At 36.3% G+C, this 72,089-nt stretch overlaps 1 protein-coding gene and 4 pseudogenes across 1 annotated transcript; 2 read left to right on the forward strand and 3 right to left on the reverse strand.

Moving 5' to 3' along the window:
• Positions 1-2,733: 2,733 nt before the first annotated feature.
• On the reverse strand, positions 2,734-3,669 carry LOC119518263 (olfactory receptor 5M10-like). Its single transcript, XM_037815352.1, has one exon. It carries the CDS (start codon positions 3,667-3,669, stop codon positions 2,734-2,736), a length of 936 nt encoding a protein of 311 aa, XP_037671280.1.
• A 7,696-nt stretch (positions 3,670-11,365) lies between these two features.
• LOC119517121 lies at positions 11,366-12,299 on the forward strand (annotated as a pseudogene).
• An 8,915-nt stretch (positions 12,300-21,214) lies between these two features.
• Positions 21,215-38,323, reverse strand: LOC119517305 (annotated as a pseudogene).
• A 4,753-nt stretch (positions 38,324-43,076) lies between these two features.
• On the reverse strand, positions 43,077-43,555 carry LOC119517306 (annotated as a pseudogene).
• Positions 43,556-60,732: 17,177 nt separating this feature from the next.
• Positions 60,733-61,648, forward strand: LOC119518057 (annotated as a pseudogene).
• The last annotated feature ends 10,441 nt before the right edge of the window (positions 61,649-72,089 follow it).

Here is a 72,089-nt window from a genome sequence, read left to right on the forward strand (position 1 = left end):
CTTTAGTGAAATTTCTCCACCACTAGACTTATTGCTTTTCTCTCAGAGCTCTCTTAGCTCTGGCCTTGCCTGGGCCCAAATTGCAAGTTTTTCAGGCTTCTGTGATGGGTTTCTTAGACTATTTATTAAAAAATAGAGACAGAAACAGAGAGAGAGAGAGAAAGAAAGGGAAAGAAAAAGAAAAAAAATGAAAAAAGGAAAAGAAGGGCCCAGTATAGACTATTTTCAAAAAAGCCTTTTAATGCAGTCCTGACAAAATGCAAACATATGTAGTCCATTGGATTTAGATAAGAAAATTTGCTTCTCTGTTTCTGCCTGTATTTTCTAGTTATTTATAAAATACATGCATTTATAATTTTGAATATATGTTAATAAAATGCAGTATGAATAGAACTACCATATATCAAAATTATGTACTTTTGCATTGAACAATAAGATAAGTCTACTTATACTGCACACAGTTATGATGTTAACCTGAAATACTGGAGAAGATCCTTATCAATTATTGTTAGAATAAATATCACTATCGTCATCATCAACCACCTAATCACCATAATTTCATCTTCTGCAATAATTGTACCATTTCCTCACGAAACCCATGCATCTGGCCTTTGCATTGTGCTAAGGAGTTTTGTTGCCACGTCAGTGTGTGCTGGAAAGAGAAGAGAATTTAGAACAAAAGGACTTGCCTATGTCCTCCCTAGTAGCTGAGTGACTTTGAGAAAGTCATTCAATCTCTTTGTGCCTAAGATTCCAAATGTTGCAAAAAATATTAACTCTTTTACAAGTTCATTTCTGAGGATTAAAGTAAGCAGTGATTTAAAAGTGAGAGATAAATGTAATTAAGCATAATCTATAGCAATATTAATTTATTTATGTTGGTATATGTTGTACACTACCTATACAAATTGTCTGAAGTGTTTTTCAACAAAGATCTTAAAAGGAAAAATAATTCATAAGTAGAAGCATATAAATAGAATAAAAAATAAAGAGAGACTGTATATATACCAACCATGTGGGTTAGGAGATTAGTAAGACTGAATTTAAATTCAGTTCTGAAAGCCAAAATGGTTCTCAGGATTAGAAAATAATTGAACACATACAGATATTAAGACAGAACAGAGATTGTTTTTCACACAAATTGTAAAATGCATTTTATACAATTATAAATTTGAGTGTGGGACCACCCTGGTTGCTAGGAATGGAAACACAACTCTTTGCTTATGAAAAAGGGAAGATGGTTAGAAGATAGGGAATGTTCTAAAGACTAAGGGAAGTGGAATCAAGGACACTATGACAGTAAGGACCCTTGTTTGGTTACTCATTTATAGGTTTTTCTGCTTCATTGTCTCTCTGAAGATCAGCTTCTCCTGTTGTCCTAAAATCACATCCAAAAACTAAACAAATATACCAACAATCAAACAGTCCTATGATTTAAATATTATACCGTAGACACTGAGAAATCATCCCTTCTCTAATTTACTGTTTCTGGAATAGGATTTTGATAAGTACAGCCCTGTTCAATCAGTTGAGATTTAAGAATGGGGTCCGATTTTCTGAACACTCAAAGTTATTTAGAAGATTCTGGAAAATAATTTGAATACCTTACAATAAATACTGTAGTTGATTTCATAGAGACATTTCTTACAGTAGTCTGAAAAATCAGAGTGCACAGTACTAAAATGCAAAACATTTAAGGCAACTTAAAAATGGATAAATTATGATTCAATATGTAGCCATCTGGTTAACTAATAATACATGGATTAATGTGGATCATTACTCATTTCTTATATTGCTTTCTTACTCATGCTTTTGTCAGTAGAAGTTTTGAGAACTACTGGACCAGTAAAAAATAATGAGTCACAGACTGCTTTATGAACCAGTTAAACATCATGTCTTCTCATCCAAAAAGATATACACACATCTAATCATATGCATACAGTTTCAGTACATTTCTGTGTCAAAACTGATAGACCCAATTGACTCTTAGTAAATTAATATAACATCAAAACCACTACACTGAAAATACCTGGATGCCATTATAATATATTGAGGACTGAATTGGATCTGTATGCTTGGTAACTCATAAGCAGGCATGGACAGTTAATTTTAAATATTGAGGACAATAATCAGTAAAATCACATGGAAAAAAATGTTTATCAAAATACACATGATGGTGGTTTATTGAAAAATGAGAGAAAGTTTACACCTATGGAATACCCATATATTTAAAAATTTCCTAAAGGTGATTCTAGTGATTAGTGAGGCTTCAGAGTAACTGTTCTATATAACACATTGGAGTAGAGATACTTTCATCATTTAAAGAAAGGGTAAAACAAGTCTGCTTACCTTGGGTCTCACTATGGGTTTGTAGATCATATAATTCAGTATAGACAGATGTACAGCATTCCAATTAGAGTAAACTTGTTATAAAATTTAATCCCAAGTAGTAAAGATATTATCATTAACATGCAGAAGTATTGGATAAAAACAATTCATTTTCATCGGATTACTGCCAAAAAAAAAATTTTATGTTTAAATACTAAAGTGTTTTATCAACCCAGTATCTCTTGAAGGTATTAATTTTGAGAAGCAATTATCAAAAGAAAGCATTCCAAGCTCATGACAATAAACAAATCATGATCTCAGAGTAATGGGTTTGTCCTTCAAAGAGTCTAATTATGTTACCACAGCATTTACTGATTACAAATGAGCAGACACCTAAACTGCAATTTAATTAAAGAAATTTCCCTTGATCATTTGTTGCATAGTATGGATCATACCCTTGTTCCTTAGACTATAGATCAATGGGTTCAACATTGGGCTCAAAAGAACATAAAAGACTGCAATTATTTTGGACTCCTTTATGGACTTATCAGTTGGAGCCCTTAAGTACATGCAGAAGAGAGTTCCATAAAATATGGTAACTGTTGTCAAATGGGAACCACAAGTAGAGAAGTCTTTGTGCCTGCCTTGAGCAGAATGCATCTTCAACATGGTTGCAAAAATGGAAAGGTAGGACAGAAGGATGATAAATAGAGAACTTGAGAGTGTAAAGCTGGCAACTACAAACATTGCCGTCTTTTTGACAGAGGTGTCAGAGCAGGCCAACATTAGAAGAGGAGGTTCAGCACAGTAGAAATGATTGATTTCAAGGGAACCACAGAAGGATAAGTGACAAGTCAACAGTGTCTGAAAGAGGCCATTAAGGAAGCCATACATATAAGGGACTGTGACTAAAGACCTGCAAATGTTCTTGGACATTCTGGTACTGTAATAAAGAGGGCTACAAATGGCCACATAGTGATCTATTGCCATTGAATCCAGGATATAAAACTCAGTGATCACCAGGGCAATGAAGAGAAGACACTGTGTGAAGCACTCAGCATAGGAGATAGTCTTTTGGTTTGAGAGGAAATTGTACAGCATATTTGGAGTAATGTTGAAAGAATAGCAAATGTCTACAAAGGAGATGTGTCCCAGGAAGAAATACATGGGAGTGTGGAGGCATGAACTTGTCCTGATCAGCACAATCATGCACAGATTCCCTGCCAGTGTGATTAGGCAGATCACCAGAAACACCCCAAACAGAATTTTCACCAGCACTGCATCGTAGTTGAGCCCCAGGAGAATGAATTCAGTCACTATCGTATGATTTGGAGAGGACATTTTCTCATCCTTTGAAAACTGAAAATGGCAGGAAATGTGAGATTTTCATCTGATCCTTATTCTTTGTTTATTTCATCCATTTTATTGTCTCATAGATCTCAGCCATGGATAATCACTGTTCACTTTTCAACACATTTGTGTATCTACATATACTTTCTACCACAATACTGTTACTCTATATGCCTCTTTCTTTCCCTCTCTCAAACTCAGTTTCTCACATACATACTCTTACATAATCACACATGTATACATGCAAACACACACACATGTACATACTCTTATATAATCACACATGTATACATGCACACAGACACATGTACATACTCTTATATAATCACATGTATACATGCACACACACATATACATACTCTTATATAATCACACATGTATACATGCACACACATATACATGCTCATATAATCACACATGTATACATGCACACACACATATACATACTCATATAATCACACATGTATACATGCACACACATATACATGCTCTTATATAATCACACATGTATACATGCACACACATATACATGCTCTTATATGATCACACATGTATACATGCACACACACATATACATATGAATATAATCACACATGTATACATGCACACACATATACATGCTCTTATATAATCACACATGTATACACGCACACACACATACATACTCTTATATAATCACACATGCATACATGCACACACACATATACATACTCTTATAGAATCACACATGTATACATGCACACACACATGCACACTCATATAATCACACATGTATACATGCACACACACATATACATACTCTTATATAATCACACATGTATACATGCACACAGACATACATACTCTTATATAATCACACATGTATACATGCACACACATGCATACTCTTATATAATCACAAATGTATACATGCACACACATGCATACTCTTATATAATCACACATGTATACATGCACACACACATACTCTTATATAATCACACATGTATACATGCACACACACATATACATACTCTTATATAATCATACATGTATACATGCACACACACATATACATACCTGCACACATATGCATACTCAGACATTTATACACATCTACTTGGGAAACTGCACATTTGGTACTTTTAAAAATATCATGAGGAAAATATGTCAAAAGGGAAAGAAAATCAGGTATGAAAACCACGTCCTTTGCATCATTTAAATGGACAACTGAAGAGTTGAATCTCTCAGGATTCTCCAGTTCTGGTATCCTGTTTTTCAGATACAAATTGTGAGAGGAGTGTTCAGCATGTCATTTTCACTTGAAAGTCAGTGTTCTATGGCCTAATTTCATTAAAAAACAACATTGCATTAGCTAAATTTATCTCTTAACATGTGGCTGTATTGTCCTCTCATTTATAAATTGAGTCACTCATTTATTTATTTATATTGTAAGGTTTGATTTCTTCTGTTCTAGGTTCTGGGGTTACAGCACTGAAAAAATTCCCCAACCTTGTGGAACATCTACTATAGCACAGGAATCAGATAGTAAACATGAGAAAAAATATATATAATGTCAAGTAGAAGCAAGCAAAGCACTGTGAAGAAAAATGCAGGTAAGTGTGCAATGAGGGCATCTTGAAGCCATCCAGATAGATGATATTTCAACAGTAAATAAAGGAAGCAAGTATTTGGGAAGAGTATGGCATTTTTTATCTTAAATTCTTGTGTCAGTAACCCACTTATTAAATTATTTAGGAAAGAACTGGTAATGTTACAATGTAGACTTAGCTTATAGCTCTAGACACACTTTTTCATTCATTCATTGTGAAATAAGATTTAGCTGCAAATATTCTTTAAGAATTCCCCCTAGGTCATTGCTTATTTAAATGACAGATAGCAGAAAACCTTGCATATAATAATTGATTTTTTTAGAGATGGAATGCACTCCCATTAATATATGTGAATAGGAAAGCAAGCCCAATTGATGAAAATATTCTTTTTCTTTTCCCACATTGCATAAGTAGGATGCTAATCACCACGCAATAGAACAAGAAGAATTTTTAGTATACAAATGGAGAAAATGACCTACATATAAAAGTTGGCTTACCACATTTTGCCAGTTGAAAGTGGTAAGATTTATAGTGTATTCCTTAAGTATATTCCCTAAAGAATTTTATGAATGGTTGTATAGAAGCAATTAAAATCTTTGTTCCTCAAGGGCATAACTGTAATTTGATGTTTTGTGGGGCTAGATTCTCCTTTGAGGCTGAAATCCCTATCCAACATTTGTGTATCCTGCTTGGTACATGAGTACATGGGTCCTTAAATATTTAAAGAAATTAGGCACCACTTTCAATAGGATGGAAGGAAGAAAATATGTGTAGATACTTTTTCTTTATTTATTCTATTGAAGATGAGAGAGTCCCCGTCAGAATAATTGAATGATATCTGGCATTGCATTTTTTAGAGAATAAAGCAATCAAGAGACACTTTTATTTGTCCTTGTGTTCTAGTGCCCTGAAAATTCTAAGACAAAACTAGGTCAATAAAATTAATAAATCTAGGTAATGTCTGACCAAGACAGGAGAGGCCTCCCTCATTTTGGCAGACCTCTAAATGAGGGATTAAGTTATGAGAAATCAGTGATAAAGCTGTATATCTTTACTAAAATGTACATTGTTACCAGCCCATGAAATTCAAGATTTTCATGTAAGATAAGTTTACCCAACAATGAATGAGCAACAGTCATTGGGTTAGTAATAAAGGAGGGCAGGAAAATTATATGATATGCAATGTCTAACAAGCAAAATAGAGGAGGATAAATCTGTACATTTGTGCTCTATTTCTCATTAGAAACATACACACATGCTGTAACCAATAGTAAGATTATATCTTATATACTTGAAAGGGTTACTTTCTATTTGTACAACAATATATTTTTTCTATGACAAAAGGATATACTAGTATATCCTAGTATATTAGTATATTGCCAATAAGTTGAATTTATGTACACGTCAGTGGTTGATCTCTGAAAAAATTAGTCTGCACTTTGGGATGATGGCCCAGCCATGAAAAAGTTAGACATATCCCATTCAAATTGTAGCTAGCAGTAAAATAAATATGTGTAATCATTTACTAAGGATTTAGGAAAATGATATTCGTCATGCCCTGGCTTTTCAAGCCTGTATGTTTAACAAGCAAAGATCAGACAATGAGACACTTTTATATTGAAGAATTATGAAGAATACCTCTTTTCTAATCCCCCAAAACTTCCATTCCATGACCTTTGATGTTCTTCCTCTGTGATTCCTTTAACTTGACCTGACAGTTCGTTCCCATTATTCCATAGGCAGTCCTGATTTCTTGTCCAGGTCAGAAGCACATGACACAAGGACTCCCAAAGAAGGTAGTGTCATTATCCCATTTTTGTAGATGGGAAATGTGAGGTACTAAAGATGAGGTTGCCATATGAAATAAGCAAATTCATAGAGACAAAAAGTAGATTACAGGCTATCATGGGTGGCATGCAGCATTTCTGTTTGAGGTAGTCAAAAAGTAGCATAATATTGTGGATATAATTAATGCCACTGAATTTTGCACTCATATGGGATATTTTGAGTTGTATATATGTCATTAAAATAAAAAGCTAAAAATATTACGTTTTCCATAGTCACAATGTTACTGTGAATTTATACCCAGGAAATGCACTTCATATTCTCTTAACATTTAAGATCACTTTGAATGACCCCCTCAATTAATAGATGAGAGGACAAATACACAGAGCACTTCATTTTATAATTCTCAGCACTATATTTATGTTATATAATATATTTAATTACAGAAAATGCAGCTATTTATCTCCTGAAGTTAAAAGTAATTGCAGTTGTTGTAAATCACATTGATTTACTTGTGATATTAATGAAAAATCTCCATAAACCTGAAAATTAAAAATGCGGACTGATACAGGTATGTTATCTAGGCACCTCAACCAATCTGGTGCCTCTTTTAACGACAATCAGCATAGGATTTGGCATGGGTTCTCTGCTTATTCTAGAGCTCTCTAGGTGTCTTGCTTCATAGTATAGGGCTGACTAGGCCCTATCACCCATCCTGTTCACAATCCAAATTCACCTTTGTGGCCCAGTGGTCTTATTCTACCACTTTGCTATCACCTAGGTTTCTTATATCCTATGTCCCTCCCAATGATCTCTTAGTGCCATGTGATCTTTTTTCCAACCTTGATCCACACTCTTATTGTATAAATCTCAATCTGCTTTAATTTACCACAGTCTGATCCCATATAACAACTAATTCACACTTAGGTGAGAAAGGGTGATTTATTTATTTTTCAAATAAATCTTCATTGTGTGCCAATTATGTTTCTGACTGTGTCGATAGGAATCAACTGTATTTTCCTTACTAAAAATAAATAAATATAAAAACAAAAGATATGGCTTAGTCAAAATAATGCATAATCAATTTTCTGAATTGATGGGAATGAAGCAACAAGAAGTACTTTAAGTCTTTGTGTCTCCCAGCATCTAGCACAAATTGCATTAATTATATATTACTGACAGGCAAATTAGAGTGTCTCCTCAAAGTGGTATACATACTTTAAATGATTTTCATATATTTATGCATCTCAATTTCAGACCCTGGTAATATTTGCCCACAACTATTTGTCATTTGTACATTTGGGCTCCTGGTAAGTCAGAATCTAGGCTATGTATTCAATATTGATGTCCAGGTCTGTTTCCTCATCTATTAAATGATGAGTTTGACCAAACTGTCCTTCTAGGTTTAACATTAGGATTATTTTCTTACCCTCTAAAGTAAAAAAAAGGAAACTGACAACTGGAGAGCTATTTTTTCCTCTTTTTTTTTTAATCCCTGATGTGTCATTTTCACATTCCTGCGTGAGGCAATGGGGGAAAAAGAAATCAGCAAAGCACGGTGTGGGAAACTAGCGGTCCCAGATTCAATGGCTGATTCTGCAACTAACTTATTACATGACCTGGCAAGTCCTCTCACTCTGATTAAGTCTTCGTTTCCTCAGCATCCTAACCAATGAAATGATAATATGCATTCACATGCAGTGAGAATGAGCTGAGTTGGAATAGGGACAAGTACTTTGTTCTTTTTAACAGCTTTTTTGGAGGTATAATGAATATACAATACATTGTACATATTTAAAGTGCACAATTTGATAAATTTTGATATATGAAGACATCTGTGAAACCATCACCACAATCAAAGTAGTGAACTTAACCATCGTCCTCAGAAGTTTCCTCCTTCCTCTTTGTAATCTCTTCCTAATGTTCCCCCTCACACAGCCCCCTCCTCAGGCAACCACTGATGTTCTGCCACCTATTAACTTGCATTTCTAGAGTTTTATAAACAGAATCATCTAATGTATACATCTTTGTTTCTGCTTTTTTCAATCAGCGTAATTGTTTTGAGATTGATCACACATCCAGCATGATGCCTATATCAATATTTCATTCCCTTTAATTGCTGAGTAATATTCCCTTTTATGGAAATGCCACAATTTGTTTATACAGTCACCTACAGATGGAAATTTGGGCTGTTTCAGTTTCTTGGCTATTAAAAAACAACTGAACATTTGGCTATTGTCTATGCTACTATGAACATTTGTATACAAGTCTTTATATGGACATGTACTTTCTTCTCTTTTGGCTAAGTGCCCAAGAGTGGTGTGGTTGGATAATAAGGTGGGTAGTTGTATGTTGATTTCATAAGAAAGTGCCAAAGCATGTCCAGAGTGATTGTACCATTTTATGTTCCCACCAACATTGACAGAAGTTCCAGTCCATCTACTTCCTTGTCAATACTTGGTATGTTACTCTTTTTTGAAAAATTTAGTCATTTTAATAAATGTGTAGTGATAATTCAATTGAATTACCTTAATAACTAATTAATAACTAATGATGTTTAGCATCTTTTCCTGTGCTTAATTCCCACAAATGTATCTTCTTTGGTTAAGTGTCTGTTCAAATTTTGGCTCATTTTCATTGGGCTTTTGGTTTTCTTATCATTCAGAGTTGGTATATATATATATATATATATATATATATCTCCTTTATCAGAAATGTGCTTTTTCCTAGGCCTTAGTTTGTCTTTTCATTCTCTGTCTCCTATTTGATGTGATATACACATTCATGATATTAACAATTAATTGAACAGTAATAAATACAAAATCTTTGAAATTATAAACTCTTGGACCAATACATGGTATTGTTTATTTATTAGAGCCCCCTCTTTGATATGGTTGATTATATTCTATGTAGATTAAAAGATGAGGGCCCTACTTCTGCCTACCCTAGGACTTAAAGTAACCTATGAAAGATATACAAAAGACATATGAAAGATATATAAAGCTACTTCTCCACTTTCTCTTCTTTCTTAAGCAGCAACCTAATTAAAGAAGTTACAGTCTGACTTCTCCCTTCACCTTTAGATAAGAGGCAATACTCATTTCTACATTATTTTTTCCCAATTTCCCTCTTAGAAATCTTGTAGTGGGGTCAGATAGTCATTAAAGGGAAAAGAGATTTAATAAATACATGCTCCTGTGTGACCACAGCAATGGACAACACTTTCTCTATTCTCTCCTTACTGAGGGATCCTTGAATCTTATCTCTGAGCTGGTCTATCAGGGGCTGTTGGTTAGGCAATAGAAGTTTCCCAAAGACACAGTTGTGCCTTCACACTAGTTATAGCCCATGCTTGACCACTGAGTGCTTGCAAAAATCAAGGAAACCTAAGAACTGGTTTCATGTTCATGCATGATAGCCAAGCAGGAAAGGAAAGGCAGGCACAAAAATAAAGAAACTTAACCTCCATAAAACCACGTTTACATGGAACACAATAAAATGTAGTGGGTCTGACAGACCCAGCTCTATTGTTTATTAGCTGTTGACTTTGGCAGTTACTTAATAGCTAGCCTATATTTGCTTATTTTTTCACATATGAGATGATGGTAATGATGACACTTGTCTCATATTGTGAGGATGAAATTGTGCAGTCCCTGCAAAACACTTAATAATAGTTTGACACATAGTTACACTGAATAACTCCTGTTTTTTTTAATATTGTAATTTTAGAGGTTATATTTCTCACCCTCTACTCCAAGCATTTCACTTTATATGCATGTGTGATGTGTTAAACTTAAAAATTCATTTTGTGCTTCCTCTCTATGCCTACATGTAATGAGAGTTAACATTTATTTATTATCTGAATTCATATATTCTTTGTTTTAGAAAGAAATAAGGAATGCTAGAAATGACTCTTCTTTACTAATTAGTTAAATGGGTAATTTCCCAGACCAGATCAAGCGTCAGATATCATGGGATAAATGACCTCACGTCACCAAGGAGATTGTAAAATCATAATTTTTCATCCCCAGAAAGCTAATAACTTCTGTTTCGACTGGGTACCTGGAGATGACATATGACCATCACCTTCACCAAAGTCATTTGAGTTACCCTATTGGTCACAGAATCTTTTGACTGGCAGGGGTTTTAAAAATTGCCCCAAAGAAGTCTTCATTTATGTAAGAATATATATAATTGTTATAATATCTCTAGTTTATGATTTTTTATCTTTAGTTTGAATATTTCCAGTGGCAAGGAACTTAATTACAATCATTAAGAAATCAAATCCAGACACACACAAAACTGAAGAGATGGATAGAGGAAACCACTCAGTGGTGACTGAGTTCATCTTTACACGCATCACTCAGGACCCTCAGCTGCAGATCATCTTCTTTGTGGTCTTTCTGGTGGTGGTCTACATGGTCAGTGTAGTGGGGGATGTTGGTATGATTATCCTGATCATCACAGACACCCAGCTTCACACAGTCATGTATTTTTTCCTCTGCAATCTCTCCTTTGTTGACCTGGGCTACTCCTCAGCCATTGCCCCCAGGATGTTGCCAGACTTCCTAAGTAAGTGCAGCCATCTCCTTCTCCAGCTATGCCACCCAGTTTGCTTTCTTCATAGGTTTCATAGATGCTGAGTGCTATGTCCTGGTGGCCAGGGCCTATGACTGTTTTGTGTCCATCTGTTGACCTCTTCATTATGACACCTTCATGTCCAAGAGGGTATGCTTGGCTCTCATGCTGGGCTCTTACCTGTTTGGTCTGGTGAGTTTGGTAGCCCATACTTCCCTCACCTTCAGCCTCAGTTATTGTGATTCCAATATCATCAACCACTTCTTCTGTGAAATACCACCACTCTTAGCCCTCTCTTGCTCAGACACCTACATCAGTGAGACCTTACTCTTCAGTCTGTGTGGCTTCATTGAATTCAGCACCATCCTTATCATCTTCATCTCCTATGCCTTCATCCTCATTGCCATCATCAGGATGCACTCAGCTGAAGACAGCATTAAGGCTTTCTCCACCTGTGGGTCTCACCTCACTGGTGTCACCCTCCTCTATGGCACAGTCATGTTTATGTACCTGAGAGCAACATCCAGCTACTCCCTGGACCACAACAAATGGGCCTCTGTGTTCTACACTATTATCATCCCCATGTTGAATCCTTTGATCTACAGTCTGCAGAACAAAGATGTAAAAGCAGCTTTTAAAAAGCTAATTGGGAAAAAAACTCAATAAGAAAATGAAAACATATTACTATCATAGGTAAATGGTATTGGTAGAAGGGTTGTGACAGGAAAAAGAAAATGTTAACAGCTTTCCAAGTAATACTACCCACATTACCATCTACTTGCTGAGAAAATCTTATATTTTGAAGGGATTTCTGTAATCCTTAACTCTACAATATGTAAGAAATATAAATTAATATTTTTAAAAGACACACTGAACAAGGAACATTAGTTTTTTGTTTGTTTTACTTAAAGGTCACATAAATATTAATTAGAAATAGAAACAAGAATCGATAGTGGTAAAAAAAAACAACCAACCAACAAGCAAACAAACAAAAACAGTCACTCTAAAGCAGATTTTATTCAGGGGCATAATAAATGCAAGGACCAAATATGTAAGCATTCTCTACTCTGAAAGAAAGTCTTAGAAAATTTAGTTAAAAACACAGGAAACGGGATTGATTTGAGACATGACTTATTTCAGTAGAGAATCCATCCATTCACATATTCAGCAAAAACTGATGCATGTTAGGTATGTGCCAGGTTCTGGATGATACAAGGCTAAGATACATGTTTTGACAGAAAGGAATCTGTTGTGTTTCCAGTTACTATGTTATCTCTCTGAGTTTGCTGCCACTAACAACAGTCTCAGGATTTGTGCAAGGTTCAAGATTAGGACCTGGGAACTTAGAATCTGCTGCTAATTAGCTGTATGACCTTTGACAAGACCCTTTTCTTTTCTGTCCTTAGTTTACCGTCTGTCAAGTGATTGGTTTCACCTAATTGTCACTGGATCCCCTTAATCTCCTCTGCCTAATATTCAAAAGTGGCAGGCATTTAAATTTTGTCATTTTTCCATATTGACATCCCTTCAGTCCTCAAGGAAACTCTAGGACCCTAGGACATAAAGAAAATACAGGTCAGAAAAATCCCATAGGCTAAATTTAGAAAAATTCTAAATGTAACAGGTTTAGTCATCCTTCTCCCATCCAAAATTTCCCGTATGCCTTCCTAGCCCTCTTTTCTCATCTCATTTAGAAGTTAGATTTTTTTTTTTTTTTGGTTGCTTTCCACCCTAATTCCCTAAACTGTATCAAGGAATACTCTCATTAACTCTGATGTATCAATTACTGATAACAGAAGAGGATTCTTCATTGCATACTCTCAAGGCTACAAACTTTTTATGAAAAGTCAAAACTATCAGGTATCAGAAGTTTTTTTCCTCAGATGTGCTGAAATTCCATTACACCTTCAGTTTAAAATTCTTAAAATCAATAGTCTTTCTTCAAAACCTGTATGCAAGTACAATGTAGTCAAAAGTCAATGGAAGACAATGGTTCTGTAAAGTGTACAGCAAGCCCATTCATCAAGAAAGCCTCCAAAATGTTTTACGGATAAGAGACCCAGGATATTCCAGGCTTTCTAATGGGTGTTACTATACATGCGTTTAATTTGATCTGGTTCAAAATTACCCAGGTCATATGATGAATTTCCAAAAACATGTCCTTAGTGTCACATTGTGGAGAAAGAACAACTCCTGACTAATGGTTGGATGTGGAGCTGACAGTCCACAAACAATCTAGAAATCCAGCTTTCAGTTTCTTTTTTGGAATACAATGTGTAAATAATATATGTTTTGTGAAAAATAAGAAAATAGGTTCCTATAACATTAATTACAAACCAAGTGAGGTGGATTAAACTGTGTACCCAGCTTAGACATGTTTTTGGTCTTGGTCCACATTCTGGTGGGTGTGTTTCCATTGTAAATAAGATCTGTTCAAGATATTGCTTCAGTTGACACATGGCCCAACTGAGTCAGGTTGGGCTTTAATTCAGATTACTAGAGCCCTTTATAAGCAGAGCCAAAGTTGGTCAGAGAGAGAAGCCACAGGGAGCAGCCAGAAGCTGGAAATTAACAGAACCTGGAGAGGTTAACTATGTTCACTGCCCTGTGATAGAAAAGCCATGGAACAAGGATTGACAGCAGCCACCCCCAAATGTCACAGTTGTCTTGGAGAAAGCATCATCTTGCTGATGCCTTGATTTTGGACTTCTCCTAGCCTCAAAATCATGCAGTAATAAATTCCCATTGTTTAATCCAACCTTTTGTATGATGTTTTCCCAGCCAGGAAACTAAAGCAATTTTTGGTAGCAGGAGGGGGGGTTAGCAGTTACAAATATCTAAAAATGTAGAAACAACTTTAGAATTGAGTAATGAGTAGAGGCTAGAAGAGTTGTGAGGTGCTTTACAGAAAAAAATCTAGATTGCTTAGAAGAGACTGTTGGTAAATATCATGGACATTAACGATAGTTCCAATGAGGTCTTAGAAGGAAATGATGAAAATGTGTGATCCAGAAATTGTAAGAAAGGTGATCCTTTTTATAAAATGACAGAGAACTTGGAAAAATTGAGCTCTGATGTCAGATTGAAAGTGGAAATTTTAAGCAATGAACTTGGGTATTTAGCTTAGGAGATTTCTAAGCTAATGCAGAGGTTATAGCCTGTCTTCTCCTGGCAGCTTATAGTAAAATGCAAGAGGAAAGGAATAAGATGAAACGTGAACTCTTAAACACAAAGAAATCAGAGATTGAAGATTTGAAAGATTCTGAGCCAATCTAGATAGTGTGGTATGAGATTAGAGCCAAAGGCATATCTATCAGGGACCTCCTTGAGTTTTCAGGAAGTGGGTCCACAGAGGACAGGGCTCCATGTAAGTGTTAACTGAAAAACCTTTTGCTGAACAGAGTGTGGCTGAACATGGATCCAGTCAGCCATTTCTGTGGAAGTCAGGATTGGAAATGCGATTATCCAAGAGGATTGTGTGGAGCATTCTATTGCCTGATGATTTGGATCTGCTTGAACTGCATCCAAAGCCAACAAGTTTTGTTTTGTTTTGTTTTGTTTTTGCAAAATGTTTATGAGCAGAATCACAGCCAGCCTGGAGTAAAAGGGACAGAGAAGGGAAGAATTGAATGTAGAATGACCAGGGAAGCAAAAATCTGGACTGAAATATCTCTTTGGCCAAGGCTTTCCCATTTCTGTGGAAAGGCTGAGTCTTCCCCTGTTCTTGGAGGAGGTGGGTCTTGCATCTCATTGTTTTGGGATTGTGCAGCCACTCTAATGCTCAGATTTGGTGGGGTCTGTGCCTCTCTCTTCAAGGAGATATCTGCCACTACCCCAAACCTCAGCTAGGGTTGGGCCAGTGTCCTGTTTTTACAGGACAGCATAGCCACTATGCAAGAATTTGAAAGGGATGGGGCTGTCTCTCAATCTGGGCTGGAGGACAAAATATCAATCCATAGATGACCCTTAGAACTTGAAATCTAATGACATTGTCCTTCTGGATTTCAGACTCATCTAGAACATATGACCTCTATTTTCCTCTCAATTTCTTCATTCTGGAATAGGAATATTTATACTGTGCTTATCCCACTATTGTATACTGGAAGCAGATAACTTGATTTCCATGTTTTATAGATCCATTAGAGACAAGAAATTTTGTCTTAGGATGGACCACATCCATAGCTTATTTTGATGAGACTTTGTGTTTAGCATTGCTACTGAAATGACATAAAGCTTTTTGAATATTTTGATGGAATGGATGTATTTTGCATACAGAGAGAAAATGTCTTTTTGGGGTCTAGAGGGTGGAGTGATGTCAATTGAGTTGTGTAACACAGTTTGAACATTATCTTGGTCTTGGTCCACATTCTATTGAGTTTGGCCCATTGTAAATAAGACCTCTTCAAGATATCACTTTAGTTGAGGTGTGGCCCAACTAAATCAGGTTTAATCTGAATTACTAGAATCCTTTAAAGCAGGGTAAAGGTCAGATAGAGAGAAAAGCCATGGCAAGTAGTTGGACACTGGAACTGGAGAAAGAAGGGAGAAGATATTGCCATGTGCATTACCATATTATAGAAAAACCAAGGACTGGCAGCCAGCCCCAGAACACAACAGTCTTCTTGGAGAAAATATTGCCTTGCTTACACCTCCATTTTAGACTTCTCCTAGTCTCAAAATCATGATGAAATAAATTCCCATTGTTTAAGACAACCATTTGCATGATATTTGGTTTAGCACCCAGGAAACTAAAACAACAAGTATATGCTATAATTGAAAAAACAGTTGCCTTAGACTCAGGAAGATCTATCTTTGAATCCCATCCCTACATCTCTAATCAGTGACCTTGTTACCAGAGAATTAATTAATTTTTGTTTTTGTCTGCTGTGTGCCATTCAATGAACAAAGCACTTTATATCTCATGAAGTTCTTACAACAACCATGCATGATAGGCATATCCTCATTTTAAAGTTGATGAAACTAAGCTCAGACAGGCCAACAAACTTGGCAAGATTGAGTGATAGGATAAAAAGCTAATCAAAGGTCTGCCTTTTCTACTGTGGCTACTGGGAAGCATTCAGTACTTTGCTACTTTGGATCATAGAGAAATGAGTTCTCATCCAGATTCTCCAATTTTCTTAAGCTGTGTGACTTTAGGAAAGTGACTTAATCACTCTAAAGCTCAGTCTATTCATCTATAAAATGGGAATAATAATGCTTCCCTTTTTGCATTTTTCAAACGTATAATGTATTTGTCACATAAAAGATGCCTAATAAATATTAGTTTTGTTTTTAATTTTTCCTTCATTTATATGTCAACTAACTGTAATTATGCTATAAATGTGATTCAATGAAGTGAGGAAATGAAATGTTTTATTTTCCCTTTAGTTGGTGGTCGAGATATGCACATCAACTTATAATAGTAAGAGAAATGTGTTGGAAGTTGGATCACCTTTGTCCCACTCCCAACCCTGCCAATAATTATCTCAAATAAATCACTTAACATCTCTGTACTTCAGTCTCTTCATTAATAAAATTAGAACTGCATTTATACTGAATTTATCAGATTAGTTTGCTAAAATAAGAGATCAATAAATGCCTTTTGTTTGAAAAGTTCTGAGTTCTCTTTCATACATTAAAAACTTAGTCCGGTAATAACATTATAACAAAAGTAAGCTTGTCAATCATATTCAATATTATCATCTGGAAAAGCCATGTGCATTGGTGTTTCCTGTAATCAACAAAGAATTGGTAATCACTGTACTAGGGGCTGTAGAAGGCAAAAATGGATGCAGAGTGTTTAAGAGGGGAGCTATGAGGTTAAACTGAAGTTCAATTCTGCTTCCTCCACTCTCAAACTATATGAACTCAGGTGAGATTTTTAAAGCAGAGTTTGTTTAAGCGTCATGGAGTTTACTTTTATAGGGAGATAAGATAAAGGCAAAACCTGTGTCACAGGAAATAACAATTCCAAAAAGGAATAATAATGAAAAACACCATGGGAGCTCACATTAGAAAGACAGTACTTCCTTTCAGAGGCCATTCTGGGCATGAAACCAGGGAGGTCTTTATGGAGTAGGAGGCATCTGATTTGTCTTTGAAGCATGGATCAGAAATTATGGTGGGAAGGAGATGAGGTAGATAATGGTCAGAGGAAGAAAACATAACAAACACAGGTAAAGAAGCTAGAACCATGGGCTAGTTTGGTTGAGTGCCCATTGTGAGTTGTTGGGGACTGAATTATATTATCCACAAAAGACATGTTCAGCTCTTAATCCACATTTCTGTGGGCATGAACCCATGTGAAAATAGGACCTTTTGAAGATATTAGTTATGGTGTAGCCAAGTTGAATCACAGTGGGTCTTAGTCATATGACTGGAGGTCTTATACATAAAGGAAATTCAGGCATAGTCAGTCAGAAGAAGACAGAAATCAGGAGAAACTAGAAGCCAGAAATCAATGGAGGCCAGAATAGGTACACAGAAATATTACCATGAGATGCATAATAATACCAAGACTGCATCACAAGAATGCTACCAACCACAGGAGAAAGCATTGCCTTACTGATGTCTTGACTTTGGACTTCTATCCTTTGAAACCATGAGAATATAAGTGCTTAGTGTTTAAGCCAGCTGACTGTGTGGTAATTGTCATAGCAGTTCTGGTAAAGTAAGACAGGAGAGTTTGGAGATGAAGTTGGAAGTAGTTCAATGGTCTGGCTGGTATCAAATTAAGGCTATGGGACTTTATAATTTGTGGATTCCAGAGAAGATTCTTCCTTGCCCCATGATACCCTGTCATATGTTCATCAACCCAGCAGCCTTTGAGGAAACCATGGCAGCAATACAGACTTGCTGGTAAATCCTGGTAGACCCTGGTAACTTGAACCAGGTTTAGTGGCATGCAATTGGTGTTTTTTTCTTTTAAGGGGGGGTGGATGAAACTTTTACATTTAGCCCCATATCTGGTCTTCTTCCAAGGAAGGAAATCAAGCTGAAGCCCCTTTGTTCATTCTTTGTTTGGAGAGGATGTCTGGAATTGTTAGGATTTAAGATTTCTCATCTTCCCTAAATCAGGAGCTATGAAATTACTGAAGTCCTTTGCTTGTCATTCCTGAAGCTTTTCCTTAAACCACCTGTTGGGATTATTTCTCCTTGCTCCCTTTCACTCACCACATTTTCCTGTAAAACTTTTTCTTCATTAACCCTTGTATTTTCTTATCTTAGTACTCTTTCAAATTCTCTACCCTCTCTGTGCTTCCTTGACAGTCCCAAATCCGTGTCTTAGGATGTCCAAACCCTTTCCTCCCTTCATATATCAGGTTAAATGCCACTTGTCAGAAATCCACCTCTCTCTGATCTACTAGACTAGCAGAAAACACTCTCCTCTGAATAGTAAAATTCTTTAATTTTGAACATCTTACGGCTGTATGTGTCAGTATTACAGTCATGGAAATACATGTGTAAATACATTAAAGGGAGATGCTATATAAGATACATCTGAGTCTCCCCTATCCTAATAGTGAGCTCATAATAGATTCTTGATGAATGACTGTGAAAAAAAGGGGAGAAGTAAAGTGTTGACTATACTGCTTCACAAACCTACAAGCATTGCAGAACTGCACAGCAATGTGAGGGACGTTCCTGGGGACAGTACAGCTGAGCTCTGGAAGCAGCTGTGTTGGTATCTACTGTGTTTAATTCTGTTGGATCAGGTGGAGATGTAAACAAGGCCGTTTACCAAACATAGATTTAGCAGACTGAACCAGGAGCCCATAATGAAATCAACACCATAGATGGGATCTATAGACATCAGAAATTCCACATTTTCAGTTTCGCCCCCAGATATTTCCTTCCACATCCCACCTTCAAGAATTCCAAGCCACAATGAAGTCAAGTGCACCATTACAATTTACCCTTTCTATACTTTTGCTTATAGCAATCCCTTTGCCAAAAACTCCATATTTCTGTTTCATGCCTCAAGTTAATTGTCACTTCTGTGAATTACTCCTAACTCGCCAGGGTTTTCTCATATATCAAATGGTGCTAATACTACCTACTTCATGGGTTTGCTGTGAAGACAAAGCAAGATAATGTTATCATTGTCAGTTGTCCCTCTTGCCCAGGGAAGTTCTGTTTTTTGCCCATTTTTTATGGAGTAATTATTAATAGTGCTAACTTTCATCTTGAAAGTGCCTTAGTTCAGATGATAAAATACATGAACAACCTAAGTGATACATATAAGAACTTCAGCACTTGATAAATGGAAATTATTCTCTTTCCTAGAGAAGTACCATGTTCATAATTCTGCTCTAACACTGTTATGGATTGAATCACACCCATCAAAAAACATGTTAAGGTCCAAATCCCTAGTCTTGTGGATATGGACCCATTTGTAAACAGGATCTTTACTATTTACTTAAGGTGAGGCTAAACTGAATCAGGATGTGCCTTAATACAATATGACTGGGGTCCTTAGAAGCAGAGGAAATTTGGACACAGTTGAGGAGACTGGAAGAGAAACAACCATGTGACAGAGGCAGAAATTGAGTTATAGATTACTGGCAAGCCATCACCAGAATGCTACAGACTTTAGAGAAAGTATGATCTTGCTGAGACCTTAATTTTTAATTCCTAGCCTCCAAAGCTGAGACAATAAATTCCTGTTGTTTAAGCCAACTAGTCTTTGGTATTTTTGTACAGCAATCATGGCAATATAAAATAAACACTAAAACATACATCTTAATGCAATCACTTCCTCAGTAGACTATGAGACTTTGAGATAGGTTCATTTATTTATTCTCAAGTCCTGGGATATAATAAGTGATCAACATATATTCACTGCACAAATGACTGACCACAACCTGCTGTAACAGAGAACTACTGAAAACTAGTCCCAATTCTGGGTTTTGGGAAATCTACTGAGTATAGTATGGCTACCTGAGATTAATAGGGCAGCATTATTAGTCCAGTTTTATTAAGATGATGAAGTAGAGTTATGGATGAATAAATGGTATGCCTGTGTTCTCTTAGTTTAGAAGTATTCATGCTGGGATTGGAACTAATTGTTCCTGTTACCTAGTCCCATACTTTACAGAATAGTGAAATGTATGAGAACTGGGGAATAGATTTGGGGAACTTCTAAAGGACTAGATTAATGACTGCCTTCCTTCTGGTGATTGGATTATATCCATTAGTCAGAATTTAAATATGATTATACTGTGAACCTCTTGTTGGAAAGAGATCTTCTAGGTAAGAGTGAAATGTCTCATCTTACTGATAAAATTTGAAACAACTAATTTCAGATAGTTTATGGTTTTAAAGAACCACATTTTCTCACTGAGTTAAAAAATGTAGCCATTTAATGGGAGTTCTTTTGGCACTTTAAATGCTGCTGTGTGTTTTTGAGGGAAACACTTTTCCTGCTTTCAGCTGAGTTTTTCTATTCTTTTTTTATTGCAGCTTAATGAATGGCAGGGCAGATTTTGACAGTCAAACAATTTTATTTTACTTTCTCACTTCATAGACAGAGTAGAATGTTCTTGGATTGACAGTCAACCTTAGTATCCAATTAACAGCCTTCATGTCCTCTGTTTTGCTATAGCTCTCCTTATAGCTCCTTTCACTTCTTGGTTCCTTAGGCTGTAGATCAAGGGATTGAGCATGGGTGTGAGCACAGGGTAAAAAACTGCAATTATCTTGCCCCGAGCCTGAGAGGACTTTGACTGTGGTCTCATGTACATGAAGATGGCAGTTCCATAGAATAAAGCCACCACTGTCAGATGGGAGGCACAGGTGGACAGTGCCTTGTGCCTCCTAGGGGCTGGCCACATCCTGAGGATAGATAGAAGGATTCTGGCATAAGAAACAGTACTGAAGACGAAAACAACCATCTCAGTGAATGAAGTAAGTGTCAGTGCAAGCCAACCTCAGGACAGAAGGTACTTCACAGAAAAAGTGATTCAGGACATTGGATCCACAATATGGCAAACTCAAGGTGAGGACACTGATAGCCATTGATAGCCATGAAAATGAGGAAGCTGATGAATCAAGAAATGGCTGCCAGTTGGACACAAGTGCTTTGGTCCATGATGACAGTGTAATGAAGAGGACGACAAATGGCTGCATATCGGTCGTAAGCCATAAAACCAAGGAGAACACATTCCATCATTCCAAAGGAGAGGGAGAAGTACGTCTGAGTAGCACAACCAGAGAATGAGATGGTCTTTTTCCCCACCATGTTGGATAGCATTTGTGGGACATTGGTGGATGTGTAGCAGATGTCCAAGAATGATAAAGTGGTGAGAAAGAAGTACATGGGAGTATGAAGACAAGGTTCTAGCTTGATAATAGTGATGATAGTGATATTACCAGCCACAATTAATAAATAAATGAACAAGAACATAATAAAAAGAATGACTTGGATCTTTGGCTGTGAGGAGAGGCCCAGGAACACAAATTCTGTCACAGTGAAGTTAGTTTTTATCACATCCACTTTTCAGGCCACCTTCCTTTCAAAGTACTGTCTTCTCACCTGACAACAAAATTGAATGCCTTATACATCACAGGGTTGGAAACACAAAGCATAATAAAGGACAAAAAAATCTTGGTCTGAGTTATATTTTGAGTATATCAGTTTTATTTCAAATGTAACATTTATCTTCTGTCTCTGGAAGAAATGTTCTCCAGATGAGATAAGAATATGAAACTCAAATAATCAGTACACTGAATCAGATATTCTTTAATTTTCTCAGATGGAATGCTCTTTGACCTGTCAATAGGCTTTCCAAATCCTATTTATTCTTCAAAGCCTTATTCACACTCCATATACTTCATAAAGATCTGATTTTGTTTTTGTTCAACACCTAAAAATAGAGCAGCTTGATGCAGTGCTAAGCAGAAAGCAGTGGAGGGCATTGCTTCATGTGCTACCATCTAGCCTATGAAGAAAGGCAGCCTGTGCTTCTTCCATGACATTCTGATGTGACTTTCTTATGCTTCATCCTAAAGAACAAAAACTGTGCACAAAAACAACAACAACAAAAAACTGTCATGGAGCACATTAATTGCAAATTCTTCCAGCTTCACCACTTCCCTGTTAAGGGATCTTGGTCACTTTCATTATGTATAAGATGAACATAAGGATAGAACTAATTGTGTAGGAGTTTTTTTTGAGGATTAAATTTAAAAATGTATACAAATCATGCAAGACAAAGCCTACACCTAAGAAAAATTTCGTATAACCATAGCTATTATTAATAGCAATGGAATATACAGTGATGCTACATTTATTTGGAATTCACTTCTCTAACATGCACATTTCAGGAAAATATTATTAATAAAAAGGATCCAGACAAGTTAAAATTAAGTTTAGTCACTGAGAGCCTATAGCCCCCGCCCTATGTATCTTTATTCTTAGTTTATGCACAGTGTTAGTAAATTTGACTAATTTCTCCCAGTCTTTAGCAAATTAAAAACAACTATTAAGAAAAATATGGAGTAATGAGAAAACCTAGAGGCAAGCACAGTTGCATTAGCAAGTAGAAGCTGCCAGTCACTCATGCATTTGCTCATTCATTTCTTTTTATTTTAATTTTTTCTTCATTTTTTTTCCTTTCCAAAATATATTTTTGACAATCTAGTACATACCAGAAACTGGATATATACTTCTAAACATACCTGATGTTCTCAAAACTCTCAGAGAATTTACATTCCAGTGAAAAGTTGAAATAAAGGAATCAAATTGGTTCCAGAGAGAGTGGGGAATCTTACTGAAGAAGACATTTAAGAAACAAGAAGTTGCAGGCCATGAAAAGCCTGCATTATGCAAAATATATTCTTTCAAATCATATTGAGTTGCACATAATATATTTTAGAGAGTTTTCTTATATTTTTATTGCTAACAGTGCTTTTAAAATCACAAATAATTCTGTGAACTGATAAACTACATTACCTAAATATGAAATTTAGGGATTAAAGGGGAATAGAATAGGAAAAAGGACAGAGAATTCAAGGCACAGCACTGTTTTCATCAAAGATAACAGGAATGGAAGTTACAGAATTTCTTCCCAATTCCTCAAAACAGCTGTTAGGAAGTTCTGTAAATAAGAACTATTTTAGTGATTTTTGGAGTGATTATAATGACAACACATGACACCCAAAATGAATTTCTCATTTGACAAACATCATGACGCACTATCAGGGACCATGTAGCTAGTGATGAGGTGGACAGGACTAGATACCTAGCTCCACAACCCACCAGCTAAGAACACTTATGCAATTCAGCTCAATAATCCATGCCTCATTTGCCTCATCTGTAGAATGGGTCAAGAGTAGCACCTACTTCACAGGTTAAATGAGGTAATGCATGCAAATAACCTAAGTGCATTTAAAGAAATTAAAATATAGTTATGAAATTAGTAAGGGCTAAATATGTGTTAACCATTATCACTCTGCATTTGAATATCACTGGAACCTTTTTAAGTGTGTAGAACTGGAATTATTGTATGCCCTAGAATAGCAGAGACTAAGGCTCCAAGACACTGAGCAACTTGACTGTGATGAATTGAGAAATTGCTAAATATATGTGCAAGCATCTCCAACACATATGTATATAGTACATCTATAAGTCACAAGCCTATACAAAAAATAGTAGTCTCATTTACATAGTATGTGTTTGTATGTAGAAATGTGTACACATCAAGGAACATAAATACCTTGGGACAACTTTGAAACACTGTCATTATTTTGAAGATTCAATCAGCCCTCTGTCTTCTTTTAAATGTACGGCTACTTCAAAGAGCATTTTCAGTCACTTTATGGCTGCAACTGCTGAAACCAGCTACAAACTTTTCAATTGTACATTTTTTCAGGATTTAAATCTGTTTCCATTCCTATTAATTAATTATTAATTCCTATTCATAGGGTGAAGAGGAATACACTACTTTTTTAAAAAAAGAAAGTCTTTCTCTTGAACCCATAAATTTAGCAACCCAAGAATGATGCAAATCTACCATATTAAATTGAGGTTTGCCAAAACCCTGGCTATTGTGTAATTATCTGCAGATTATTTATTGGCATCCCAATCAAGCAAGCCCTAACCTAGGAATCTATATACCCTCCATTCCACCCTACAAGGCAAAAGCTACTGTATCTAAATGCCTTCTTCCAGGGTGCCTGCCTAGAAAACTCCAATTTAATCTTCCAATCCTAGCCACACATGGCATCCTCTTTAAAACTCTCTCTAAATACTTTCTCTTGACAGATTTAATAAGAGTCTTCTCAGGTAAGCCATTTCTATCCTTTGAATATACTCTATTTTATGCTTATGGGTGTGTGTGTGTGTGTGTGTGTGTGTGTGTGTGTGTGTGTGTGTCTGTGTAAGCATAAACACCTGTCATTTGTCTATCTCTTCAATTGATTTCAGTTCTTAGGGATGCTGCTGTTTTGTTTGTTTGCTTGCTTCTCCATACTTGATAAGTACTATGAGTTGTTGGTAATACTAAAACGTACCCTTCCTACTCTTCTTCAGTAAGTCTTGTGTTCAGACTACAAATGAATTCACTCTCATGGAAGCCATGATTTTAGTTAAAGTATATAGTCAAGCATATCATTTACTCCCTAAATATTTTTTTTTCTGAATAACACTGTTTAATGCTGAAAAATTAATTAATTCACTTAAAAAGAAAAGAATACAGTTGATGTGCATTGATGCCAAGAACGCACGAGTGGCTAATTTATACAATTCTCAAGGTCAGGTGATTATTCTGGCATCTTATAGACACAGTATTAGGACTTTGATGTACTACACGAACAAATGACTTACCTTTCCATTCTGCAGATCACAGGAAGAAACTTGAAATATCTTTCCCATCAGACTACAAAAGTCTGATATTCCTTCATAAATTCAGGATTTTTAAAAACTATCCCTTTTATGTTTGCAATTTAAAAAATTGAAGAAATTGTTTCCTCTAATGCATAATTAATTTGTTTGTTACTTAAATATAGTAGATAGATTGATAGATAATAGTGATATTGTTGGCCAGGTGGCATAGCATCAGGATCTAGAGCATAAGCTCTGGACGACGACAAGCTGAATATGAATACTGATTCCACCGTGTCTCTACGGGCCACTTGGGAAAGTTTTGTAGCTTCTCTCAACCTCACTTTTCTCATATTATAAATGGGAATTATATTACTGCTTATTTCATAGTATTAATTTGATGATTATACACGCATATAAGAGTTTTAGTGTCTGACATATAGTAAGAACTTAATAAACTGTAGCTAGCATTATTATACAGAATCCAGATTTAATCAATTTTCTGGAAATATACTTGTTCACTAAGAGTAGAAGAAGCACTGTCAGACATAATTGCATTGATTGTGTATGACAGACATATCATTGTAGAGACCCTTAGAGCCTGCACAAACTTGCACAATTCCTATGTGCCTTTAGTATTGTCAACATTTGTGATGTTATTTCATTGGTTATCAGTTAATCAATAAATGAAATTTATTTTCTAACAATTGGTTTTATGGACTGAAAACTTTCAGGACTAAGAATAAGAAGGAGAGCATCATAATCTTGTTCCCCACATAATAAAGTAAGAACGTAAGGAATTTATGACTGGGTTATGAAAATCATTACTGGAAGAGGAATTATTACTTATTAAATTCAAAACAATCTTTATAGTTCTTATGAATTACACTGTAGATGATAATTTATCACTTGGAGTGAATTAGGTTGACAAATTCTCTTGTGCAAATAGTCGGGCACTTGTTCTCGTAAAGCACATAAGAAAACTTCAGATTTGATAGATAAATGCCAAGAAAGAGGGAAAAACCTAACATCAGCAACGTTATTGCCAGGAAACATGAAAACAAAAGTTGAACTTCACTAAAGGCAAATACATCACCTTTTCTTCCAATGAAATGTGTCTCTATGAAGAAGAAAAGAATGCAAAAAAAAAAAAGATATCATTACCTACGTGATGCTATTACATGAGAAACATTTTACTAGGTACTTTGCCAAAACTAAATTACATTATCAAAATTACTAAATTTATTCACACCATGTTGGAGATGAGGAAACTGAAGATCAGAGAAACTATGCAAATTTCTCAAAGTCCAATATTTACAAGAGCCATAATTGGTACTAAATTTTGACTAACTCCAAAGCAGCCTTGTTAATTAACTGCAGATTTTATTTTATTTTATTTTTGAAATATCAATAGGCTATTATGAATGTAGGCAGAGCAGACAAAACATACCTTAAGGTGATAAGTGACGTGTGGAAATACTCTGCTTCGTACCTGTCCTCTCCACATTTGCATGCAAAGAAAAACCAATAAAAGACAAAGCAGATGTGAAATCCATGTGCAAAAAAATGCAATTTCCATGGAGATAAAATAATTTTCCTTTTATGATAACCATAAATGAGATGTTGCTGTAATCCAATTTAGCTTTTATAGACTAAAAAAATGCATACAAGATGAAATCCTTAAATCGTCTGAGTTTTCTCATTTCAGAATGTTAGGCAAACTTTTAGATTCTAGAGGGATAAGGTCCCAGATCTGTAATTAAAATTTAATTTGTTCTGAAGCAATCCTGGTTCACTTGTTTGTTAGTTGCTCCTTTGCTCCTCTGCCCCTGCCCCTCAAATGAACATTTTCCACAGTTTACATGTGATATGCATGCCTTTCAGAGTGACCACAAGCTCCCCATCCTTATGTATTGCTCTACACTGGTAATCATAAAAACAGGTGCATTTGTCATAGGAACAGCAACACATAAAAATGAAGGTTTCAGAGACCTCCTCCTCATGTGTACACACACATACTAACCTCAACACCATTTCCTGGAATCAATGGGAAGATAGAGATAGCTCTAATCCTATTCTACTCTCAGTTATCCACATAGCAAATGTTAACCTTCCTTTCCCTGCTCAAGGCATGTTTTATACCCCTCTTCTATTCATCACAGCTAACTACATACCGTTTGTAAGGGCAGCAGCAAAGCCATCTCTGGAACTTACTAGACATGTAACCTCAGACACGTGACTTCAACTCCATTATCAGTTTATTCATCTTTAAAATGGGCCAGAAAGTATATACACTGTTATATTTCTGCTTATATATATATATATACTGTATATATATAACAGTATATACACTGTTATATTTCTTTCCCTCTCTTGGTTCAAGAGAGGGAAAGAATGACCAGGGGCAAGGGAGAGGGAGAGGGAAGAGAAAAGGAAGTGGGTGAAAAATGAAAATCAATTAAGCCTCTTTCATGTACAAAAAAACCAAGTAGTTTTGAGCCAAGTAGTTTTTTTTCAAATAATCATATCACTTAATCTGGTGATTCTCAGATTGTTTTTAATATCATGGGTGTTTAACATCAATGTCCAAACTTTACCCTAGGCCACTTACATCAAAACCTCTGGGGATGTATTCAGACATAATTATTTTTCAAACTCCCCAGATGATGTCTTTATTCCTTATTTTCCAATACTTTTACTGAAAACAGTATATAACATTTGTAGATGTAGACAAATCTAAGACCAAAATATGGAATTTCAAATTGGCACTTCAACCTTCCTTCCTACTATATTCCAACATTCAGGAGCTCATGCATGGAATGAGTCTAAAAGTACCATTTTCCTCAATGATCTTCCAGAATGTCCAGCTCTGCTGTGTCTTGAGAAAGCTAATGTTTTCCAGACCTGCTCTTCACCTGGTATCATCCCCTTCATGGGATATTTACTCCAGAATTTCTATGGAGGCTACCCAGTATGCAAAGGATATAACAATACATAATAGATAGGGCACTATTAACATGTATTTCTCATTTGATCCTCTTAACTCTGTAAGAAAGAGAGAACTGCACTTATTCCAATTTTACAGCTGTGGAAAGTGAAATCTAAAGGGGACAGAAATTTTCTAGGTTTGTATAGTTCATAAGTGATGTCAAAAGCACTTGGATATTCCTCATATTAAAATGTTCATTTTCAAGGCTACCGTCAACCAAGAGACCTACCACAAACCCTGCAGTTCCCTTGAAGCAAAATGAGATTCTAAGGGAATATGAGCCACGGTGTGCCAGAAGCAGAAATTGACCCCATTTGTGATTGGTGAATGTTGATTAATAACTGGGGTTGGGTATTGAATCGTCCCAAGCAAGTTTTATTTGGTAAGCCAGTTAGTCAGTAGTCAACACTTACTAACTGTAGACCTACTAAGCATTGGGCACTCTTCTAGGTGCTGGGATTTAAGCAATGGCACACAAAATTATAGGAGTATAAGTTCTATCAAGAAAAGCTGTGAATAAATAAATGAATAAATTAGGCACTAAAATGTTCCATGAAGGAAATTGTATTGGATATGAAGAGAAAGGGTAAGTGGGAGAGAGGTACTGTTCTGACCTTGGTGGTCACAAGCACATCTCTAAGAAGGTGACATTTCACTGGTGATCCAAATGATGATCAGCAGGCAAGCATGAAGATCCCGAGTGCATGAGTCTTGTGTGTGCAAAAAACAGAATGAAAGTCCGTAAAGAAGGATTCAAGATAGGGAGTGAGGAATAGAATGGTACAGATGATAGTAAAATTAGGTCATGCAAAAAAGACCTCTAAGCATCCACTAGAATGGCAAAATAAAAAAAAATAAACAACAGCTTAGTTTTGGCAAGATGTAGAGCAAACCATACACGTGTAGGATACTATTAAGACAAAATATTAGACAAGATATTATTTATGAGAAATTATGTGAGCAGTTTATGATTCATATATTATGTTACATCCAAGACACATGTAGAAAGCAGCTCAACCCAGGCAGTGGAGAGGTGGAATTTATACAGGCCAAAAGAAGTAAGTGAGGAAATATTTTTATTGGATATCTAAGCTGCATTGCCTTATTTGGGCTATTTCCAGTGGAAAACACTCATCCTAGGGTATCTATTTCTGATTGTCTAAGTTTCCATTCTTAGTATGGCAGATACTTAAAGGAAAGGTAAGGCAGGAATTATTTCATTATATTCATTATATTCAAGCACCTTGCAAAATTGGGAACAGATATACATTGATTAGTATGGCATGCTTGCACATTCAAATAAGCTGTCTCTAGTGGACTTAAAGTCATTTACCACTAGGTATAGCTTAAGTGCAATTCTCTAGAGTGCCTTCCAATTTTAAGGAAAGCCACTGAAGACAAAATCATTTTTTGTGCATATTTTGAAAAATTCTCTCAGAAAGAATTTACTTCTGGCAATGTCCAATGCAGGTGGTCATTTTATTTCATTTAATACTACTGGTAACAGTGCCAATTGATACAATGAGGTTGGAAAATTATTTGGCAGCATTACTAAAACTGAATGATCCAACTATTTTACTACTAAGCATATACACAACAGACATGCATACATATATTCATAAAAGGACATGTAGGAAAATAAATGCCATTTATAAAATAGTTTCAAACTGCAAGCTACCAAATATTCAAGAAAGTAAAGGGTATAAAGATCTTCCTGGGAAGATGGAAGAGTACGGAGCTCCAGGACTCAGTCCTTCCACCAAATAACTATTAAACAGGCAGGAGCAACTATTCTGAAACTCCAGAGGCCAGAAGAATACTGTGCAGCATCCAGGGAAGACCAGGGAAAAGACACTGATAAATTACAGTAAAGGAGAGTAAATTGCTCTCCATGCACAGTTACCTGTGCCTATCCCCCACTCCTGCTTCAGGCTGCTGCAGGTACAGACTCCAGCAAGCTTACTGGTGACAGAAAGGGACATAAATACCCTTTTCCCCCAGAACAGGGGTCAAAGCTTTTGATTAGTGAATTCAGATTACTGGGGGCCCTGCTCTGAGGGCAGTTATTGTTCAACCCACCTTAGGAAAACCATTGTTTCAACCATCCCCTGACAGGGAAGGAGGCAGTGGAGATTTAAATATGCAATGTCTTCAAGGCTATAGGAGGACAGTTAGCTAAAGAGCTGCATTTGCTGGGCAGGACAGGAATTTTTTTTTATTTTGGGAGCCATTGGAAAAGGTTTTGGTACCCTGCCTAATCCCTCCCCAGGACACTTTGGAACCAGTCTGGATCCCATTCTTGAGTCCCTGTCACTGTTTTGACTCATAAGGACAGGCTTGGAAGGTCCTCTCTATTTTGCCCTCCTGCCAGAATTTGTCTTCCAGGCCAAAGTAGCTTGAAATATTGTATGGGGTATAAAAAACTATAGAGGCAGAGAGACTGGGTCAAAGGACTTCTAACTTCAAACACTCCAGAGAGGGAAATACATCTGGGAAGTGGAAGGGGCATCCAAACTCCTGTAAAGACAGGAACTCTGTAACAACTTACAAGCAAAAGCCCAGGACAAGACAGAGGCCCAGAAAAACTGGGAAAACCCTACACACTGAATTTGCCTTGAGCAGACCTGCCTGATAGGAGGTTTGAAGCTCACAAAAATCTCTGTCTTACCACCAGCTGGTTAAAACACAAGAAAATAAGTATCTCAAGGAATAAAACCCAGAGTTAACATTTAAAAATATTAAAATAGAGTGTGTAGGAATATAATAAAAGACAAACAAAGAAAGAGGAATGATGGTTCATCCAAAGGAAAGAAGTTAGAAATACAGAAAACAACAATGAAAAATACAAGAATGTGGGCATTCCAAACAAAGCCTTTAAAAGTGACCTTTATAATTCTTAGTGATATGAAGGAAAATACAGAGAAAGAACTAAGGAGCATTAGGAAAACAATATGAGAATTTAAGTAAAGAGAGAGAAATTTAAAAAAGGAACCAAACAGAACTCCTGTAGTTAAAGACAAAAGAACTGAAAGGAAAAATGCCCAGGAGGGTTTCAAGAGCAGAATGGAGCTGGCAGAAGAATTAGTGAACTTGAAGACAGGACACCTGAAATGAGTCAGGCTGAGGAGCAGTTAAAAAAAAAAAAAAAGGAAAAAAGAAAAAAAAAGAAATATTAAAAGCAAAATAACTTAAAACAGCTATGGGACACCATCAGGAATATTGACATATACATTATGGGAGTCTCAAAAGGAAAAGAAAGAAAGAAAAGGGCAGAAGGAATAGTTAAAGAAAAAATGACAGAGAACTTCCCAAACTTAGCAAAAGATGTGAATATGCACATCCAAGAAGCTCAGAGAGCACCTAACAGGATAATCATGAAGAAAAACATACCCCAAAATATACTGATTACACTACCAAATGCAAAAGACAAGGAAAAGTTCTAAAAGCTGCAAGGGAAAAGAAATAATATGTTATATACAAGGGAGTTCCAATTAGACTGAGTGACAACTTTTCATCTGAAACCATGGAAGTAAGAAGGCAGTGGGTTGAAATTCTTAAAGTGCTGATAGAAAACAACTGCCAGCCAAGAATTTTTGATCTGGTGAGACATTCTTTAAAAATGAAGTGGAGCTGAAATTCTCAGATAAACAAAAATTGAGGAAGTTCATCAACACTACAAACAATGCTAAAAGGAGCTCCTCAGATGGAAAGGAAAGTACCCTAGACAGTGGTTCAAAGCAGCATACATAAATAAAGACCTGAAGTAAAGGCAACCATTTGGGCAACTATAAATGCCAGTATTATTGTATCATATTGGTATGTAAACCCAATTTTCCTTACAGGTGCTAAAATGCAAATGTATAAAAAGTAATGATAAAATCTATGTTGTTGGACATAAATGTATCAAGATGTAAGTGGTACCAAGTACAAGTAATGGTGGGGGGCAGAGAGGTATAGGTATATGCAATTGAAATTAAATTGGTATCAAATCAAGTATAATTGTTATATATTGGGATGTAAAATTTATCCCCATGGTGACCACAAGGAAAACAGGTGAAAAATATATCCAGATAAAAATGAGAAGTTATTCAATAATACACAACACAAAAAAGTGAAAAAATACAAAAGCCAACATTAAGAGAAGTTAGGGACCAAAAAAGATATAAGACTTAAAAAGGCTAAATAGCCAAGATGACAGAAGAAAGTCACGTATTACCAGTAGTGACTTTTAATGTAAATGGATTAAATTCTCCAATCAAAAGACAGATATTTGCAGAAAGGATTAAAAAGCATGACCCAACTATATACAGCCTGCAAGAGACCACCTTAAATTAAAAAATACAAGAAGTTTGAGGGTGAAGGAACAGAAAAAATATACCACATAAGTAGTAACAAAAAGAGACTGGGTTATAGTAATTAAGATAAGATATATTTTACATCAAAAACAGTTCCAAGGGAAAAAGATGGTCATTATACGCTGGTAAAGGGGACAATTCAACAGGAATATGCAACAATTATAAATATATATGCACGTAACAGCAAAGCCCCCAAATACGTGAAGCAAATACTGACAGATTTGAAGGGAGAAGTTCAACCTTAAGGAGGTGACTTACACCACTCTCATTAATGGATAGGATATTGAGGCAGAAGATCAATAAGGAAGTACAGGACTTGAATAATACATGAAACCCACTAAACCTAGCAGACATATATAGAACACAGAACCCAACAAAAACAGAATGCATATTCTTCTCGAGTACACATGGATCATTTTCTGGGATAGAACATATATTGGGTCACCAAACAAGTTCAATAAATTTAAAACAAAATATTGAAATAATGCAATATATATTCTCCAAATACATAGAATGAAGTTATAAAGCAAAAAACAGAGGGAGAAATGGGAAATTCACATATATGTGGAAATTAAACAACATGCTCTTAAACAGCCAATGGGTTAAAGAGGAAATCAGAAGTGAAATTAGGAAATATTTTGAGGTGAATGAAAATGAATATACAGCATACAAATCTTGTGGGATGCAGTGAAAGCTGCTGAGAGGGAAAAATATAGATCTAAATGTTTACATTAAAAGAGAAGAAAGACTTCAAATCAGAGACCTAACTTTAAAACTGGAAGAATCGGGGGTGGGGGGAGGCAAATAAACCCCAAATAGGCAGATGAATGAAAATAAGAAACATTAGAGCAGAGATAAATGAAATAGAAACCAAACCAAACCAAATCAACCAACCAACCAAACAACAAAACAAAAAAATCACACAGAATCAATAAAACCAAAAGTAGCTTATTTAAAAAGAGAGAGGCTACAAATAATGAAAATCTAAATGGAAAAGAGGACATTACTAATGATCCTGCTGAAATAAAAAGGACTATAAGAGGATACTATGAACAACTGGATGTGACTATATTAGGTAAACTAGAAGACATGAACATATTCTTAGAAACACACAAACTACCTATACTGATTTAGGAAGAAATAGAAGATCCCAACAAAACAATTATTGGTTAAGAGATTAAATCAGTAAACAAAAACTTCAAAACAAAGAAAAGCCCAGGACCAGATGGCTTCACAGGGGAATTCTACCAAATATTTCAAGAAGACAACTCAAATTCTGCTCAAACTACCTAACTCATTCTTCAAGATCAAAATTACTCTTATGCCAAAGTCAGATAAAAATAGCACAAGAAAGAAAACTACAGACGGATATCTCTTATGAATATAGATGCAAAATTCCTCAGCACAATACTAACAAACCAAATCCAACAACTTATTTAAAGAATTATACACCATGATTAAGTGGGATTCATTCCTGGTATGCAATGTTAGTTCAACATAAACAAATCAATTAACAGAATGCACAGTAACAGAATGAAGGGGAAACAAACAAACAAACAAACACAATTATCTCAATTGATGCAGAACAGGCATTTGACAAAAAAACAGTGCCCTTTTTTTTTTTCTGTAAAAGCACTTAGAACACTAGGAATAGAAGGAAACTTCCTTAAAATGAAAAAGGTCATATATGAAAAGCCCACAGCTAACATTCTACTTAATGGTGAAAGACTGAAAGTTTTCCCTCTGAGATCAGGAACAAGAAAAGGATGCCCACTGTCACCATTGTTATTCAACATTGTACTAGAAGTTCTTGCCCCAGCAATTAGGCAGGAAAAAGAAATAAAAGGTATCCAAATTGGAAGAGAAGAAGGAAAACTTTCCCTACTTACATGGGATATGATCCTATAAGGAGAAAATTCTGAAAAATCCACAAAAAAGTTACAAGAGATAATAAATAAATACAGCAAAATGTCAGACTAAAAGATCAACACCCAAATATCAGTATTGTTTCTACACGCAAGCAGTGAGCAATCAGAAGAAAAAATCAAGAAAAAAAATTCCATTCATAATATCAAATAAAAGAATCAAGTATCTAGGAATAAATCTAACCAAGGATTTAAAGGACTTGTATGCAGAAAACTACACAAAAGTGCTAAAAAAAATGTTAAAGAAGACCTAAATAAATGGAAGAACATTCAATCTTCATGGATTGGAAGACTAAATATCATTAAGATTTCAATACTATCTTTTCTAGTTTGCTAATGCTGCTGGAATGCAAAACACCAGAAATGGATTGGCTTTTATAAAGGGGGGGTTATTTGGTTACACAGTTACAGTCTTAAGGCCATACAGTGTCCATCAACAAAGTGTACCTTCACCAGAGGATGGCCAATGGCGTCCAGAAATCCTCTGTTAGCTGGGAAGGCACGTGGCTGGCGTCTGCAACAAGTTCTGGTTCCAAAATGACTTTCTCCCATGATGTTCCTCTCTAGGACATAGTGCCTCTTCAAAATGTCACTCTCAGTTACTCTTGGGGCATTTTTCCTCTCTTATCTTCTTTCAGTGGCTGTCTTCAAACTGTCTCTCATCTGCAGCTACTCTCTCTCAGCTTCTTCAAAGTGTCCCTCTTGTCTGTAGCTCCTCTTCAAAATGTCACTCTCAGCTGCACTGAGTTCTTTCTGTTTGTCAGCTCATTTATATGGCTCCTGTGATTTAATTTAGACTCACTCTGAATGGGTGGGGTAACAACTCCATGGAAATTATCCAATCAGAGTCATCACTCACAGTTGGGTGGGGCACATCTCCACAGAAACACTCAAAGAATTACAATCTAATCAACACTGACACGTCTGCCCACATAAGATTACATCAAAAATAATGGCGTTTTGGGGCACATAATACATTCAAATGGGCACGCTATCCAAAGCAATTTATAGATTCAATGCAATTCCAATCAAAATTCCAACAACTTCCCAAGAATTCCCAATTTTCAAACTTATTACAAAGCCACAGTAATCAGAACAGCATGGTATTTGCACAAGGACAAATATATAAACCAATGGAGTATAATTGAGAACTCAGAAAGCAGCCCTTGCATTTTGGCTGATTTTTGACAAGGTAGCAAAGACCACTAAATTGGGAAAGAACAGTCTCTTCAACAAATGGTGCTGAGAAAATTGGATCTCCATTTCCAAAAAAAAAAAAAGAAAAAAAAGAAGGGGGATCCCTACCTCACACCATGTACAAACATCAATTCAAAATGGACCAAAGACCTTAATATAGGAGCTAGAATTATCAAAATCCTAGAAGAAAACAGGGAAGCATATTCAGGACTTTGTGTTAGGCAATGATTTCTTAGAGTTACAGCCAAAGCATAAGCAGCAGCAGAAAAAAAATAGGTAACTGAGATCTCATCAGAATTAAACACTTTTATTCTTCAAAGGGCTTTATCCTGAAGATAAAATGACAACCTACACAATGGGAGGAAACATTTGGAGACCACATATTTGATAAAAGATTAATATCCAGAATATATATTTTAAAAAAAAATCCCTCAATTTAACAACAAAAAGACAAATAATCTAATTTAAAAATGGGCAAAAGACTTGATCTCTCCGAAGAAGATATTCAGATGCCAAAATGCACATGAATAGTTGCTCATCATTTTAGCCATCAGGGAAATGCAAATCAAAACTGCAATGAGATGCCATTTCACATCCACTAGAATGGCTGCTATTAAAGAAAAAAAAAAAACAAACAGAAAATAGCAAGTGTTGGAGAGGATGCAGAGAAACAGGAACACTCATTCATTGCTGATGGGAATGTAAAATGTTGCCGTTGCTATGGAAGACATTTTAGTGGTTTCTCAGAAAGCTAAGTATAGAACTACCATATGACCCAGCAATCCCACTACTGGTTTTATACCCAGAAGAATTGAAAGCAGGGACTCAAACAGATGTTTGCACACCAATGTTCATAGTGGCATTATTCACAATTGCCAGAGGATGAAAGCAACTCAAGTGTCCATCAACAGATGAATGGATAACTAAAATTATTGTGTGTGTGTGTATATACACACACACATGCACACAATGAAATACTATTCAGCATTACAAAGGAAAGAAGTACTGATAAATGCAACAACATGGACAAATTTAGAAGACATGTTGAGTGAAATAAGCCAAACACAAAAGGACAAATATTGTATGATCTCACTGATTTGAAATAATTAGAATAAGGGAACTCATAGAGTCAAAACCTACCAGCGGCTGGGTTGGGGGATAGGGAATGAGAAGTTAAGGCTTAAAATGTACAGGGTTCCTATTTGGAGTGATGGAAATGTTTTGGTTACAGATGGTGGCCACACTAATACAACATTGGGAATGCCATTAACAGCTCTAAAATATATATCTGAATATGATTAAAAGGGAAAATGTTAGATTCATATGGTAACAGAATAAAAATTTTTAAAAAATCCATGGAATTCCACTACACAGTGAAGTCAAAATTAAACTCTGGACTTTAATTAATAGTACAATTATAAAATGTGCTGTCATCAATTGTAACAAATTTTCCACATCAACGCAAGTTGTTGGTGTGGTATATGGGAATCCTGTATTTCATTCATTATTGTTTTGTAAACCAAGAAATTCTAAAATGAAGGAAAAAAAAGTAAAATGCTATACCCCATAATGGAATACTAGAAAAGGACGAGAATGAATAAATTAACCATGCCATGCAACCCTGTAACTGAATATTAGAAACATGATGTTTCATTAAAGAAAACAAAAAGCATTGCATTTCTTTATATGAATTTCAAAAACAGAAAAAATTAACTTATGGTGTTAAAAGTCAAGATAGTGATTACATTTTGTGAGGAGAGGGGATGAGGATGGCTTCTCTTATGCTGATGTTTTTAAACTGTATGTAAGTTACAAGGATGTTAATTTGTGAAAATTCATTGAAGTATGAACTTTGTTTAGTTCACTCTTATATATAAAATATGTAAGATATGTGTGTGTATGTAAATAAAAAAAACATATACAAAAATAAATTATATAGAATCTTCTAGACCAGTGCTTCTAAAACTTTAATATGCAAAGGAATCACGTAGGTTTTTTGTTAAAAATCACAGTAATTCATTAGGTATGGGCCAGAGCCTAAGTGTCTTCATTTGGAAAAAGATATGAGTGACACTCATTTTGCTGCCTTTGGAACCACACTTTGTGTAATATGTTTTCAGATGATGGTAGGGAGTTAGGATTTTAATCTGATTATAATATTGGACTATTTTAGGCAGAAATGTACTATGATCTTCTATATAGTTTAAAATCACTTAGGATTCTATGAGGAATGTAGACCCAGGAAACAAAAAAAAAAAACAGAGCTTAAAGACAGGCAAGCGAGAAGAGATGGCAGTGGCTCTGGTTAATGTTGTTGGGATGAAGATGTTTAACGTGAAAGAAAGAAATCAGAATTAATCAAGGTAGAACAGAGAGAACTTACCATTGATTTGTTTGTGCATTATGATAAAAATTTTAAAAAAGGCATTGTTTTCTAGTGTTTTGACCTAGGCAAAAACCAGTTGAATTCTAGTTCCATTTGCTGAGAAAGGGAAGACTGAAACAGACATAGCCAGGGGTGGGTGGGAATCAATCATTCTGCTTGGCTATGTAAAATTTTAGGTGTGTCTGAAACAAGTACAAATGCAAGCTAGGCTGCTGGATAGTAGCCCAGGAAGTAAACCTGGGTTGAGATATAAATTTGAGATAGACAGTGATGATTCTCAACTTTATAGGTTTGTGGAGTATCAGCCAAGGCAATGATTAACCATTCTAGAAATCCATGGATGTAAGTCCTAAATGGATGGAGTGCTGGAAAAGAAACATTTCAGATAGAGAAGGAAGTTACATATCTGGAAGTGAGGGAAAATGTAATTGACCAGGCCACATACGGCTCTTTCTTCTATTTAGGGAATAGTGACATTTCAGTGGCTCATGGATGACCTCTGCTACTAGTAGTTTGGGCACACTAAATTGACAGCAGCTGTTTTATCTTTAGTGGGAGGAGGTTCATTTGTCGAGTTTATACATACCTCCATCCTTGCTATCATGGCTGAATTTTAACAGGCCCACTATTTGAGTGCATGGATCTTAGGAGAAAGGCTTACCAATATCTTCATCCGGTTCACCTGATTATTCTCTTCACTGCAATCAATGGCTGATAGTGGACATTTAAAATGGAGCATAAATAACTTTATATACCCTGTACTTTCCTAGAGATCTACTCATATGTCTCTTCCAGACCTGCTTTCCACTTATTTTCCAGTTGTATATTCTTTCCAATCCGCGGTCACACACTAGTCATTGAATTAGTAGAGAAGTACTTCAGACCATGATTCTTTCCATGCTAAATGAAGACAATCTGACATAAACTCTGATATGTATGTGCATACTTTGGATCTAAAATTTCAACTCCAATACTTCTCCCCACCTAAAAGAATGAAAAATTCTTAGAGGGTAGCTGGAACCGTATCTTAGAGAGAAATAATAAATAGTATGTGCCTGAAACATCCTGTTGTATCTAAAAAACAAGATGATTCTATCTATGACAGGGGCAGGCACAAAGGAGCCAACCAAAAGAGTGTCTTGCTGATAAAGTTGTGAAATTCTGAGCATCAAAAAAATCATAATAAAAAAACTTGTTTTTAATTAAAATATAATGAAACAATGGAAGTTAAGGAGCTCATGATACTCAAAAAATATGTACATAGGGAGTATCAGAAAACAGTGATGAAATGAAAGAAGGGTGAATACAGTAAATTATTTCATTTTGATTGGGATTTCAAAAAAGTTACTATTAATATGGTTAAATATGTACATAGTGTAAATAAATATTTAGAATTGCAAATATATATAGTTGAGCCCATGCTTTATTGGTATAAGCAATAATAAACATAAATAACTGTCAGATTTCTAAGTGATCTCAGCAGAATTAGGGGCTCTACAAAGGAAAGGAAGGAATAATCATTATTGATGAATACACATAATAATTGTCAGTAACAGTTGTCACACAAAACAATAAAATAGAAGCAGGATAATTCTGATATTCTGAATTTGATAACATTCTTACATGAAAAAATAATTATGATGACTTATCTCTGATTTTACGGATGAAGTTTCAAGGTAGCCTTATTAATTAGACTAAAGTTATTACAGAATTAAATTAGTTTCAGATAATTCTCATGTACTTATCAAATAATAATAATAATAACATTAATTATTTCTTTGCTTAATTCAGCTAAGTGAGAACTAAAATAAAATTTTTAGAGGGAGTTAAGTGGCAAAAAGACTAAAACCTACATTTAAAAAGGTAGATTTAAAAGTCATACTGATACTTAAATTTTAACTATAAGAAGTAGAAGCAATCCTTTGACACATTATTCCTATTTTATTTACTTTAGGAGATGAGCTATTCCATTCTTCAAATGCAAAGCAAAAATTTGGGAGTCTTAATCTGGCAACCTCAGCTGGCTGAGAATATGAGAGAATGTTCATATTTATTTTTCTCTGGAAAGGTTACCTCAATTCCAGGAAAGTGAGTAAAGAGTATTACTAGAATATAAGAAGATATACACATATCAATAATCATAGGAAATTACAACATGGAATAGAGACGTAATAAATAAATTAATTAAACCTACAGATTTGATGTTTTTATTTAGACTTAAGTGAACGCTGAGCAATATGATCTGACATCATTGTATTGAGAACGCTTTGACTTCAGTAAGTATTTGAACCCTTCAAAGGACTCATCTCTATTTAATATTTAATTAAAGCATACATTCCTAAGGAAATGCAATTAATCAATAGAAATATACATAGGACTCCAGAAGATTTAATTTAAGTTTAGGTTATAAGTTCAATAAATGGAGCATTAAACATATTACAATTAAATTCATACCTTTCCAAGTAATAATACCTCCTGAACATTAGATAATAAATCAATAATATAGATATCTTGGCTGTTATGTCAGTTTATAACAGAGAGGACCACAGAACCCTGCTAACGTTCCAGGAGTCATATTGTAGAGGTTCTTGTCTTCACAGTGAGAATTATGTCTGTGAACATAGAACATATAGCCTCTAAGTGCAGGTTGGATTTCTTTACGTTGTCTAGGAAGTATTTGACTCCCACTGCACAGGCAATGTGGAGTGGTGAGATTAGATGCTAAGAATTACATAAGCTTATCAGGCAGCTTCATAAGTGCAGTCTTTGAAACACTTTGTTGCTGTTGTTAATGAAAATAAGCTTCAATACATCAAGTAAAAAAATACATACATGGATGCAAACCATTTTAGTCCTTTTTTCCAGATATTTTGATCAACTTACAGGAACACAGAACTGAAATCTACTTTCAGTCTCTGTATGAAAATTCCGTATTTGTAACTTATGCACTTTTAAATTGTCTTCAGAGCACTAATACTCATGCAAATGGTTAAGCAAAGTTGAAGTTATATTAAGCAGAATCTACATTATATGCCAAACTGGGACCAACTACAAAGTAAAACATGCTTTCAGTGTTTACTAAGAGCAGTAGAGATGTATTAGCTTAAGAAAAGGAACAAAGAACAATTTAGGTGACATAAATGTATTCAAAAGAGAAGATTAAAGTGAGATTCTAGTATCTTAGAGGCAAATTACAGTTTGATATAAGATAGGTAACTTTTCCATGTAATTATTTTTTTAAGTTTAGTAGGTTTTATTTAAGTAGCATGCTTTAACTTCATTAATTTGAAATTTTCTAATTTTAAATCTAAAGCTATATAGCTCTAGAAAGGAAACTTTAGGTAATTCATGAGAAAATACAAGAATATTGAAGAGAGCACATTATTTTGAAGCTCTCTACACATGGAAGACACACAATAGTTATTAAACACCTAAAGAACATTAGAAGCCTCAAGTTCTTCCTAATCATGATTTACATAAAATTACTTTAAAAGGATCCTCATTTGGCAAATTGGTTATCTTAGTTCAAGCAAATTATTTTTGCATATGTTCTAACTTTTGCTGATAAAAAGTGAGCTGCCTGAAGGGATTCCTTGTCTTGTTCAGCTCTGTATTCCCTGATGGCATAGTACAGTGTCTGATGCACAAAATGATCATAGTGCATGATGTACTTGAAGTTAACGAAGTTATCTCATAATTTACATTTTTTCACTAATTTGTTCTGATCCTTACAATTATTTCTAGTTTTACTATACTTCCAAAGAGCAAAGTGTCTACCCCTTGATTAACTTGCACAAATTTACTTTTAGTAAAACCAAGGATACACATATTTTCCATTGGTAATTGGTAATTTGTGGTACTCACTTTCAAGACTGGTGCATATTGTTGGGGTAACTTCAGCCTTGTTGAAGGGACTGGAGCCCCCTACACTTGTGTAATGCAGTAGCAGATTCATTTCCTTTTTTCTGTGTCAGGACAGAGAAAACCTAATTCATAAGATTCCCATTCTGCTGCAGACAGAGATATGCAATTCAGCACTATTACTAAAAGATTTCAAAGGTAGACCATTCTGCTTAGAATAGGAAAGAATAAAGGCATCTAAGATTTCCTTTGTTCCTCCAGTATTGTCAGCACAGAGATCAAAATTATTTTATTGTGTTATAATGCCTATGCTCAGACTTTACTTCTCAACAAATCAAATTTTGGTATATTTATTTATAAGATTAATAATTACCTTTGAAATTAGGTTAATAGCTATCCTTGAAATTGTTTACTGAACAACTAAATATTTTTGCCCACACACATTCATATTTATTCACCATTCTAAGTAAGATATTCATAATTTTTCCAGTTTCAGTCTAAACCTTTAACTTGTAGTGCTAAGTTAATCCAATCTTCTAATTAGTTGTTTGGCCCTAGACATTTTAGATCCCTGCCTTCACCCAGATCAAAGAGGAATAGTAACAGCTTTTTAATCTACCTTATAGGTAAGCAGACATAAGATTTATATGAAAACATGTTGCTAGTGTAACTAAACAAATATAAGGTAAAATATGTTAACTTTTGTCATACTATTTTCTAATATTTGGTTGATGTTTTTATAATTTAACCAAAATAAAGATTGCATGCTTTCAGAACTACAAAATTCAGTGGTTATACAAGGTGAATTAAAATAGTAAAGCTCATTATAATAATAAATCCATTAATTACATTAAGAAATGATTATAAAATAGGTAAAATGTCATGAAAATATTCCTATTGACTCTAGCTTAGGAGTTCTTGTCCATATCAATGTATTGTCTAGCATCAGCCACCGGATCAGGTACTCGAACAATCATATTGTCCATAAATTTTGTCATACAGATTTGGAAGTGATGTGTCTGTCAGTCCATAGGCCAGATCAAGGCTGTCATTCTCCATCATTCTCCTCATCAATGACCGCTTGTCACTTCCCAAATATGTGCTCTTCAAAGATGAAGAGAGGAGTAGAGCAGGCTAACGTTCCACCACATGCACCCAAAACATCAATATCTAGGTTATTTTCAGCCACAAAGTCTACCAGAAAGTCACCTTTTTTGCCTCTGGTTGTTAATGTTTCACCATCGCGGTTTGCAAAGTGAAATGCCATTTTATCTTCTGAGCTGCTCAGCGCCGGCGTCCACACTGTCAGCAGCCGGCTCACTCCCACACTCCCGCCGGGCCTCTGGGTCCCCAGGAACCCGCAGGCTCCCTCGCGAGGTCTGGAGAGTTATTTTATATATATTTTCAATGCTTAAGGAAAAAAAAATAACCCAGGAATTTTTTCCAGAAGAGCTGGTTCCCTCAGTAAGGGGAAGATAGGGATTGCCTCTTCAGGAGGGATTTTTAGGATTAGTCTTATCCTTGACTGCCCAATATCCTTATCTCGTATTTTATGGTCCCAACTCTTCCTCCCACCAGTTCTCTCAGCCTGCCATGCAACCTCCAGTAATGTTTGGCATTCAACTGGTATTACAGCTTTGCTGTCCTTGCACTCAGGTCCTGTGTTGGACTTCAAATTAATCTTTCCTAGTGGACTACTAGCAATTAGAAATGCCATTGCAGTTGCAGGTGAAGTCTTCCAATAACTGTTTCAAATTTACAATAGTATAATAATAGTTTTCAATTCAAAAGACCCCTCATTTTTATAGAAAATACTATCATGGTAGTAATTCTGTATGGCAATCGATAGATTTTTTATTGTCCAACTCTCTGCTTACACTTCATGAAATGACATCACTGATAAATTATAACAGTGACACATGCCGTGGATTACCAGTGTCCCATTTCCCCACCTAGAGATTTATCTGAGTAAGTCTTAAATATGTGATCAAATTAATACTAGAAATCCCTTTTGAGGCTTGATGCTAGGCTCTTCCTAATACTAATTATGAAATTATTCAGGGTCTGTCAGTTAATGCAGGCCACACAAATTGGGCAATTTAATTCTGAAGGAGAATTAGTAAAGGGACCAATTACACAGATGTGAAGAGAGTATGGGAAAACTACAAAAGATACAATAATCTTTTGCTAAAGAGTGCTACTATAGCTAGGCCTGAAGGGGCAAGGGGGAAAGAGGCGTTAGCAGAATCAAAAGAGAAAGAGAGATTTTGCGCTGAGGACCAAAGAACCAATATTGTGGCTTTGGTCAAGGGAGTAATGTGGAAAGAACCTTGGATGAATTACTTACTCTGACCTCAGTCATTTTTTTCCTTTCAATTCCTGCCTATATTGGTCAAAAGTAATTGATACTGTTCATAAATGTTGGTCTCCTGGATCAGAAAACAGGATGGAAAAATGGAAGTTCCCAGCACATTAAAGAAATATCAGTGTCTATTTGTTTATTAATATTCAAATGTGTATATATGATTACATATGTGCAGTATTCATTTGTATATAGTATATTTTCATTTGACCTCATCAAAACTCAATATATGATGTGAAGGACAATTATGACTGAATATATCTATTAATGGGGAATCATAGTCTCTAAACAAAACATTTTGAGTCTTATTAAATAAGATTGACTTGACAGGCTCAATGAATAGGTTTGTTTAATTGTCTTGTTAGCCATTTCCCCAAGCTGTAAAACTGTGAGGAATTCCATAAATCTAATACATTTGGGATCCAATAATTGTTACAAAAGTTTCTGGAACTAGCTGATTTGAATGTGGAAATGTTAGAATGATGGTTTTGCTTGAATTCTAGGTAAATTGTGTGATCCAGGTATTACTGGTGGTGTAAAAATTTTGTTTTTTTCCCACAGTGATCTATAGTCATTTACATATGCTTATATGAGAGGAGGTACAACATCTCCATCATTCTATGGCAATTTCTGAAACTGAGAGTAAAAAAAAAAAAAAGAGTCAAAATCCTCTCTTCTTAGCATTGAGAAAATAAACTTTGCATTAAAGAAAATGCTGAAAAACTGTGTAATTGACACAGAAACTAAAATATTAGCCATTGAGAAACATTTACCAAAGGAATAAGCTTTTGTGAATATTTCAAGAACCCAAGAGGATGGCAGACTATAGAAAGAGAAATTTCAATACTCATGCTCAAAATAAACCATGCAAAAGTTTAAATCTCTTTCAGTTCACTTTATTTTTTCTTTCAGAAATCAGGAAGGTATACAGTACATTTAAAGAGAATGCCTGCAAAAGTTTACCATGACTTTCAGGTTGTTATAGGCTCTGGGTCACACTTCCCAAAACAGAACTTCTCTCTGATAGCAAAATTTTAACTTGTGACCCGATATCCATGTTTGAGCCTCAGGGGAAACTGTGAAAACAGGTCAATATTTTGTTGTGTGCTCTGTATTTGAGCACTTTTTGGTGAGAAGAACCATAGAATTAATTTTCCCAAATTTATGTTACCTGGTAAAAGTTCAAAGAGTTTCAAAGCAATGAAGCATTGGCCAGAGAAATAAAGTAGTCAAGAGGAGATGGGGTGGGGCTCCATGATGGACAATTTGGAGTCCACAAGAGAGCTCTGCTCCCAAAGGGCTGGGCTTGAGTAGCACAGGAGAATACCAAAGGGAAAAAGAGGCAATATCTGCCACCAATTTTATTATCTTTACTCTTCTGTGCAATAATAACAATTCCAGTGCTTTACAATTATATAACATAAATGTAAAATAAAATGCTCAATGCATAATATCTATTATTATATGTCAGACAGTCTGCTGAGGCCTTTAGATAAAGTATATCTCTTAAATCCTCCTTCAATCTTTTAAGGAATGTGTTATTGTAGGTTAGAAATGTGTTAAATTACATAAGAATAACATGATCATCTGGAGTATTACATAAATTACCAATGATGACCAGGCTAGGAAGGGTTAGAATCAGAATTCAACCCAGGTTTGTCTGATTACACATCTCAGGTTGACCAGCCCATATCGCCTCCCAAAATTGTATACACTTCTGCAAAAACTGTTTCATATAATAGTGCATTTAATCTTCCCACCCCTGTAAAGTAGGGCTACTGTCATTCTAATAATACTAGCCACTATTGCAGAAAGAAGATTCTTTGGACCAAATCTGTTCTACAAATCCTACAAATCCAAAGTGTTAGTAGCTCCAACTTCAGCAGTCTGTTCAGCAGTGCTTATTATATCAAAATTAGAGGGCACCTGATCTCTGGAATATTTTCCATGGGTGAAACCCTCTTGCTAAGCATTTTTAAAACATCACCTTTAATATTTACAATAGCCTCATCCAGTAATAACAATTATATTTCTTGTTTACATTTGTAAAGTCCCCGGGTCTCTTTTAAGACTGCACAGTCCCTTAACTCTCCTGAGTGCTCATGCTGTGCCGACCTGACCTTTAAGTATCTGATTAAAACAGGCCCAACTCAGGCCCAGTGTGTGAGGCTGCATCATACAGGGCTCGGGTCACCCAACCTCTGATGCAGGTCTCAGCCCTGCCACACCAGGGCGTCCACCATAGGGCCTCTAAGCTGCAGCAGCCCAAGCCTCAGACCAAGGTTAAAAAAAAAAAAAAAGAGGCTTGATGAGATTAAATCTCTTACATAAGTTCTCACAGCTGGTAAGCAGTGAGATAGACCTTTAATCTATGTCATCTATTTGATGTGTGCTGTCTTCCCTACAGCAGAACTGTCTCTGGTTGGACTCTCCAACAATCATGCACACCTCAGATTTCTAGGACATGGTTTCTTATTGTTCTTCAACATGAAGTTCAAGCTACTGCTCAAATGGAAACCGCACCCCCCCACAAGCACATTCTATCATGAAATAAAAATTGCCTGTATATTTCACTAATCAGACTGTATATTATGTGACTAGCTGTCCTTGATTTTTTTCTTATAATTGCCTGTGAAGAGTACAGGATGGCTAGAGATTTCTAGCTCCAGCACATCAGGTGGGGTAATAAACAAGACCTTTAGGAGTTACATGCCATCATTAGAACAGACCAGAATGTGGATTTGGTTGATACAGTTCTCTAGAATTAGAGCAGTCCATCCATTCATCCATTCAGCAAGTATCATCTGTCTTTACTCTTAATCAGTGCCAGATGATGTTTTAACAATTGGAATCCAGCAGTGAGCTAAACAAGCAATGAATTTTGGCCTTTTATCTTTCCTCCTAGCAGGTGGAAATGCAGTACCAATAAAATAAGTCCATTGTATCATGCGCTAGATGGCAGCTGCTCTCTTGAACAAAGCAGGGAAGGAGGATAGAGAATGCCGGTGGGGAGGAAAAGGGAAAATTTTGAAGAGTGTGATTAGGGAAGACCAAGCTGAGAAGGGGACAAATTTTGAACAAAAATCTGAATGGAGAAAAGAATGTGCAATGCAGACAGAAATAATAGCAAGCACAAAGTCTTTGAATGTGAAAGTCCTTTGGGCTACAAATGATGACAATGGAAGAACTCAGTACAGTTGCTATGTCCAAATCAAGTGTGTGCACAAATATGTATGTGGAGTTCGTGCAGAGAAATCAGACATTTCCATCCAAGAAGTTCCCTGAGATATAAATGTTTACTTTGTAGCAAAACTGTCTCATTTCTTGTTATGGCCCCCTCTCAGTAGATTATCAAACATCATTCAGAAAGGTTAGGGTTGGAGGGTTAAGAGGTCTGAGGTTATTTGCCCCTTCTTTTCAAGATATGACAAACAGCAAAACCTAAAAGGGAGGATTGATGTCGCAGCAGGAGGGATTTTACCAGGAATTTCCTATAGCAGAAAAAGCACAGAACAGTCAGAGGCACAGAATGCTTTGCCCACTGATTTGCTTTGTGTTCCTAGGAGTCATGTTGCTCCTCCAGAAGGGCCTGTCTTTTCTCATTTACAAAAGAGAATGACCTTGTGGGATAGTGATGATAAACAAAATAATGTCAACTTCTTTAGTGCTTAGTTTTTGATGTTTTTTTCTAAACCACTAGTTTAAATAAAGCATACAGTAAAATTTTTCTCCCAATATTTATCTTACTTGAGAATTTTATTTGATTAATGATAACATTAAATACACTTCTATACTTCTATTTTTAACTTGAAGAAAAAAAAAAAAAACCTCTGTAACTGCAGTACATAATTCAAAGGGCTGAAAAATAACTTACATACAAATACGCGTGTGAAGTTCGTGCAGAGAAATCAGACATTTCCATCCAAGAAGTACCTGGTGCATAGTAAAAGTTCAACTAAGCTTGCTGATAGGAACAATCGAGAAAGTTGAAAAACATTTCCAGGAGGTCAGCTGACATATCCCATTGTTGTGCTTTGGGAAGGGCTGATGGGTTCAGACAGGCAGGGACTAACTTGTGATCTTATCCATGTTTTTTTTTTTTTTTTTTCGGAGAGGGTAGCATTATCTAAATCACCAACCCTATAAAAGAAGGAAGGTAGATTTGAAAAGACCTAAGAAACTATGAGACCTCATAGTTGCATGGCATAATATAGACAGCATGGGCTTTAGCTTCAAAGCAACCTGAGTGCAAATCCTCCCTCTGCTCCTTCCTTACAATTCACCAACTTGACCCTTTTGAGCATTGTAAGGGCAAGTACACACTTAAAATAATGTTACAGTGCTTCATTCTCCATGTTGAACATAATGAAAGAGACTTCTTCCTCCCTCCTGTCTCTTAGTATTTATTTTAGAAACCCTGTAATTGTAAGTTCTCTCTTTGTCCTTTTGAAATGTATACAAGAAAGATATCCCCCCTATCTCCCAGTTTTCTGGAAAGAAATTAGCATAATTTACAAGATATTCCTGGCTCCAAAGTCTAAACCTATCTCCAAAGTATCTTAAGAATGTGTATGTAATAGGTGATATCCCTTAGCCACATGAAAAGTCTAAACTCCCTTTTGTTTTTGCAATCTCTTTGCATATTGTCTGCAATGCATCACATTCTGGTTTAATTGTATTCAACAATAAAATTGCTTTTCTTTCTCTTTCTACCTTTTTGGAAAGGTTTTCTGGATTGGGAAGAGATTTTGTTTTTAATTATTTTTTCCAAACAGCATCCATTTCCATAAGTATAAAATGGGGATAATGATAATGATATTTACCTCATAATTATTATCAAGAGAGGACATAATGGGTAGGGGCATGATGGCGGATTCGTGAGGTGTATGTTTTAGTTACTCCTCCAGGGAAGTAGGTAGAAAGCCAGGAACTGCGTGGACTGGACACTGCAGAGCAATCTGACTTTGGGCATACTTCATACAACACTCATGAAAACGTGGAACTCCTGAGATCAGTGAAATCTGTAAGTTCTTGCGGCCAGGGAAACCATGCCCCTCCCTGCCAGGCTCAGTCCCATGGGAGGAGGGGCTGTCAGTGCTGGGAAGGAGAAGGGAGAACTGCAGTGGCAGCTCTTATCGGAAACTCATTCTACTGATCCAAACTCCAACCATAGATAGACTGAGACCAGACACCAGAGAATCTGAGAGCAGCCAGCCCAGCAGAGAGGAGATAGGCATAGCAAAAAACAGCAAGAAAAACCCAAAAATAAAAGCGGAGGCTTTTTGGAGTTCTGGTGAACTTAGAAAGGGGAAGGGCAGAGCTCAAGCCCTGAGGCTCATTTGCAAATCCTGAAGAAAAACTGATCTCTCTGCCCCCTGGATCTTTCCTTAATAGCCCTAATTGCTTTGTCTCTTAGCATTTCGATAACCCATTAGATCTGCCAGAAGGCTGTTTTTTTTTCTTTCTTTTTAAAATCTTTTTTTCTTTTTCTGAAACAATTACTCTAAGAAGCCCAATACAGAAAGCCTCAAAGACTTGCAATTTGGGCAGGTCAAGAGAAAAGCAGAACTAAGAGAACCCTGAGACAAAAGACAATAATCCAGTGGCTGAGAAAATTCACTGAACACCACAACTTCCCAAGAAAAGGGGGGCGTCTGCTCACAGCCATCATCCTGGTGAACAGGAAACACTCCTGCCCGTCGACGGCCCCATAGCCCAGAGCTGCCCCAGACAACTGAGTGTGATGGAAGTGCTTCCAATAACACGCATACCCCACAAAATTGGGCATGGACATTAGCTTTCCCTGCACCCTCAGCTGGTTGTCCCAGAATTGGGAAGGTGGAGCAGCATGAATTAATAAGGCCCATTCAGACACATTTCAACAGACTGGGATACTCCCTACACAGATCTGCAGCTCAGAATGACCCGGGAGGGACGGCACTCAACTGTGACATAGCACAGTCATCCCTCAACAGAGGACCAGGGGGTGCAAGGCCTGGAACAGGGACCCACTTGCAAGTCTTAGGGGCAACACACCAATACCAAGGACTTGTGGGTCAGTGGCAGAGACAAACTGTGGCAGGACTGAACTGAAGGATTAGACTATTGCAGCAGATTTAAAACTACAGGAACACCAGGGAGATTTGATTGTTAGAGCCATCCCCCTCTCTGACTGCCCAGACACACGCCCCTTATACAGGGCGGGCAACACCAACTACACTCACAAGCTTGGTACAGCAATTGGACCTCATAAGCCTTACTCCCCCACTCACCACAGGGGCAAAGCAGGGGAGAACTGGCTTGAGGGGAACAGGTGGCTCATGGATGCCACCTGCTGGTTAGTCAGAGAAAGTGTACTCCATGAAGCTATACATCTGACAAATTAGAGATAAGGATTTCAATTGGTCTACAAATCCTAAAAGAAACCTATCAAGTTAAGCAAATGCCAAGAGGCCAAAAACAACAGAAAATTTTAAAGCATATGAAAAAACCAGACGATATGGATAACCCAGGCCCAAGCACCCAAATCAAAAGATCAGAAGAGATACAGTACCTAGAGCAACTGATCAAAGAACTAAAGATGAATGATGAGACTATGGCATGGGATATAAAGGACATCAAGAAGAGCATGGAACAGGATATAAAGGACATCAAGAAGACCCTAGAAGAGCATAAAGAAGACATTGCAAGACTAAATAAAAAAATAGATGATCTTATAGAAATTAAAGAAACTGTTGACCAAATTAAAAAGATTCTGGATACTCATAGTACAAGACTAGAGGAAGTTGAACAATGAATCAGTGACCTGTAAGATGACAGAATGGAAAATGAAAGCACAAAAGAAAGAATGGGGAAAAAAATCAAAAAAATCAAAAGGGACCTCAGGGATATGATAGATAACATAAAACATCCAAATATAAGACTCATTGGTGTTCCAGAAGAAGAAAAGGGTAAAGGTCTAGGAAGAGTATTCAAAGAAATTGTTGGGGAAAACTTCCCAAATCTTCTAAACACCATAAAAACACAAATCATAAATGCCCAGTGAACTCCAGATAGAGGAAATCCAAAATAAACCCACTCTGATCCATATTGTGATCACACTGTCAAATATGGAAGAAAAGGAGCAAGTTCTGAAAGCAGCAAGAGAAAAGCAATTCACCACATACAAAGGAAACAGCATAAGACTAAGTAGTGACTACTCAGCAGCCACCATGGAGGCAAGAAGGCAGTGGCATGACATATTTAAAATTCTGAGTGAGAAAAATTTCCAACCAAGAATACTTTAATCGGCAAAGCTCTCCTTGAAATTTGAGGGTGAACTTAAATTTTTCACAGACAAACAAATGCTGAGAGAATTTGCTAACAAGAGACCTGCCCTACTTCAGATACTAAAGGGAGCCCTACAGACAGAGAAACAAAGAAAGGAGACAGAGACATGGAGAAACATTCAGTAATAAAGAGATTCCATATGGGTACATTAAAGGATATTAATAGAGAGATGGAAAATTATACATGACAATCATAAACCAAAGGATAAGATGGCTGATTCAAGAAATGCCTTCACGGTTATAACATTGAACGTAAATGGATTAAACTCACCAATTAAAAGATATACTTTTGCAGAATGGATCAATGAACCATCAATATGCTGCATACAAGAGACTCATCTTAGACACAGGGACAAAAAGAAATTGGAAGTGAAAGGATGGAAAAAAATATTTCATGCAAGCTACAGCCAAAACAAAGCAGGTGTAACAATATTAATCTCAGATAAAATGGACTTTAAATGCAGAGATATTTTGAGAGACAAAGAAGGTCACTACATACTAATAAAAGGGGCAATTCAACAAGAAGAAATAACAATCATAAATCTTTATGCACCCAGTCAAGGTGCCACAAAATACATGAGAGAAACACTGGCAAAACTAAAGGAAACAATTGATGTTTCAACAATAATTGTGGGAGATTTCAACACATCACTCTCTCCTAAAGATAGATCAACCAGACAGAAGACCAATAAGGAAACTGAAAACCTAAACAATCTGATAAATGAATTGGATTTAACCGACATATATAGAACATTACATCCCAAATCACGAGGATACACATACTTCTCTAGTGCTCATGGACCTTTCTCAAGAATAGATCATATGCTGGGACATAAAACAAGCCTCAATAAATTTAAAAAGATTGAAATTATTCAAAGCACATTCTCTGACCACAATGGAATACAATTAGAAGTCAATAACCATCAGAGACTTAGAAAATTCACAAATACCTGGAGGTTAAACAACACACTCCTAAACAATCAGTGGGTTAAAGAAGAAATAGCAAGAGAAATTGCTAAATATATAGAGAAGAATGAACATGAGAACACAACATACCAAAACCTATGGGATGCAGCAAAAGCGGTACTCAGGGGGAAATTTATAGCAATAAATGCATATATTAAAAAGGAAGAAAGAGCCAAAATCAAAGAACTAATGGATCAACTGAAGAAGCTAGAAAATGAACAGCAAACCAATCCTAAACCAAGTAGAAGAAAAGAAATAACAAGGATTAAAGCAGAAATAAATGACATAGAGAACAAAAAAACAATAGGGAGGATAAATAACACCAAAAGTTAGTTCTTTGAGAAAATCAACAAGATTGACAAACCCCTAGCTAGACTGACAAAATCAAAAAGAAAGAAGACACACATAAACAAAATAATGAATGAGAAAGGTGACGTTACTGCATATACTGATGAAATTAAAAAAATTATAAGAGGGTACTATGAACAACTGTATGCCAACAAATTGGATAATGTAGAGGAAATGGACAATTTCTTGGAAACATATGAACAACCTAGACTGACCAGAGAAGAAACAGAAGACCTCAACCAACCAATCACAATCAAAGAGATCCAATCAGTCATCAAAAATCTTCCCACAAATAAATGCCCAGGGCCAGATGGCTTCACAGGGGAATTCTACCAAACTTTCCAAAAAAAATTGACACCAATCTTACTTAAACTCTTTCAAAACATTGAAGAAAATGGAACACTACCTAACTCATTTTATGAAGCTAACATCAATCTGATACCAACACCAGTCAAAGATGCTACAAAAAAGGAAAACTACCGGCCAATCTCCCTAATGAATATAGATGCAAAAATCCTCAACAAAATACTTGCAAATTGAATCCAAAGACACATTTAAAAAAATCATACACCATGACCAAGTGGGGTCCATTCCAGGCATGCAAGGATGGTTCAACATAAGAAAATCAATCAATGTATTACAACCCATTAACAAATCAAAAGGGAAAAATCAAATGATCATCTCAATAGATGCTGAAAAAGCATTCGACAAAATCCAACATCCCTTTTTCATAAAAACAATTCAAAAGCTAGGAATTGAAGGAAACTTCCTCAATATTATAAAGAGCATATATGGAAGACCCACAGCCAGCATAGTACTCAATGGTGAGAGACTGAAAGCCTTCCCTCTAAGATCAGGAACAAGACAAGGATGTCTGCTATCACCACTGTTACTCAACATTGTGCTGGAAGTGCTAGCCAGGGAAATCCAGCAAGGCAAAGAAATAAAAAGCATTCAAATTGGAAAAGAAGAAGTAAAACTGTCATTGTTTGCAGATGATATGGTCTTATATCTGGAAAACCCCAAGAAATCAATGACACAGCTACTAGAGCTAATAAACAAATTTAGCAAAGTAGCGGGATACAAGATTAATGCATATAAATCAGCAATGTTTCTAGATACTAGAAATGAACAAACTGAAGAGACACTCAAGAAAAAGACACCATTTTCAATAGCAGCTAAAAAAATCAAGTACCTAGGAATAAACTTAACCAAAGCTGTAAAAGACCTATACAAAGAAAACTACATAACTCTATTAAAAGAAATAGAAGGGGACCTTAAAAGATGGAAAAATATTCCCTGTTCATGGATTGGAAGGCTAAATGTCATTAAGATGTCAATTCTACCCAAACTCATCTACAGATTCAATGCAAACCCAATCAAAATTCCAACAACCTACTTTGCAGACTTGGAAAAGCTAGTTATCAAATTTATTTGGAAAGGGAAGATGCCTCGAATTGCTAAAGATATTCTAAAAAAGAAAAACCAAGTGGGAGGACTTACACTGCCTGACTTTGAAGCTTATTATAAATCCACAGTTATCAAAACAGCATGTTACTGGCACAAAGATACACATATAGATCAATGGAATCGAATTGAGAACTCAGAGCTAGACCCCCAGATCTATGGCCAACTGATCTTTGATAAGGCCCCCAAAGTCATTGAACTGGGTCATAATGGTCTTTTCAACAAATGGGGCTGGTAGAGTTGGATATCCATATCCAAAAGAATGAAAGAGGACCCCTACCTCACACCCTACACAAAAATTAACTCAAAATGGACCAAAGATCTCAATATAAAAGAAAATACCATAAAACTCCTAGAAGATAACATAGGAAAACATCTTCAAGACCTTGTATTAGGCGGCCACTTCCTAGACTTTACACCCAAAGCACAAGCAACAAAAGAAAAAATAGATAAATGGGAACTACCCAAGCTTAGAAATTTCTGTACCTCAATGGAATTTCTCAAAAAGGTAAAGAGGCAGCCAACTCAATGGGAAAAAAATTTTGGAAACCATGTATCTGACAAAAGACTGATATCTTGCATATATAAAGAAATCCTACAACTCAATGACAATAGTACAGACAGGTCAATTATAAAATGGGCAAAAGATATGAAAAGACAGTTCTCTGAAGAGGAAATACAAATGGCCAAGAAACACATGAAAAAATGTTCAGCTTCACTAGCTATTAGAGAGATGCAAATTAAGACCACAATGAGATACCATCTCACACCGATTAGAATGGCTGCCATTAAACAAACAGGAAACTACAAATGCTGGAGGGGATGTGGAGAAATTGGAACTCTTATTCATTGTTGGTGGGACTGTATAATGGTTCAGGCACTCTGGAAGTCAGTCTGGCACTTCCTTAGAAAACTAGATATAGAGATACCCTTCGATCCAGCAATTGCGCTTCTCAGTATATACCCAGAAGATCGGAAAGCAGTGATATGAACAGGTATCTGCCAGCCAATCTTCATAGCGGCATTATTCACAATTGCCAAGAGATGGAAACAACCCCAATGTCCTTCAACAGATGAGTGGATAAAGAAAATGTATATACACATGATGGAATACTACACGGCAGTAAGATGGAACAATGTTGTGAAACATGACAACATGGATGAACCTTGAAGACATAATGCTGAGCAAAATAAGCCAGGCAAAAAAATAGAAATATTATATGCTACCCCTAATGTGGACTTTGAAAAATGTAAAACAAATGGTTTATAATGTAGAATGTAAGGGAACTAGTGATAGAGAGCAATTAAGGAAGGGGGAATAATAATCCAAGAAGAACAGATTAGCTATCGTTGGTAAATTTAACATTCTGGGAATGCCCAGGAATGGCTACGGTCTGTTAATTTCTGATGGGTAGAGTAGGAACATGTTGGAAATAAAATAGTTTTCTTAGGTTAGTTGTCGTTTTCTTACTCCCTTGTTATGGTCTCTTTGAAATGTTCTTTTATTGTATGTTTTTTTTAATTTTTTTAATTTTTTTTTTGTTTTTCATGCAGTTTATTTAGGAAAAAAATGTTTAAAAAAAATTAAAAATAAACAAGGAAAAAAATTTGCAGAGCCCCCTTGAGGAGCTGGTGGAGAATGCAGGGGTATTGGCCTGCCCTACCTTGATGGTTACTAACATGCCCACAGACATAGGGGACTGGTGGTTTGATGGGTTGAGCCCTCTACCACAGGATTTGCCCTTGGGAAGATTTGCTGCAAAGGAGAGGCTAGGCCTCCCTATATTTGTGCCTAAGAGTCTCCTCCCGAATGCCTCTTTGTTGCTCAGATGTGGCCCTCTCTCTCTAGCTAAGCCAACTTGAAAGGTGAAATCACTGCCCTCCCCGCTATGTGGGATCAGACACCCAGGGGAGTGAATCTCCCTGGCAACGTGGAATGTGACTCCCGGGGGGAATGTAGACCCAGTATCATGGGATGGAGAACATCCCTTGACCAAAAGGGGGTGTGAAAGGAAATGAAATAAGCTTCAGTGGCAGAGAGATTCCAAAATGAGCCGAGAGGTCACTCTGGTGGGCACTCTTATGCACAATATAGACAACCCTTTTTAGGTTCTAATGAATTGGGGTAGCTGGTGGTGGATACCTGAAACTATCAAACTACAACCCAGAACCCATGAATCTTGAAGACAATTGTATAAAAATGTGGCTTATGAGGGGGGACAGTGGGATTGGGGGGGCCATGGTGATCACACTCCCCTTTGTCTAGTTTGTGGATGTATGAGTGGAAAGGTGGGGGAAGGAAACAAACAAGCAGACAAGGGCACCCAGTGTTCTTTTTTACTTTAGTTGCTCTTTTTCACTTTAATTATTATTCTGGTTAGTTTTGTGTGTGTGGTAATGAGGGTGTCAGGGATTGATTTTGGTGATGAATGTACAAGTATGTAATGGTACTGTGTGCAATCGAATGCATGATTTGTTTTGTATGACTGCGTGGTATGTGAATATATCTCAATAAAATGGATATTAAAAAAAAGAGAGGACATAATATATCTAAAGGATCAGGTTCAATTCTTAGATTAAAACACAGCTTTTTTCTCCTTCTTCCTCCTTCTCTATCTCCATTTCATTATTACTAATTAAATTATTAAGAACCAAATCTAACCTGATCCAATCAATACATTTGTGGCCTAATTTGGTGTCTTAATGATGATCTAGGTCATGACACCCCCAGGTGCCTCAGAAATAATGACATGTGGGATGAGCCCACTGATGATATTAACATTCCCAGCATCATATCCATTGTGGAACTGTGAATATTGGAGGTAGGTTTTAATTAGTGCACTGCATATATTTTCTTGCCTATAATGGGAACTGCAAGATACATTTCATAGTTATTTGAAAATCAAAGTTTCTAGGAAGCTATGTTCTAAAGAGTATGTTCTTGATATGTAGCAATTGTCATCATTGTTTTTAAAATTTTTCCCATCTTTTGCATTGAGCAAGATTCTCCTAAATGAGTCAACACATGGCTAATTTCCTTTGCAGATACTTTCAAAGCTATGGAAACCTGACATGCTTAAAAGAGCAAATAAACTGGGGAGAATGGGAAGGTATGAGTTTTGTAGATCCACTGTGTGGGCCTTAATTGGTTGTGATAGTGAAAGAATTGGTTGTAAATTTAAGAGATGTAGGAATCTTGGTGTTATTTGGACATTGCTTGGAAATATATTTCTATGAATCTGTATATATGATATCTATCTGTGGACAACATCTGAATCTCTCAGTATTATATTGGTTTTGAATTAAAGAATTTAACCAAAAAGAGAGAGAAACATGGAATGCACTAGCAACTGCTAACCTAGCATCACCTAAACAGAGGTGTTTTACTAGCTCAGTAACAGTTCTCTGGATAATACAATACCACTTAGGAATTGTGTAAATCCTAGCTACTTGTTTAACCTCAAATTAGCCACCTGTAAAATCAGTGATATTAATCTTTAACCTATATATGATGAGTATTTATGGAAAAAAATAAATAATGCTTGTGAAATAATAAGCAAGAGTTTGACTCAGAGTAAACTGTTGAAAATCCTTTGCTATGATTTTTATAAATGATGAAATTCTTGGATCATTATGAGAATTAGTATAGGATCAGAGAAGATTAAGACTAAGATTGAATCTAGGGGTTTACAACTCTTTCCCAAAGGTAATCCCTTTTAGTTCTCATAGATTCCATGTTTTTAAAGATTTTTCCCAATTATAAAATAATTCTTATTCATATTGTAATTCATTTAAAATTAACAGCCCAAATAACCTCATAATGAATTTGCTAATGAATATAAGATAAACGGTGGATATGGGTTTCCTATCAAAATCAAATGGGGAAGAGCATATTATACTGAAGGGGAAAGAAAAAAAGGTTAAATATAGAAATGGGATGTATATAACATTACATAATGAGCATTACTGTGGAAAGTAATAAAGTAGGAAAAAGGTGTAAGAGATGTTAGAGAATCAATGACATTGTGGTAGACAGGGGAGATCCTAAAAGTGGTAAAATTATGCACAATTGAAACTTGATAATGTGAGGGAGTTAATTATGAGGACACCTCAGAAATACAGAAGAATTGCAAAAGCCATCAATCTGCTCACTGTATTCTAGGAAGAGAATGGAGGGGAGCATGGCTGGAGTGCATAGTGGGGCCAGGAGCAGAGAGATGACAGCCTGGGCTTATAGAGCTTGAGCATCTTTGTGATAATTTTGGCTTTTGGTCTAAGTTGAGAAGTCCCTGGAGGGTTCAGAGCAGCAGAGTTACAGGATTCAAATGGAAATTTAACAGGAGTGCTCTGGTTCCCTGTTGAAAAATGAGTCAATTGTGTTGGTGACAGAGATGACAGACCATACAGAAGCTTCTGCAGTAACATAAGAGGGAGATGACAGTGGCTGAAAAAAAATAGTCAGGTTCTGATGTATTTCAAATGTAGGCCCAAAAAGATTTTATTAATTAATCAGACATGGTGTGAAAGGTAGAGAGGATGGATATTAAATGCTATTAAATGACTCTAAACTGGATTAATGCCATGTACTGCAAAGAGAATTGGAGAGAGGAGCAGGACGGGGAAGGCTTTTCAGGAACTCAATTTTGCTTGAGATGGCTGGTAAACTTCCAGTAAGTGATGTTAAATAGGCATAGGGACCCATGGGTCTGGAGTTCAGGGGAAAGAAGTGGTCATCAGATACACACTTAAGACTGAAGAGAGTACATTTAAAGCCATACGACCTGATGGGATCACCAGGGAGGGAATGTTGATGGAATAGAAAAGTGGTTCAATGATTGATTTGGGGGCCCTTAAAAATTCAAAGATTGAGGTGATAATGCTGAGAACAAGCAGCAGAGAAGTAGAAGGAAAACAAGCATGTATAATGACCTGAAAACCAAGTGCAGGGAATGTTTTTCAGCAGGAGAGAGTGATAAACTGTGTCAAATGCTGCAGATAGATCAAGTCAGATGGCAGAAATGTGATGATTGGAATCATCTACATGGAGGTCATTAAACCTTGAGAAGGCCATCTTTACAGGGTTGTAGGAGCAAAACCATACTTGGAGCAATCTTCCATTGTTGGTGTGACTGGAATTGCCCTTTAATTTGAATGTTATTATGTAGTTTCGAGAGATATCATTGTGTACACAGTACAATAGAATATTTTAATTGTGTTTACAAAGAATCCTGAAAAGTGTGGACAGATTTCTGTTGTAGATGCAATACAGTTTCATAGTCATATTTTAAGGCATATATTTTTGCTTAATTTTTATTAAGTAAAAATCCTTAAAAATAAAAATAAAGATAATAAAAAATAATTTATAATATTCTAGTACTAAACATCAAATTCACTTAAATTTAAAATTGGTATTTTGAATAATTGTTATCTGTTATGTGTCTGCTGTTGAATAAGTGTAAAATAAACATTATCATATCTGATTTGTAATCACATCATTATATATCATCTCTCTGTATGTATATGTGTATGTGATATATATATATATATGTATATTTAATTTTGTATCCTAAACTGCCTTCTAACCTACTTTCTCTTTATAGTAGCCTGTATATTTTCTCTGCCTATAGATATTATTATGAAATGTGATTCTACAATGGCTGTATAGTGTTCCAAGACATGGATGCACCACAAGAAAAATATCTGCTCCTATAAAAAGGTATTAAAATTAGATATGAAGTCCAGTATTCCAGGGGAAATCTCACATTTAGCCAAAAAGCAAACTGACATTAGGAAGAAAACCACAACACAAGAAAATAGAAATTATAAGTCTCTTTTTCATTCGTTGAAGAGTCATTCCTAGGAGAAAAAATCAACTCAGATATTTAAAATTTGAATATGTAATTGTAAAACCAGATTGATTACTGCAAATTAAGAAATAGTCTAAAGTGGGTATATGTATTGATCAATTTGTTCTAAACTTCAGAATTACCAGTGGTATGATGTCATTTATTTAGCATATATTCAGTTTATTCAGTACATTGCTTCATTATGAACACTCATTTTCTCTCATCTTAGGTGAAATTCCTTAGAGTCATGGAGAGTGGCAATCACACTGTAACTCAGTTCGTCCTGGTGTGCTTTACCACAGATCCCATGATGCAGCTGGTTTTGTTTATGGTCTTCCTTGGAGTATACTCTTTGACGGTGATGGCAAACACCACTCTCATTGTGCTGATCTGTAATGACTCCCAGCTCCACACGCCCATGTATTTTTTCATAGGGAATCTATCTTTCCCGAATCTCTGGTATTCCTCTGTATACACCCCAAAGACCCTAGTGACCTGCATCTCTGAAGACAAGAGCATCTCCTTTGCTGGCTGTGTAGCTCAGTTCTTCTTCTCTGCCGGACTGGCCTATAGTGGTGTTACCTGTTGGCTGCCATGGCTTATGACCGCTCTGTGGCCATCTCAAAGCCCCTGCTTTATTCTCAGTCATTGTCCATAAAACTATGTGCATTTTTGGTAGCAGCCTCATATCTTGGTGGCTTTATTAGCTCTATCATCATCACCAAAAGAATTTTTGCTTTGAAATTCTGTGGAAACAATGTCATTGATGACTTTTTCTGTGATTTGCCTCCCTTGGTGAAGCTTGCCTGTGGGAAGAAGGATGGATACCAGGCTGTGCTCTTCTTTCTCCTGGTCTCAAATGTCATTGCCCCACTGTGCCCATACTGGCCTCCTACCTCTTCATCATTGCCATCATCTTGAGGATCCGCTCTACCCAGGTCCGCCTCAAAGCCTTCTCCACCTGTTCCTCCCACTTGATCTCTGTCACCTTATTCTATGGCTCTATTCTCTACACATACACTCACCCTCAGTCTAGCTACTCCCTGGATAGGGACAAAATAACTTCTACATTTTACACTGTTGTGTTCCCCATGTTGAACCTCATGATCTACAGTCTGAGGAATAAGGATGTGAAAGACGCTATCTATAAACTCTTCAAATGAATCCAGATTCTCTACCTCTAAGAAGATGAAGGGACAATTTTTGTTCAGGGTATTTGTATCTGAATCATAGCTATCATTTTGACCCGTCATGATCAAGGATTGTTATAGAGTTAAAGAATTTCTCACCCTCACATGTGGCATTTTATAAGACCTAAGATAAGGATATAAGGACAAACTATGAGATAAAAGTCTAATATAAAATATAACAGTTTGGATTGAATTCTATATTACTATCAACTAAAAACAAAACAAAATAAGAAAAACTGAAACCTCAAAGAACTCTCCCTCCACTTAAAGAAAATGAAAGAACAGACAGTCTAATTACCACGTTAGATTTTTGGCAGACTGACACATAAAGTAAATATCTGTATAGCACTTAACTAAACATAAGAGAAAATATGCTGAAACAGTTTCTAATATTTTCCTATGATTGAAAACTAGATGATGGTCATCATGTTCTCTTCTCTTCACAGAATTAAAAAATATATATATTTCTACTTTTTCCCCTAGATTATTATCATGGAGATCCAGCAGTGCCCAGGGATCACCCTGGTGCAAAATAGGCTCAGAAGGCATGATAAGACTAATATCTTTATCTCTTATGTATGTTCTTCCATTAAGGAAATATTAGTCAAGACACCATAGGGTTTATTTTTGAGAATCACTCTATGAGTTTATAGTGTATTTTATAGAGTTAACTTACAAGGATTTTTGTCATTCAAATTGTGGTATTCTGAGCTCTAAAACACAATTATTATATTAAAATAGATAAAAACTAAATGAAACGAGGTAAGAAATGAAATTCTATTAAAAGGAATAATGTTTATGTAAAGAATGCAAACAGGTAGTAATTATAAAAGGGGCAGATTTGAAAGATTCCATGTAACTTTGATTGATTTTTAATAGTAGGTCAATGGTAATTTGATTCATGTTAATAAAATATAAATATGTCTTGGTGTCAATGAGTGTAAGCAGTAAAGAAAAAAATGAAAGGGACTGTTACTTAACCACATAGTTACAGAAAAAGCTAGAGTGCCACACATAACCAGGAAGGGCCAGTTCACACTGATGCCCACACACAGTAACCTGTAAAGTAAGTCCCAGGGATACCTTTCTTATAAAACTCTTATGGTCTTAGCGCTAATGTGCTAATGTTTAGGTCTTTGATTCATTTTGAGTTAATTTTTGAATAAGGTGTGAGATAGGAATCCTATTTCATTCTTTTAGATATGGATATCCAGTTCTCAAAAACATCATTTTTTAAATAGGCTGCACTGTCCCAGTAGCTTTGGCTTAACTGTCTTATCAAAGATCAATACATGAGAGGGTCTATTTCTGAGCACTCAATTCAATTCCATTGATTGGTATATATATCTTCATGCCAGTACCATGCTGTTTTGACCACTCTAGCTTTGTAGTATGCTTCAAAGTCAGATAGTGAGAGACTTCCCACATCACTCCTCTTTCTCAAGATATTTTTGGCTCTTTGGGGCATGCCACCCTTCAAATAAATTTGGTTATTGCTTTTCCTATTTTTGCAAGGTAAATTGTTGGGATTTTAATTGGTATTGCATTGAATCTATAAAACTAGAAATCAATTTAGGTAGGATTGACATCTGAACTATATCTAGTCTTCCAAATCCATGAACACAGTAAGTTCTTCCATTTTTTAAGGTCCTGTTTGAGTTCTTTTGGCAGTTTCTTGTTGTTTTTTCTGTATAGTTCTTTTGTGACCTTGGTTAAGTTTATTTGTAAATACTTGATTATTTCGGGTGCTATTGTAAATGGATTTTTTTTTCTTGATTTCCTCCTCCTGTTGCTCATTACTTGTGCATAGGAAAACTGCTGATTTTTGCCTGTGGATCTTGTAGCCTGCACTTTGCTGTGTTCATCGATTAGCTCTAGTAGCTTTGCTGTAGATTTTTCTGGATTTTCTACAAATAGGATCCTGTCATCTGCAAACAGTGAAAGCTCTACTTCTTCCTCTCCAATTTGGATGCCTTTAATTTCTTTTCATTTCCTAATTGCTCTAGCTAGAATTTCCAGCACAATTTTGTATAACAGTGGTGACAGTGGGTATCCTTGTCTTGTTCCTGATCTTAGAGGGAAAGATTTCATTCAGTCTTTCCCCACTGAGTATGATGTAAGCTATGGGTTTTTCACATATTGCTTTATCATATTGAGAAATTCCTTTTTTTCCTGTCCTTTGAAGTGTTTTCATAAAGAAAAGATGTTGAATTTTGTCAAATGCCTTTCCTGCATCAGTCAAGATGATTGTTTGGTTCTTCCACTTTGATTTATTTATGTGGTGTATTAACTTAATTGATTTTTTGTGTGTGTTGAACCAGCCTTGCATACCTGGAATAAATCCACCTGGTCATGGTGTATAATTCTTTTAATGTGCTGCTGAATTCAATTTGTGAGTATTTTATTAATGATTTTTGCATCTATATTCATTAGAGAGATTGGTCTATAATTTTCCTATTTTGTAGTATCTTTGTCTGACTATGGTATTAGGGTGATGGCTTCATAGATTGAGTTAGGTAGCTTTCCCTCCTCTTCAATGTTTTTTTTTGAAAAGTTTGAGCAGGATTGGTACTAGCTCTTTCCTGAATGCTTGGTATAACTCACATGTGAAGCCATCTGGGAGCCTCCTGATGATGGACTCAATCTCCTTACTTGTGATTGGTTTGTTGAGTTCATCTATTTCTTGTTCAGTCAATGTTGGTTGTTCATGATTTTCTAGTATGTTGTCCATTTCCTCTAAGTTGTCTAGTTTATTAGCTTATAGTTGCTCATACCGTCACCTCATTACCTCGTTTATTTCTGCATGATCAATAGTTATGTCCCCTTTCCCATTTCCCATTTCTGATTGTCAATATTTGCATCAGCTCTCTCTCTCTCTCTCTCTCCTCTCTCTCTCTCTCTCTCTCTCTCTCTCTCTCTCTCTCTTTTTCTCTCTCTCTCTTTTACCCTAGCTAAGGGTCCATCGATTTTGTTGATTTTCTCAAAGAACCAACTTCTGGTTTTGTTGATTCTCTCTATTGTTTTCCTGTTCTCAATTTCATTATTTCTGCTCTAACCTTTGTAATTTCCTTCCTTCTGTTTGCTTTGGGTTTAGTTTGCTGTTCTTTCTCTAGTTCCTCCAGGTAAACAGTTAATTCCTCAATTTTTGCTGTTTCTTCTCTCTTTTTTTTAATTCAGTTTTATTGAAACATATTAACATACCATACAATCATCCATGATATACAATCAACTGTTTACAGTACGATCTTATAGTTATGCATTCATCACCACAATCCATTTCTGAACATTTTCCTTACATCAGAAAGAATCAGAATAAGAATAAAAAATAAAAGTGAAAAAAGAACCCACAAACCATCCCCCCCATCCCACCCTATTTGTCATTTAGTTTTTAATCCCCATTTTTCTACTCATCCATCCATACACCAGATAAAGGGGGTATGATCCACAAGGTTTTCACAATCACACTGTCACCCCTTGTAATCTGCAGTATTATATAATTGTCTTCAGGAGTTCAGACTACTGGGTTGGAGTTTGGTAGTTTTAGGTATTGACTTCTAGCCATTCCAATACATAAAAACCTAAGAGATGTTATCTATATAGTGCATAAGAATGTCCACCAGAGTGACCTCTTGACTCCATTTGAAATCTCTCAGTCACTGAAACTATTTTGTCTCAAGTTTGCATCCCCCTTTTGGTCAAGAAGATATTCTCAGTTCCACGATACCGGGTCCAGATTCATCCCTGGGAGTCATATCCTGCATTGCCAGGGAGATTTACACCCCTGGGAGTCAGGTCCCACATAGCGGGGAAGGCAGTGAGTTTACCTGCTGAGGTGTATGCATTTATTGCACTAAATAATAAATTAGTATGCATTTATTGCATACTAATGTATACATTTAGTGCAATAAATTTCCTTCTTACTGACTTTGCTGCATCCCATAAATTTTAATATGTTGTGTTTCCATTTTTATCTGCCTCAAGGTATTTACTAATTTCTCTTATAATTTCTTCCTTTACTCACTGGTTTTCTAAGAGTTTATTACTTAGCCTACATATATTTGTGAATTTTCCAACTTTCTGCCATTATCAACTTCCAACTTCATTCCATTATGATCTGAGTAGGTGCTTTGTATCATATCAAGTTTTTAAAATTTCTTGAGACTTTCTTTGTGGCCCAACATATGGTCTATCCTAGAGAATGATTCATGAGTGCATGAGAAACATGTGTATCCTGCTATTGTGGGGTATAGTGTTCTATAAATGTCTGTCAAGTCTTGTTCATTAATTGTACAATTCAGCATCTCTGTTTCCTTATTTTTCTCATCTATCCATTGATGAGAGCTGTGTGTTGATGTTTCCAACTATTATTTTAGAGGTATGTACTTCTCCCTTCAGTGTTGTCAATGTTTCCTCATGTATTTTGGGGCACCCTGGCTCAGTGCATATTTATGATTGTTTTGTATTCTTGATGAATTGCCCCTTTTATTTATAAATATTGCCCTACTTTGTCTCTGTTACTTGTTTTATATTTGAAGTCTAATTTGTCTGATATTAACATAGCTACTCCACTTTTTCTGGTTGTTGTTTGCATGAAATATCTTTTTCCAATCTTTCACTTTCAGTCTCTTTTTGTCCTTGTGTCTAAAGTGAATTTCTTATAGACAGCATATAGATGGGTCTTGTTTTTTAATCCATTTTGCCAGTCTGTGTCTTTTTATTGGGTAGTTTAATCCATTAGCATTTTGTGTTATTACTGTCAGGGCAGTACTTTCTTCTACCATTTTGACTTTTGGATTTTATATGTCATATGTTATTTTTTTTCTCTATCTCCTTTTAACCTTCCTGATAGTATTAATTTCTACACCCTTCTCCAAACCTCTCCCTCCTATCCTGTCCCATAAGCCTGTAGCACTCCCTTCAGTATTTCTTGAGGCACACATCTCTTATTCACAAACTCTGTCAGTGCCTGTTTGTCTGAAAATATTTCAGTCCCTCTCATTTTAAAAATTTTTTTTGAAATAAATTCAAAGTTACAGGAACAGTTGCAAAAACAATACAAAACCCATTCACAGAACTCTAGCATACCCCGACCCCCCTCCCCTGATACCCCGATCCACCAACTTTAACATCCTGTCACATCACCATTTCTTTCTTTCCCTCCCTCCCTCCCTATCTATCATTCATCATCTCTTGCTCTGTCTTCTGAACCTATGAGAGCAGGCTGCACACATCCTTGAACAAACAATATAATTCACATATACATTTCCCATAAACAAGAACATTATTTTATGCATTCCCATTAAGCACAGCTAAGAAGTTCAAGAAATTCAACATTGATACAAAGCTTACATTCTATATTTCCTTTTTGTTTGTTTTTTTTTCTTATGTCTCAACTGTGTCCCTTTGAGCCTCTTCTCCTCCATCCTCAGATCCCATCCAGGATCATCCTTGGCATTCAATTGTCATTGCCTATTTAGACTGTCTTTTTCTTTTTTTTTTTTTTTCAATTGTGGAAACATATATACAGCTTAAATCTTCCCATTTCACTCCCTCCCTAGCATTCCATTAGTGGGATTAATCACATTCAGAATGTTGTAATGCTATCACCTTCCCAACATCCATTACTAGAAATTTACCTTCACCCCAAACAGCAACCCTACACTCATTTCTTAACCCCCATTGCCCCTTCCCTCACTTCTTGTAACCCACACTCTACTTTTCATCTCTGTGGTCATAGTCTCTGATAATTTCTTTGTGTTTACTGTATGGCTTAAATTTAACCTCTTAAATCTGTAACAATCTTGTTTTACTTTGATACCACCTGAACTTCAATAGGACATGTAAATTATGTTCCTGTTCTCCTCCATTCCCCCACCTTTATGAAGTTCTTATCAGAAATTACATATTATACATTGAGTCCAAAGCCACTGATTTGTCATTAGAGTTTATATATTTTATATCCTGTAGGATGTAAATAGTGGAGTTACAAATCAAAAATTATTGACTTCTATTTGTATTCTGTTGTGATCACAGAATGTGCTTTGAATATATTCAATAGTTTTTTTTTTTTTTTTTTAATTTATTGAGGCTTGTTTTATGTCTCAGCATATGGTCTATTCTGGAGAAAGATCCATGATCACTGGAGAAAAATGTGTGTCCTGGTGATTTGGGATGTAATGTTCTATATATGTCTGTTAAATTTTTCTATATCTCTCTCTCCTTTCTTTGTTTCTCTGTCAGTAGGATTCCCTGTAGCATCTGAAGTAGGTCAAGTCTTTTATTAGTAAAATCTCTCAGCATTTGTCTGTGAAAAATTTAGCTCTCCCTCAAATTTGAAGGAGAGTTTTGCTGGATAAAGTATTCTTGGTTGGAAATTTTTCTCTCTCAGAATTTTAAATATGTCATGCCACTGCCTTCTCACCTCCATGGTGGCCACTGAGTAGTCACTACTTAGTCTTATGTTGTTTCCTTTTTATGTGGTGAATTGCTTTTCTCTTGCTGCTTTCAGAACTTGCTCCTTCTCTTCAGTATTTGACAGTCTGATCAGAGTATGTCTTGGAGTGGGTTTATTTGGATTTATTCTATTTGGAGTTCACTGGACATTTATGCTTTATGTATTTATATTATGTAGAAGGTTGGGGAAGTTTTCCCCAACAATTTCTTTGAATACTCTTTCTAGACCTTTACCCTTCTCTTCCTCTTCTGGGACACCAATGAGTCTTAAATTTGGACGTTTTATTTTATCCATCCTATCCCTGAGATCCATTTCAATTTTTTTTACTTTTTCCCCATTCTTTCTTTTGTTCTTTCATTTTCCATTCTGTGGTCTTCAAGGACACTGAGTCATTGTTCAACTTCCTCTAATCTTGTATTGTGAATATCCAGAGTCTTTTTAACTTGGCCAACAGTTTCTTTTATTTCCATAAGATCTTCTATTTTTTTATTTACTCTTGCAATTTCTTCTTTATGCTCTCCTAGGGTATTCTTTATGTCCTTTATATCCTGTGCCATGCTCTTCTTCATGTCCTTTATGTACTGTGCCATGCTCTCATTGTTTGATTTTAGGCCTTTGATTAATTGTGCCAAGTACTGTGTCTCTTCTGATCTTTTGATTTGGGTGTTTGGGTTTGGGTTCTCCATATCATCTGGTTTTATGTTATGCTGTAAAATTTTCTGTTGTTTTTGGCCTCTAGGCATTTGCTTTACTTGATAGGTTTCTTTCTGGATATAATATCAATATCTAATTTTTCAGATCAGCAGCTTGGTGGCATATACTTTCTCTAACTGGCCAGCAGATGGTGTCCATGAGTCACCTATTCCCCTCAAGTCAGTTCTCCCCAACTTTGTCTTTGTGGTATGTGGGGAACTGATTCTTGTAGGGTTCAACTGGTGCACTAAGTTTGGGTGTGTTGTTGGTGCTGTCCACCCTGAATGTGGGGCGTGTGTCTGGGTGGTTAGGGAGACAGGGCACCTTTAATAATCAAACCATCCAGGTGTTCCTGGAGATTTAAGGCTGTTACAAGAGTCTAAGCCTTCATTTCAGTCTTGCCACAGATTGTCTCTACTGCTGACCCACAAGTCCTTGGTACTGGTATAGTGTCCCTGGGATTTCCAAGTGAGTCCCCCTTCCCAGCTGTGCTCTTCCAGGACCTCTGCTGAGGGAAGGCTGTGCCATGTCACAAGTGTGCACCGGCCTCCAGGGAAGCCCTGGGCCACTGGGCCATGCAGGAGCATTCCCAGCCTGCTCTAAATATGATTGAATGGGTGTATTAATTTCCCCCTTTTTTCATAGCTCCACCTTCCCAGTTCTGGGACAATTAGCTGTGTGTGCACTAAAGGCCACTGTCCATGGCCGATATTGTGGTTTGTGCATGGCACTGTGGAAAACATTCTTGGTGGAGCTCTGGGCTATGACACCATCCCTGGGCAGGAGTCTCCCCAGCCCACCGGGGAGATATCTGCAAGGGGCACAGTTTCTTTCTCCTTTTGGCTCCCCTCTATCCCCCTGGCCCTGAGACAATCAGGAGCATGTGTGGGGAGGGCTGTCCTCCATGCCAGACACCAAGGCATTGGCTACTGCCTGCTCCTGCAGTGCTTCACTGCCTGGTTCTCACTGCCATATCTGCAACATGCCCAGGTTTGTTTTTTTTTTGTTTGTTTGTTTGTTTTTTTAAAGAACTAGTCCATCTCCAAATGCCACCTCACAGTTTCCCCACACTGCAGTGTGGCCGCCAGACTTTCCACTGGCTTACTCACTTGTTTCAGGATGCAGACTCCTGGTTTCACCAAATGCAAGGTCCCTGTAGATTTAGCAGACCTTGTCTGGCTGGTTCATCACTGGAACTGGTGTTTTGGAACACTTTCTGGCTTTTATCTAGTATTTTTCATGGAGGTGTTTTTTTTGCCCTGTCTCACTTAGCTGCCATCTTAGGTTCTCTCACTCTAATTTTTGAAAGACAGTTTGCAGGATATAGAATTCTTGGTTCGTAGTGTTTCTTTTTTAGTATCTTAAATATACCATGCCACTGCCTTCTTACTTCCATGGTTTCTGTGGAGAAATCTGTAAATAGTCTTATTGAGCTTCCTTTGTATGTGATGGATCACTTTTCTCTTGCTGCTTTCAGAATTCTCTCTTTGTCTTTGATATTGGACAGTCTGATCAGCAAGTGCCTTCGTGTAGGTCTATTGGGATCTATTCTGTTTGGGGTATGCTGGATTTCTTGAATCTGTAATTTTATATCTTTCATAACAGTTGGGAAATTTTCAGTGATTATTTCTTCTATTATCCTTTCTGCCCCTTTTTCCTTCTCTTCTTCTCTGACACCCATAACATGTACATTCATGCACTTCATGTTTTCATTCATTTTTCTAAGACCCTGTTCATATTTTCCATTCTTTTCCCTATCTGCTGCCTTGTGTGTAGGATTTCATATGCCCAATCTTCTAGTTCACTGATCCTTTCTCCTGCCTATTCAAATCTGTTGTAAGTCTCCATTGTGTTTTTCATCCCTTCTATTGTGCCTTTCATTCCCATAAGTTCTGCAATTTGTTTCTTCATACTTTTGAGTTGCTCCTTATTATGTTCACTGAATGTCTTCTTTATATCCTTCATCTCTTTTGTCATATCTTCCCTCATCTCATTGATTTGATTTTTCAATTGATTTAGGAGATTTGTTTGATTATTAATTAGTTGTTTCAATTCCAGTATCTCAGTTAAGTGTTAGTTTGTTCCTTTGGCTGGTTCATATTTTCATGTTTCCTAATATGGCTTGTTATCTTCAGCTTTTGAGGCATCTGATTTTCTTGTTTAGTTTATTCTGGGCTTTTTTTCTCTCTTTTACCAAGTGTTTTCTTATTGCTTGGTTTTGTTCTCTCTCCTTTTGCATTTAGTTCAACTTATTCTAGACCTTTAATGTGTTTTCTGTTTAGTTCATCAGACTCTGTCACCTCTCGTTTTTCTGATATTTGCCATGACTCTATGTAACCATTTTGTAAGAGGATCACCTCAGATATGATCAAACCCAATCAGATTTTCCCAATCCAGACAGCCCCAGGTCTCAGGAGGAGGGTAAGGTTTTGCTCTGAGAATGATACCCTCTTGTTAAGCCTTGAGACTCTGTGGTTTTCCTACCCTGTCCAGTAGGTGGCACTTAGCCTGCAGCTACCCACTTTGCCAAAGAGTTGGCAAAGGTTCCTTTAATTCTCCACAAGCCCAGTCCCTGCCTGGGGCATGGCTGACTAAAGCTGGTTTCTGTTTTCCAGTCTTTGAGGTCTGAGTTCTCTGATGGAGGGCTGCCACTTGAGCTGGGCCCCTCCCCCCTTTTCTTGGGGATGCTATGCCCTTTAGGGAATTGTCTCCCCCACTAGACTCATTGCTTTGTCTCTCAGACCTGTCATAGCTTTGCCCTTGCCTGGGTCCAGAGTCAAATTGCAAATATCTGAGGTTTTCTATAATGAGCTACTCAGAATAGTTATTTCAATAAAAATGAAAACAAAAGAAAGAAAAAAAAAATGAAACCCTTTTCAAGGCCATTCCCCAGCTCTCAGATTTTCTCAGCCCTGGTATGGGCTATTTAAAGATAAGCTCTTTAGGCTATTAACTGTTTTACATGGATAGTTACTCTTATACAACTTTAATTCTTAATTCCACCCTTGCCCAGTGTAGTGCTGAAGCAGGATCTCTGATGGGCTATTGAAAAGTAAAAAGATAAAGGGTAAGAGAGCCAGAAAGAAAATAGGAAAAGAACAAAAAAAAAACAAAAAACAAAAAACAAAAAACCCTTTCAGAGCAGGACCACAGCTCCTTGGGTTTGGGATCCAGAGCCCCAATTGGCACCCATTTCTATATGCCCTTTTTTCTTGGAGTCCAGCCCTTTTCCAGTATTCTGAACACCTCTAACTCCAAAAGTCTCTG

The sequence above is a fragment of the Choloepus didactylus genome, chromosome 21 (assembly GCF_015220235.1).
Source record: "Choloepus didactylus isolate mChoDid1 chromosome 21, mChoDid1.pri, whole genome shotgun sequence".
NCBI lineage: Eukaryota > Metazoa > Chordata > Mammalia > Pilosa > Megalonychidae > Choloepus > Choloepus didactylus.

Bases quoted from the DNA above. Each gene is read 5' to 3' on its own strand.
- LOC119518263 (XM_037815352.1), bottom strand. From the start codon at position 3,669: ATGTCCTCTCCAAATCATACGATAGTGACTGAATTCATTCTCCTGGGG.